The sequence below is a fragment of the Protomyctophum parallelum genome (assembly GCF_964188405.1).
Source record: "Protomyctophum parallelum genome assembly, chromosome: 16".
In the NCBI taxonomy this organism is placed as follows: domain Eukaryota; kingdom Metazoa; phylum Chordata; class Actinopteri; order Myctophiformes; family Myctophidae; genus Protomyctophum; species Protomyctophum parallelum.
The window spans coordinates 5194229-5266317 of NC_139711.1; the positions used below are offsets into that span (position 1 = coordinate 5194229).

A 72089-nucleotide genomic window follows, 5' to 3' on the forward strand; every position below is an offset into this window, starting at 1 on the left:
GAGAAAGGGCAAACAGGCTCATTGAAATGCAGAGCCCTGGTGTTTTCTTAGGGTAATATTGGGGCAACGTTTGAAACGGCACACATTATGGGAGTGAAAGGTCAATTTGATGTTAGTCAGCAGTAACAGTGGGAAGAGCTCACCACCAGGAATTGTTTGAATTTTCTGCCTCGGCAGTCGACTCCGTATGAGTGAGTGTTGCATATCATCGCTGCCAGGCAGAAACCTTGCATCTCCATATTTCAACTTTTTATGTTTTTTTTTTTTTTTTGTCTGGATGTTCCGCGGACCCCCACCCCGTAAATCTGTCATTTGTCAAGGTTTTTTCCAAAAATAATCAAAGTACAGTACAGAACACAGTACACTACAATACAGTACAGAGCACAGTACAGTATAGTAACTATAACAATACATGTATAGTTGCACCGCTCAGTTCTCACACAGGTGTGATTAAATTTTTTTAGGTGAAGACTTTCACCTATAATGACATCAAACTAGGGATGCCAGGTTGAAAGTGGTTAAGTGTGTCTGGGGGTTTTATAAATATGTAACCAATGAAAAGTATTAACAGGAGCTTGTGACTAAATAACTAGCCTACATTGGATCCATTGGAATAATATATTTGTATGTGTGGACTGTGGACTCTGAAGTCCATTCCAGTTTCACCAAAGCTGGTCGCTGAAATTCCTCTTGTCAGAGAGAAAAGCTGGAGACATGTCACGTCGTTCAAAGTTCATTCACGTTTAATTACCATGGCAGTGGACCATTTTCCCTGCTTTTGTTGGGCCATTGAGAGGAGCGGAGGGCCCACGCTCTCCCATGCGCGCCTCCCTAGCATCCTCCTGCAGCTACCCAGCAACCGCTGGCTACACAGCTTCTCCTGTAGCCTCTGCAGTCACACGCAAAGAATGGAGCCGCCCCAGGAATGTCAACACAAAAGGAGGAATGTCATTTTGCTGAGTGCTACCCCCCAAAAACTAATGTGCATGCACGCACGCACACACGCACACAAACTCATAAGTGTGTACACGCATATGTGCACACATAAAACTTGCATACAAACACACTCCCCTCCCCCCCCCCCCCCCCCCCCCACACACACACACACACACACACACACACACACACAAACACACACACACACACACACACACACACACACACACACACACACACACACACACACACACACACACACACACACAAACTAGCATGCTGCAAGCCCAGGCATGTTGGAAACACAGGGGGGGAAGTAGTCTTAATATGACATTAAACATTGGAGTGGCTGACAGGACATTAATTGACAACTTTTTTTAAACTATTAATTATTAGGTTCTGAATCAGAATAATATGGACTTATGGTGGTAAATAAGGAGGAGAAATAATGTGGTCAGTTATAAAGGTGTATCTCATATATTACTTTTTTAGTCTTCCTCTTTGAATTCCCAACAAAATGAGAAACAGTTGTACCACATAAGCCCTGTTTAATTTATTTGAAGTAGCCGCACAATGCGTTGACGGGTTGTGAGCTTGTAGATATATTTTCACAAAATGTTGACAAATTGTTGACGATCCTTCTCTTATCCCTGGCACAAAATACACATATTTTCAGACAGGGATTCACGAACAAATACATAGCAATTTGGGGGTCCTTGACATGAAAATGTTTGAGAAGCACTGCGATAGAAACAGTCTAGTTTGCAACAGAGTGCCACATTTCATAACAGGGAGACATGTAGTGAACATGACGAAAACAACTCTGTTCACAGTGCTGTCTACATGTGCATGTTATCAAATTCACTGTTGTCTGTTTTCTGCTTCTTCATGAGTATTTCATTAGAAAGCCTACTTTCCTTAGTGGAAGCACTCTGAGCCCCCCACCACACGTATAAACGGTACTTTTTGGCCAGAAAAGATTTTTTTTCCACCGGAGGACAAATATTCTCTATGAGGGTATTCTCTGGGCAATATCGGTAGAGGGCGCATTGGAGTACAGTACCTTCTTATACTTCCCTGTGGTTTGGGAATGTTAACATTACATGCACCTTCTCCATCTTTATTTATTTTAAATGATGTATCCCAATTGCAATTAAATAGCACTCGCAAGCGTGTCTTCTTTGCTAGCTTAACTGCGGCAAAGAAGATAGTTGCTACGCGTTGGAAACCTCCTCACACGTTGACATTTCGCCAATGGACTTCTTTAGTTTTTTTCAAACAAGGTTCATGTTTTAGGTTGTTATTAGAGAAAGTAAAAGATGAGTGTTATTTTTTTCATTTGCTGCTTTCTTTTGTTTTAGGGATTTTTGCTGTTTTTTTATTATTTACTATAGTCCTACTAGACCCCAAGAAATTACATCTGGCCACAAAAGATCACGAGATCTACTGAATGTGTCAAACTGACATATTGAGCCTACAACACACAGTGTGGCTTCCCCCCCAGGCCTCCTTCACATTCAGTAGATCCTGCGATCTTCTGTGACCAGATGTAATTTCCTGGGGTCTATTAGGACTATAATAAATAATAAAATAATAAATTGCCATAATATTTTGTAAATAAATACATATTTAGCCCCATGTTCGAATGCCCCCGCCCCCTGTCAAAAACAGCTAAAATCCCTAAAATGAAAGAAAGCAGCTAATTAAAAAAGTGTAACACTCATCTTTTACTTACTCTAATAACAACCTAAAACATGAACCTTGGTTGAAAACAACTAAAGTTGTCCTTTAACCTTTTTAGATATCATAAAATTAAGGATATGATTTAGTTTTTATTACTTTTTTCTATTACACAGTGGTAAGAAACTTGGCACAGGTATACATTTGTGACACCGATGGTCCTGGGAGTGAGGGGTGGGTGGGTTTGTTTTTTGTTTGTTTGTTTTTATGTTTCTTGTTTTTCTTTTACTACATATGTAGGCCTACATATTACATATATCCTGTTCTTGTGTTTTGTTTTGTTTATTCATTCACAATGTCAGCATATTTAATTGTACTGTTTTTGTCTTGAATAAAAAACAATTGATAACAAAAGAAAAACAAGTCACGTGGCAAGATAACAAGTAGGATATCATATCACGTTATGATATTATGATATCCAAAATCCCATGCAAAATGTTGTCTCATTTCACGATATCCATATAATATTGATATATTGCCATGCCCTAATTTATATACATTTAAATGGTAAATCCAGAAATCCAACATTTAGTAGGCCTATGAAGTATGACTAGTATGTTAAACAGTAATAGCACACAGACACATCAGTTCTGATTTGATCCGGTCCTGATTTTGAATTGGTGGTCATTGTTGAACGAGAGAAAGGTTCAAAGTTTGAGGTGCATGTTCCATGTGCTCCACCCCTGGTATTTTGACTTACCAATTTTTTCTTTTGTCCCCCCGGAAACTAGTCCTAAAGCCCTTATACCTCTGTTAAAGCCACCCCATAGCCAGGGGGGACTGTCGGGCTGTGATTGGGTAGTTGGTTGTCACGACAGGTAGGCCTATGTTTGTTTTAACAAGATAGTATGTTTTTTGTTTTTTAATCTCAGATATCACTGAAGATATAGTAGTATATTTAATTATCTAATTCAACTAAACATCTGGCTAATATTATTAGGGGTCAGGGGTAGGCCTACAACAGTTAATTGAAGGAATCTGTTGAATCAGAATCAGCTTTATTGTCACATTACAGGTTTACAGAAGTAAAAAAGTGTAGTATAAAACAGGTTCTTAGTGTAGTCAAACCGACTAATCGATTTAGTCGATTTTTCACATCGATACATTGATATGTACCGGTATTTATTTTATTAACAAAAAACGAATTTCTCGATTATTCAATGAAACAAAAAAAATGAATGGATAGAACAATTTCTAAGTAAATCAATAATACAATAATCATATAACCCAATAAACCATAACTAGATAGATACCAGTCCCCCCAGTTAGCAATTACCGTGACAACCAACTAGCGAATCACAAGCTGACCGTCCCTCCAGGCTATGGGATAGACGCTACCATCCTGGCTCTCCACCGGGATTTGCAGTTTTCTCCTCTAGTCTGGATTTTCAGCACGAGCGACACAATCCAGTTTATAAGAAAAACCACCGCGAGCCGAGGACTGGAAGAAAATAATAATAATAATAAGACACTTTTCTGCAACTTTAACACCTTTTTCATACTTACCTATCGTGCCTTTTCGTCGGAACCAAGCGGTGTACCATTATAAACGTATAGTCTTCGAAGAACATTGCTTCTTAACTGTAAAAAGTTTTTATGCTTTTTTTCTTCTCTTAACCAATGTTTGGTTACTTTTTTCTTTATGAAGTCCGGAGGAACTCGACTTTTATTCTGCATCCCAGGCTCTCCTGAACGGGACGTGTTTTTTATTTGAACCGTGCTTTTTGAAGTTTGTTTTTCGGTCTTGTTTTCGAGGTAAATTCTTCGGTTTGTTGAATGAAGTGTCTGTTTGAACAACTTCACAGGCAGCTGAAGTTTAAAGTGCGTCCATGTGGAAACTCAACGTGGGACTTGTTGAAACTTCGTCCTACTTTATAAATACACCTGAGAGAGACTTGTAACTTTTTTCTTTTTTTTTATACTTTTTTTATATGTAACTTTGTATTGGTGTTAATTGTCGCAATGAAGAAGATGTTTGTGTCGTCCGCGGTGGGTTACACGTTAGTGTTGCTTTTTGTCTCGACCGTCAAGGCTCAGGCTGAAACTAGCAAGAAAAACTGCAATGAAGTCAGAGCTGCTTACAGTTCCAAAGGCTTCAACGTCAATGATGTTCCAAACAAAGGAATACAAGGTACGTTTAAAAACCTGTGATGTGTTTAAAACCGTCGCGTTGTGTTCAAAACCACTGCTTTATGATTTAAACCATGTTTAAAACCACCCAATGTGTTTAAAATCTGTTAAACAGTGACGTTACACACTAAACAAGTGTTATATGTGTAAAAAAAAATCACTGCTTCCATGTTTAAAATCACTGCATTGTGTTTAAAATCGTTGTTTTATGTGTAAAAGCACGGCGTAATGTGTAAAATCGCTACTTGAGGTTTAAAATAACGACTTTAGGTGTCATTAGAAGTAATTGCACTAATATAAACTACTGTCACTAAAGAAGCATAGTATTGCACTGGTTCTCAAAGTGGGGTCCGGGGACCCCCAGTGGTCCTTTTGGGGGGGGGGGTGTCTAGGGGGTCCCCAGGATAATGCAGAACATTTTAGCTCTATTTTAGTTTTCAGCTATTCTAAAATGTCATATAGGCAATGTTGGCAAATTTGGATAAATGTTGACATATATTTTATTATATTTATTTGGTATCCCTGAAACAACATCCTTTCAGGTCTGCGGCCCAAATACATACCGATATGGAGGTCCTGAACAACTGTTCTAGTGTAGTCTACATGGGACTACGGTTTAACCATGAGGAAGGATGTTGTTTAGTACGGTCATAGTATCTTTGAACAGTTTTGTTCAAAGATACAGTTCCATGTTTTTAGAAGGCTGCAACTTTACGTTGTGGTGGTTTGGTTACATTGTTGCCATTAGTTCCTCACTCCATGCAGGAGGCAAATGAATGGTCTTCATTTAGGAAACAGTTGTAGGCTGTTCACAACAATAAACTACTACATCAATATACAAACACTACAGCCCACAGTCGGACACCGGGGCCTATGTTTATTTCTAAGCTTCCTTTAGTGCCGCTTGTGAGCTGATGAAGCATCCAGGACACCCGCAGTGATTTACTAAACACTCTTGTTGCATTTATGCAAACAAAACATACATATGTTATTTCTGTCACTGTGTGAACATGAAGGCCTCACTTTTTGTTTTAACCTGCTCATCTCCCCCGACCTGGAATATGTGGGTCTATAGTTTGAATAACATGGGCACAAATACAAATTGTTTAGTTGTTAGGGGGACGGGGGTGGGAAGGCGAATGAATCTATTAAGAAAATAATCAGTTAAAGTCCAGTAATGGAAACTTATTGGGGGGGGGGGGGGGGGGGTTACAGTGAAGCCTTAGGGAGAGTAGCAGAGTGTGTGTGTGTGTGTGTGTGGGGGGGGGGGGATTCCATGTGCCCTGCATACTTGAACCCCCCTTTTTCCTTTTTAGATTTTTTTTATGGTGGTTGAATTCAATATACAGTACATACATTTCCAGACCCTGCATTTAGTCTGTTTTAGGCTGCAGATTATTGTGGCTTGGGAATGTTTTCTTATTTCAAACATAGACGTGGGTCAGTTAGACATGACCAGTGTCCTGTGGGAGTCCCGTTTCAACACATTTCCTAATGGGATGCATTGCACTTGCCTTAATGTTCTTAATTAGTCATTGTTACTACAATGTCACAGGGCGCAGAATGTGTTCCTTGACCTTTCCCCCCAATGCTGAAAATTAAAGCATAAATTCAACTGACAAGGGTAACGGATGTCGGATGCGTATGTGGCCTTTATGGGACCAGGCTGCATTATAAGTTTGCATTTTGCACACAGGATAATGAACCTGTCTTTCTTTAGGTCAGGGTCATGATGGCTCATTAGAATTTGATTTGTATGTAAACTGTCAGGCATTTGACACCAGCCCATAGGTCCCTTTGTCTTGTGGTCTGTATGACATTGTAATGCTAAGCAACACAGAGAGTAGCCCAACATGTCTGCATTTGTTGTGCTTAATGGTGTTGAATGTTTTCTGGGGGTTTGAATGAGGTCAGTTTTGGTGGAGAGGGTTTGCATTCTATACTGTCCACACACCTGCCTTTCCAGTTTTAACCCCATGAACCCTGGCATCCCTATTCTGAGGTCAAACATTTGGCAAAACAGCCGGGCTGGTAGATTGGTTATTTTCGGTGAATATATTTATCTTAGCGTGAAAATGTGATTGTGAGCGAACATTTGGGCGAAAACAACATTGTGAGGTTGTAGATCAGATATTTTCGGAGTAGGTGTTTAGTGTCAAGTGAAAACAGGAGGGGACCCAGGTATAGGGCCCTGGGGGACTCCGGACAACTTAAGTATAAAGGGGTTAAATGCATGCCTGGTGTAGGCCTGGACTGTGTAGGCAACACCAACATCAGCCAGCATCTCTTTATCATTGGTAGAAACTCTGAGATAATTGGATCTATAGAAAGCCACAAGGTTTACTGTCATCAGGGAGGTTTGGGGCCGTGCCCTTACCCCAGGACAATGCTTGGTGATAGCTGGAGATGTGAGGTCTGATTGAGCCACTTCTGTTCGTGTTCGTCAGGGTTGTGTCTCTCTTCGTCTCTTTAGTGGGCTCCTGACATTAATTCAACTCTTTCTGCCATGAAAGGCTCCATGTCTGAATGGCAGGGGACACGCGGCGGCACACTCAGACCTATATTTAAAGTCATACCCCCTCCGCCAGTTAATTAGCAGTTCGTATTGTTGTTGTTGTTTGAGAACACTGGGGTTTTTTCCTGTGGTATATTATTTCAACTAATCAAACGCTATGTCACTGCCTGCAACGTTTATGTAACAGTTGTCTGCTCTCTGATACAATCATCATAAATCAAATCGGTGGAATGTGTGGCCTATTGGTGATGCAGCCCTCAAAATTGCCTCGTTCGCAACCACAAACATCTTTTGTTATTGCTGGCGGCACAGAGATAACAATGTTTGTTACCATTGAAATTACAGGCAAGCTTTAGTTAAAGCCAGACTGAGATTCAATAGAGAGATGTTTTAATGCAATAAAACTGTAAGGGAGACCCTCAGTGCTCCAGCTGAGACAGAATTAGGTGACACAGAGCAACAGCAGACTCGATTGTTGAATTCCATCTTGATCCCATGGTCCCAATCTCTTACCTCTCACGTGGAAATGGTTCAAGACCCAGTTTCCGAGTCGTATGAAGGTTTGTTTTGGGCCTTTTGCAGAGTACCTTTTTTTTTTTTTTTTTTACAGGAAATCTAGCCTCACAGGCTCACAGCCCTAGAAATGACAGACAGGAATAATATTATTGCCAGTGTTTCTGTGTGTGTGTGTGTGTGTGTGTGTGTCTATTTCGGTGAGTTTTTTTGCTGGTAATTCTTCTCCTGTGACGGAAGTTAAAAGATATCTTCTTAGGTACTTAGCTTCACAGTGGCGAGAGTGACGGGCTCTTCAAAAGAGGCAGAAAACAGACCGGTTAACGCTGTCCAGATCAGTATCTGTCATGTCAACAGGTCCTCATTCCCCGTCTGGACGCTGTGGCTCTCCTCCTTTTGTAGCCCTTCAAGCACAATCTGTTTTGGTTTACACTGGTGCTCTGGCTCGATGTCATGCCTCAGGTATGGCACAATGGCGAAGATCAAAGACAAAAAAAGGGGAGAGGGTCACCGTGGAACACCGTGGAACATGCATCCCCATCTCATAATCAGTTGTATGACCTCAGCACATAAGCCTCCACCAGTAAGCTCAAGACATTTTGCAGTGCTGGTGTTTTTAGCTTGCTTGAGACGGTGGCTGTGTGCCTTGCATCGTTTACGCTTTGGTAAATAACAGGTTATGTTATTGCACTGACATTCAGTGGATAAGATAAGAGCAGGGAACGGGGACGTAGGCAATCTCGGGAGGCTTTTATAGCTGTAGGGCCAATATTTAAGTGCTCCACTCCAGTCTATGTGACTGTAAGCCTACAGTTTTAACCTCTGTAATAATTAACTAATAAACTATTAGCTCCCAGTGTCTTGCTTGCCCCTGAAGGTCAGTCTCAATAAATCTTTAGAAGACTTCTCACAGTTTTTCTCTGGGAATGGCTTTCCAAGTCTTATCGTCCAGAATCACTTCCACAAATGTGCTTGGTAATTTTGGACATTGATAAAACGGCAGGGATTTCCTCAGTGGCTGCATGTTTAAGTGTGGTTTGCTGCTAATATGCTCCGTCAGGAAATAGGCTGTTATAGCAGATGTGTTTGTCCATCAGTGGTTTTACATACACCATAACGCCTAGCAACAGTAGTCCCTGTAGTAGTTTTTGGTTTAGCATGAGCCTACATCAACCACTTAAAACCTATGTACTTAGTTGACCGAAGTCCCCCAGGACTCTATACTAGGCCACCTCCTTTTTTGCTCTACACTAAATGTCTTCACTGAAAATAGCTCCTCTACAAGCTCACAATAACATGTTGCGAGCTTGCGGAACATTTGTGTTTACTGGTTAAGAATACATTGCAAAAAGGTGTGTTTATCACCAAGAAGGGAGTTGGAAAGGTAATCATCTGTAACGCCATTGAATAAAGATCTTAATGTTCATTTGTTATTGGTGTATTTGTATTCATGTCAAACTTTTTTTATTTGTATTAACACACTCCCGTCCATCAGTATTTAAATCCTTATCTTTCAGTCGCCTTTTTTCCCCCTCCCCCCACCACATACCTCAGCAAACCTGTAAGTACAGAAGGAATTGCATTATGCTGGTGGAAGCTGGCAAGTAGCTGATTTTGATTAATAAGTAGCAAAGTTAATTTGGCACTGATTGCAAGAGTGGTGTCTAGTAAGCCAATATATGAGGATACGTCAAATCTACTAGCCTACTACGTCTATCCTTCATTTGGTCCATCCTCTCCAGTGATTGAGATCGAGTTCTGAACATATTTCTTCTCTGATAGCTCACATTTTCTTCTTCACAAACTTTGTTCACTGATCACCACCAGCCAACGAATCAGGCTGTTTCTCCTGCCAGCAACACTCCATTCAAACAAGCTCAGAACCTTCTTCTTCATTATTTTCCAGATAGAATGGCAGTGTGGACTCTATCCTCTATCAGAAATGCTGCTGACCTGAACATCATTAAGCACTTGAACCCCAGCATGCCTAGGAACAGGGCCGGCTTTATGGCAAAGAGCTTTGGTTTAGATGGGGAACAATTCGGTCAGAGTACAGTTGTAACTCTAGCTCGTTTCACTAAGACTAGAGGGTTTAAGTGGATGAATTATTCAGAAGTGAAAACTAGGTTCAAGGTTCTTTATTGTTACGTCTTGTGTACTACAGGTACATAATAACATACTTTTGTTCAGCTCAAGTGCTGTAGAAATAATCAGTTTAAATATCACCATCTTATGAATGTTGATTTGTGGAGAGAAACGCATATTGAACAGCAAATGTTAATATAAACTGGAAAGGGTTTTCCAAAGAACAGCTACCTACTAGCTAGGGCTGAGCAATACATTTATATATTGATATTGTGGTATGAGACCAAATATTAATTGATGATATAGCACAAATGTTGTCTTTTCTTAGTTGTAATCAGTTAAGCCTGATTTTATACTTTAAGAAATAGTGAAAATAACAGATCTATAAGTTCACAACACTAGATCAGATGTTTTCGCTATTTTACATGGAACAGTGACAAAGTTTTCCACTGCAAGTGGATATATTATTATATTGGTAACATGATTTCACATTCCTGATTGATGCGATTGGCCACTGTTATTTTGACCCGATCTGTACAGCTGATGCCAACCTGGCCTCCCATTGGCGTTTGTTTTGACTGCATGTGGATAAATGAGACAATAATACAGGAGGAGTTCCTTGGCGTGTGGTGTTGTTTAAATCTTAAGGTCAGCCAGGCTTGTGGAGTGTTAGGAGATGACTGATAAAGACCTGCAAATAGAGGAGGTGGGAGTTTCCCAGAAGACAACTCACTGTAGCCTAAACCAGTGGTTCTCAACCTGTGGGTCGGCCCAGATGACAATGAAGTGACCTGAAGTAATGCCTAAAAAATAAATAAAAACCTTTTCGAATGTAATTATTTTTGGGGTTCGCGGCCTGAAAAGGTTGAGAACCACTGGCCTAAACTAGTAGTGATCACCGCCCACAAACCATGAGTATTAACTACTTTGAACATGGTGTCCAAATTTTTATTTATGGCATTATAACAAAACAAACGAAGTAAGGTACAGAGAGGTTACCACATGGGCTGTAATGCCTGACAGCGAATCCCTGGGTGCAGGCATATGTTCCCACAGTCCGACACCCTACCCAAACACTAACCTAACCCTAACCACACGCGGACGCAACGCATATCGGAAGCAACGGGTGATTTGCGCATATCAGACTTTTGGTATGTCGGAAAACGTATAAGAATCTGCAACCCGGATCCCTAATTTGACGATGATCCCCTTTTGCTGCATGTCAATTTCTTACTCTCTTTCGGTCTCTCCACTGAAATTAAATAAAGGCTTTACAAAGCAACCAACAACAATTACATTTAAACGGCGCAAATAGCTCATCTTTGAGCTTGTCGATTGGCCATTTTCATATTCATCGTACAACAAAGTATTTATAAGGCTTAAGTGGTTAACACATAGGCCTAGACGAGGATGTGTGACGTTATGGTTGTGAGTGACCAGTTTAAAATTGGAGGAAATAGTTCCTTCCTGTTGTTGTTGACGACGAGGCTTCCAGATAATTTACTTTAAGCGTCATGCGGCTCAGGTCTTGTGAACCTGGTGGATGGGAGCCTGCTGCAGCTAGCGAGGGAGGGGACGTTCCTACACGTGCCCGGTGGGTCCACGACGGTGCAGCGCAGAGCTCTTATCAGCTTCCTGCTTCCTGTGGCAGGGCTGGGCCCAGGCAGGCGGCAGCACTCGGATCAGTGTCTCTCGTGGCGTTCGCCTCTGCCAGGCAACAGCTGCTAGCCTTATCGTGGCTCAGAAACAAATAAAGCTTATCGCTTGCTTCCCCCCCATAAGAAAATGAGTGTTGTTGTGCATGGAGGATGTGGCTGAACGAGCGGCGTACTTAAAACAGCGTGGTGTCACTGGTATGCTCCTCCTGGATCCTGGATTTAAAAGTCTTGTCTTTCCGTCTTGTTTCTAGGCCTGGTGTCGATTTCAGATGGCCTAGGCTAGTAGCAGGCCTGTAAAGTTTAGAATGTTGCGCTTTGTTTCGATGTCGATGCCTCAACGTTACATTTGAGGCTTGGAATGTGGAGCTTTTTCCCCCTTTTGGTACGCTCTGTAGCATCAGTTCGAATGGCTGTGCGCGTGCTCGTGTTTGTCCCAAGATTCCAAAACGCTATTTCTCCTCATCCTTTTGCTCTGATGGCTGAGTGACAGATCATTGGTGGGAGGCGGGTGCTTGGGATTGTGCTTGTGTGTGTGTGTGTGTGTGCGTGTGGTGGGGGCAATTGAGAACCCCCTTTATTAGGCCAGTCTTCCCCCACCACCCCACCCTGCATTCCTCATTGGACCACCAGTAGACAGACACACAGACACACACACACACACACACACACACACACACACACAGGGAACAACAATGACTTGTGGCATATGCAGAAAGAGCGAGGGGGGGGGGGGGGCACAATGTTTTTGTACGAAGGGGAAGATTTAGTGAAACAATCTGGGCCCGGGGAGTGACAGGGTGACACATAGCGGGGGAATCCAGGGAGGCAACATGGCTCTGACTCATCTCCCCTCCTCTTGTCATCCAGCCTGCTGCTCTCAGGTGACACACACATGTCTTCTTGTCGAACACAAACACAACACTCATGGTAATGTGACTGCGTATAACATTTTTAGCATAGGGTGGTTCTTCTCTGCTTCGTGCACTGTCGGCGGATCCGCGAGGGACTGTGTCTGAAATCTGGATCGGGCTTTGTGGGTTTCCAGTGGGTGGAGGGAGCATACCCGAGACTCCTTGTTAACACGTCCTGTTTGCATGCTGTTAAGTCAGCAGTCTCTCTCTCTCTCTCTCTCTCTCCATATCAGTTAATTTCCCTCTGCCTCTCCTCCTTTGGGCGGTTGTATTTCAGTCTTAGTTCTTCCTTCCTTCATTATCCCTCAGTGAATTCCTCTCCTTTTTCTCCCCCCACTGCATTTAACCTACTTATCTTGAACTATCTTCCCCCTTCTTTCTCATTCCGTCTCTTCCATGTCGGGTTTTTACGGTGTGAGTGCGGGGAGGCTTTCAGGTGATCGCCGTACCAAAACACAGAACATTTGTCTTTCCACACGTTTCCCCGAGGCCGTGCCTGTCCATGACACCTCCCTACACTGACGCGTTGTCGTTTTAGTATTGTCACAGAGCTTTTACGGTGCGATATGTTACACTGCTTTTCCATAGTGCGACTCCTCCGACTGCCCAGTGCCTTTTGTGCCAGCGATGGCGGGCTGGTGTGCTTTCTTGTTCCTCTTGATATCCGAGCTGCTGTGTGTTTCTTTTGTGTTGTGGTGGTGTCACTCCGCCAGCTGTGAGGAGTGTGGCAGAAGGGCCTGTGGGCTCTGATCCCAAACTGCAGGGGTGGACCCTGAACCTCTTGCCCTGAAAGGAACTGGGCTCTGCACTCGCTGAAGTCACCTCCCTGCGCGGCTGCCAGGGAGTGAGTTAGTTTTTTAAAGTAGGTGCATTTGCAGCCAAGTCTTTCATTGCTGTGGAGGCTCATTGGACACGAGGACCATGTTCATAATCGAAGAAGGCCGTTAGTATGTGTCTGTGACTTTGTGACTCGCCAGAGGCCTGTGTGGTTGTAGAGAGTGAGAAGGAACTGAAGCCAGGGACTTGCCTGGGTATTTGGGCTGGAACCCCAGTGCTGGGCTCGGGCCAGGTGAGCTGTAATCCCAGCTAATTACTCCCATGGTCTACATCAAGTCTCCCTCAGACACTTCAGCTCAGTTTTCCAAAGTAATGGGTCACCTAATTACCTAATCCCTTTGTGTGCCGTTTGCACACTTGAAATAAAATAATTGTCTGAAACTGTCAAGCCAATTTCTTATAGCTTTGCTCTTTTATATACATTTTATGCCCAACAAACAAAATAGTGGTAGGAGGAGCTCTGGAGAGGGCGAGGGGTGATGATGCCATGCCTTAAAGCCGCTCATCAAAACTAATTTAAAACATCAGGAACCCATCGGCAGAGGTCCTGCTGGCCGAGACACAATTAGGGGGGGGGGGGGGGGGGGGGGGGGAAGAAACACTTTTGAAAGGATCAAATAGTTCTTAAATAAAAAGCTCCAAAGCTGCAAATCATTTGGTCATTGAGTTGAGAGGGTGGTTCTCTCTCTGGAAGAAAAGCCAGGCTTTCTGTGCGACTGTGAGATGACCGCTAGGGGTTGAAATGTTGTACATATTAAGCGGAATGGCACGACCAGCCTCATAGTGGCCATGAATTATCGACACGTCCGCTGCTCGCCGGCACATCGGGAACGGACAGAGCTATTCATTCACCAAAGCCCATTAAAAGCATTGTACCTTAAGGTTTAAGCTTTCTTTTGACAGTCGGCTATGAGTTGGTCTCTAAGTTCCCACCGCCCCCTCTCTCGGTGTCCAGTTTCCCACAGTCCAACAGGTATATCAGAATCACTGCTTTTGAGCTTCCAGAAACTTGATCTTCTACCTGACCTCATTGTGCCTGGGGGGGCTACGGCAGGGCCTGTCCTGCCCCCAACATCTGGTGGACCTCACTGCTTTTTGGATGTCTGTTATAAACATTGTCCTCAGGAGGGGCTCGCTGGCTTTTACTGGCAACGCTGAAACATATTGTTTGTGTGTTAAATCTTTTAAAAGCTCTCGAATGTTTCAGCCAAGATGAATTTTTTGAATTCTTAGTGGCGGCGTTGAGAGGTGGTTGGGTGGTTTTAGTTAAATGTGTAAATGCATGAGAGAGAGAGATTTTTTTATCAGCTTGTGGACCAAGGCAACCTCATTGGCTGTCCTTTTAATCCAATGGGTAGTCCATAATGCTTTCCCATAGCTACTCTGCACGGGCGTAAGATCTCTGGTCACAGAATTCAGAGCAACAGTTCGCTAATTTACTGTTACTACCTTACAGTAGGCAAACTAGGCACAGACACGCGCTACTCTTCACCATCCGGCAAGCATGTGGTGCCCGCACTCTTTTGACCTAACCCATTCTGACCTGAGATCAGATTCTAAAAATGTCTATTACATCCTGACAGTTTCATTAATAACCCATTCTGACCTGAGATCAGGTTCTAAAAGTGTCTTTGATTTTTCAAAAATAGCAGACCTACAAGCTCGTATCGCGCCACTCGGTGGCGCGATATGAGCTTGTAGATCTGCTATTTTTCAATAGCTAAAGCATAACATGATGCCAACACCAAAATGGGTGCCCGGTCAGAATGGGTTAAGAGCTACTTTCAAAATGACCAGCTCAACAAGATCTACCCACCCCAAAACAATATTATCCCATTGCTGAATTTTCTTTTCAAAATGTACCTGAAGGGGCTTTGGAATAGAGGTGTGTTACACACACACACACAAAACAGACAAACACACTCGGAATGGGAAATAGAGGGGGGCAATGGAATTGGAACTGTTTTGTTTTGTATAACTTATGTAATGCTACTGACGTTTGTGCACAACACTCTTGAAAACAAAGTATTGCATTGTGGGTTTGAGCTGACAGGTCATTCAATGCAGTCCCCTTAATTCAAGTGGCAGATGCTTTTTTTAAATTATATTTTATGTGGTGATCTACCTGCACACGCTTTGTGATCTACGATCTACCTTTTGAGTTTTGGGCACCCATAATTTAAACGTAACACCTTCAATAAAGAATAGCATTTATCTGTAAACTTTAACAAAAATATGATCTAATAAATTAACAATTTGGTTCTTGATCTTTAGTTGTGAAAGGCACCTTAATTTAATTCTTGAGTTTAATATATAATATATCTTTTTTGTAATGTTTTGTAAGATGCAGTCATGACGAGTCATGACAGTACTTTTAAAGGGGTTTAGCTTGGCACAAGCTGGCATAATATGACCGTCATTCCTTTTGAAAGTTTAGTTCAGTCTCTCTCAGGCTGTGAGTTGATCCAACAGTAGTCTCTGACAGCTCCTCCATGTTTGCACAGGGTCCAATGGTAAAGCACTTGGCCTTAAGTAAAGACGGTTTCTTCTTCATCTTCTCCTTTTAAAGTGTGTTTTCATTTGTGTGCCATGAGTCAGTCGGTAGAAAGAGGGAGGGCTGAGAGAGGGGAGGCGAGGGCCACGCCAAAGGAAGATCTTTTGTGCCTCTTCCGTCTTTCTCCTCCTCTTCTTTCCTTGTGATAATCACGCTGTGCTGTAACTTGTCCTCACTCCCGCTTGTCTTGCAGAAACCTCTGCCTGTCTCTGCAAATCTGGAAGATAACAGTCTCGCTGTCTCTCTCTCTCTCTCTCTGTTCATCTTTTGACTTTTTCTGTCTGTCTGCCACACACACACTCACAGTGTAAAGGTGGAATAGATGGGAAAGGCAGCAGATCAAAAACTCATACAGAGCACATACCTGAGGAGGAGCTTGCGGAGGGAATGTATAGGATTAGTCTGCTGTTGACATGAATCATGACCGCCTCCTCTCTGGATGGAGAGAGCGGATGTTAAGGCATGTTGCTGCTTCCCTGTGTGGATGGAAGGCAAAACAACACGGTTTGAACAGTCTACAAGATGTGCCATGCACGTTCTTGTCCGTTCACTGTTAAAGCTGCAATCCGTAACTTTAAAAAAATAGAATAAAACATAATTTTGATCTATCTATCTAAGAGTATGCTAACAAAAACATTAGTAGTTTTCATTATAGTTGGTCTCCCTGCTCTTGTATTTAGAAATGTAGATCCTGTTTGTTCACCCAGATTACGCCATTCCGGCCGGGAACCCCTTTTGGTGTTTTAACCCATTCCGTACGGGAACCCCTTTTGGTGTTTTAAGCAATATGTTATACTTTAGCTATTGAAAAATAGCAGATCTACAAGCTCGTAGTGTGGCACTTAGTGCTTGTAGATCTCCTATTTTTGAAAAATCGTGAAAATGTGGTGCACATTTTTTAATATATATTCTTTCAGAGCGAAATGTTTAAACTCGTATCTTTGCTTCTGAGGGGTCACTGGAACAACATATTTTCAGATGGGGGTCGGCGGCCAAATACATATATATTTTTGGGGGTCCTTGACATGAAAATGTTTGAGAATGACAACGAAACAGGTTTTTCAGAAAACTGTCTTATTTAGAAGGCATTTGTAGAATCGTCCTCGGGTCTAAATGGGTTAACCTGTCTGGGTGAACTTAGTTGACAAGTGGTATCGCAATAAGTTCAATAGGCAACATACATGCTCTGCTCAAACAGCTTTCTGTATTGGTTCAACAGTTCAAAGTTCTGTGCTTGTGTGGGGGACACCGGGTTCAGTTCTTGGGTGGGACATACAAGTTACGCATTGCAGCTTTAAATCGGCGTACTTCATAGAATAGGAGAAGTTGAATTGTGCAGACTTTTACAGATGGGAGTAGCAGCTGTTAAACAGCCAGTCACCAATCTCTGCGTTCATCACAAGGATGACAAACAAGCTCCGCGCGATTCCGCGAAAGATGACACATGGAAGCAGCACCGAAGTCAAACAGCAGATGTTCTTTTTCTCTCCTCTTCTCTGTTCACACTCCTCTGTTAACACGAGTATTGCTGCAACTGTCCATTACTCTCTTAGTGATTATTCTATCTGACTTTTCTGATCCATCAAGATTCGAGAAGCAAGTCGTGAGCATGTAGATCTGCTATTTTATTATCGTGTGTTTATAAAATGCCATGTAATGGCCCGGAAGGGAGGGGGGAAATAACGCTGCCGAAGTCTAGCGTCTAATCGTCTATTTGGCATCTGGGCAAGTAAATGGTGAGATTTAGATGTTTTCTAATGTGCTTAGCTCTGGCTCTCTGTCTTGCACAGAGTGCACGTTTCCCAACAACGCTGGGAGACTGACCCTTTGGTTGCTGCGTCTGTGTATTTATTGATGTTTTGGGGTTTGCACGTATACTCTCATCTACAAGCCCCCCCCCCCCCCACACACACACACACACACACACAAAGAATGTTACTCTTACACACCCACTCTTTCTCATGACATTAACTTGACTAATTAACACACACCAACAGTGGATTAACCTGTCTGGGTGACTGACCATAGAAACCCACCCTCTTCTGTTCTCCCTTTGTTTATCTTTATCTCACAGTACACACACACACACACACACACACACACACACACACACACACACACACACACACACACACACACACACACAAACACCCACTCTTTCCCTTGACCCTATTGATTGTCATTATTTGCTACTTGTCGAGGTTGCTTTTTGTACCTGGGGAAGGGACGGGAGGCCGATTTAATCTCTCCCACCTGAACATTGTCCTGCTGTGAGAATCAAAAGAGTTCAGCTGTCCGCGTCTGATCTGCTATCACACACTTCATGGAAATGTGTTTCACACAATCTGCTACTCGTCAGCTATATTTACCTCCAAACAATTTCACAGGCCAGGGTCAGACAGTCCAGAAGAGGACTTTTCATCTAGTATTTTTCTATTGCAAGAAGACATTTCGTGGGCAAAATGTCCGTGTGTGTGTGGAAGGGAGGTGACTATTGAATTGAATTGACTAGTGACAGTTAGCGCATGTCTGACCACATGCTCCTTGTGAGTAGCGAGGACCCGGCCCTAGGTTTTCTCTCTCTACACTCGTATCTAAATAAAGCCTAAAAATGCCACACACACACACACACACACACACACACACACACACACACACACACACAAACAATCTTTAATCACTTGTGCAAAAATAGCTGATGTACAAGCTCATAGATCTGCTATTTTTTGCACACACATTTTTTGCATATAACGACATACCCATAATAGGGACGTCATGTTGAAAAGTGGTTAAAACATTTTTCCAGCGTTGTTGCAACAAGTAACGGTTAGGGATAAAGTCACGCGTGCGTACAGCCCCTGTGGTCCGCGTTGGTCGCTGACTTTTTAAATGTACTCTGGGAAGTGCAGTAGCGAGTTAAATCATTGACAAAGCAGTGACCTGGGAAGTGGTGTAGGCAGGGAGCTTTTGTGCCGCGGAGACAAAGGCAGAGACGCAGGCCTGGCGGGGGGAAGAGGGAAACAGACAGAGCAAGAGGCCAGGGCCGTGTTGTGGAATCCCCCCAGGGGCTTCTGGGTAAATGTTCATGGATGACAGCATTTTGGAATGTTCACAAATGGAGAGTTTTAATTGGCCAGAGAGCCTCCGACTGCTTTAGCAATCACACAGGATGGACTCTAGTGGCAGAGAGGAGTTGCTCAGATTTATGAGTCTCAGTGTGCGCTTGTTTGCGTGACCGCGTGCCTTTTTAACACAAGAAACAACAACAGTACTTCATTCATGCTCGTGCGGAGGTTTGTACATGGTGAAAGGGCTCGTGCGGAAAATGATTTTTAATCTGCATCTGAATTCACTCTGAATAAGAGGTTGGCTGCTGCTGACGTGAAAGCCTGTTGCTGCCTTGGTAGCTGCTGAGCGTTGTGGCCACTGCGCCTGGTGTTTCTAATGAGCCCTGCCCTGCCCTGCCTCGAAACGCCAGCCCACAGCACACAACATGCATGCCTTTTTCATCGCTGTCATGCCATCTGAAAAGCAAATTTTGGGAGTTTGGTGTTTTGACAGCTGTGTTTCGGAGGAGGATTTTAATCCCCAATTTATTTAAGGAAACATCACTCCACGCAGGCGTTATTCAAGGCCTTGTGGCTTGACTGCTCAGCTGTAAAATAATTCACTCTAGAGAGAGTACTCGAGTGAAAAACTCAGTGTCAGGAGTGTTCTGCTAAATGGAGTCTGTGATGATCAGATGCTGATCCCTGCAGGTCAATGCTTATCACAAAGACTTTTATACTGGCGACCACATTTTCTCGCGGTCGCTACTGGTCATCCTCAATTGTTGTTTGTTTTAACTTCTGAGGGCTCAGTGCTATGTCAGAGGTTAGAAGTGTCATGAGTGATCATGTGAGGCATGATTGATCACATGACCTTCCAGGATAAAGACGGCAACGTTCCACATGGGTGCAGAAGTTGTTGTAACCGCAGGTAAAGCCCATGATAAAATGGTACTATTTCTTTCTACTCGGCCTGTGTCTCCCTCATTTCCTCAAGATTTCATTTTCTTTTATTAACGTGAGAACAATGGCTTCAATTACAGCTTGTTAACTTTCCAGGAATAGAAAGCCCAGCAGTTTGTATTAGCTTGGATGCCCCATCAAGAATGTCCCCGGTAGGCGGGTTTCTGAACTGTCCTCAACTGTCCTCGAGTCGTCCTTTAACCCATTTAGACCCCTATTGTTGTTGTACAGTATAGCAACATAATCTTTTTCTGAAAACATAGGTCAGGATTTAGAAGGCGTTTCGCCCTCGGGTCTAAATTGGTTTTACCGGGCATTACTTTTTACAGATTATAAAGTTTGATTTAACTGCTGAAAGTGGTGGCCTTGCTGAGACGCTTCAGGCTGGCTGTGAGAGTCATGAGGTTGTTTGCTGGAGCGTTCTCATGCTGAAAACATCTTCCCGCCGCCTGCTAGGGTCAGCATATCTCTGTGGCGTGGGATATCCTGCTCGTTAACACACTTCCTCGTTAGCACAGCACCTGCCCTCCCTCTGGCGTCGAGGGGGGGATATGTCTTTCTGCTGAGGGTTAATGCTGCAAAGACACTAAACGGAAACGCTTGTCACCTCAGCTGCCGCGGAAGGCCGAGAGATGAATCCTCTTTTTTCTTTCTTGACACAAATGTTTATCATGACGTTGTGAGAGTAGAACACATGGGGAAAGTTCACGGAAGATTTGCAGCTAAGCTATTCTTCACCTTGTCAGAGGGACGCTGTGAGCAGATGAGTGACTATACCAGATGCGTGGATGTCGGGATTGCCTCCATTTTGTTTTTTCAATACTACAGGCTGAGTTCCCTTGCCACTTTTTTTTCCAGCACACTCTTGGACTCGATCCTCTCATGAAGTAAGACTTGAAAAGCATTATTGGTTTGGCTAAACTGCTGTAAACTTGTCATTCCACTCTTTTTGCGAGGCAGTGAAGTTTGGAGCTTTCCTCCTACTCTGATGAGCTCCATATGAGCTGTTCTGGTTCCTCTTACAGGCTGATATTGTTGAACATTTTCTCTTTCGCTGTAATGGTATCTTAACTGTCTCAGTGTGTTCGGTTTGTCTTGGCTTTTTAAAAGGAATTTATTTATAGTTGGCAACCTGGCTCTGTTTCTGTTTAAGTGTGATAATGTTTTTTGTGTGAAATCGGAGCTGCAAATGGGGGAACATGGACGATTAGCTTTATGACTATTATATGGCTTATTGTGAACGCAGTGATTGCGAACGCATTGAGCACTAACTATGAGACCCTGCAGATCGTGTCTGTCTGTGTGTGTGTGTGTGTCTGTCTGTCCCGATGTGACACCACCCGCCCGCCACCAGAGGGCGCAGCTGTAGCACGCACACACACACACACACACACACAAACGAGCTGCGTTCGCTTCCCGCGTTTGCGCGTCCTACTTGTATACAGTACATGCATAAAGCCTTTTTGAATGATAAACGGTGACATATCGCTTAGCCTGCCACATTTGCATCCTACCAGGTGTGTGACTGTGTGCACCAATTATATTGTTCACTGTCCAGGCTGCAATACATTGTTGTAGTCCTACTGTGCCGTACTCTGCAGTACTGAGTGCAGTACTGTGTTGTAAATCATACTGGGTGCAGAACTAGGAGTGCACACATCTGCCTGGGTGACGGCAGACTGCTGGGCGAGCCCTGGCGCTTTGGAATGGGTGGTCACATCAACATAATGGAATTTATTCTGTACTGGCCAATGGCCATATATGGAGCGTGTCTTGAGTGTACATGGTTCGATGAGGTCAGATCAACATAATTATGGAACGTCGGAACAGGAAGGACGGGTGGGGAAGGATCAACATATGGAATGTCAAAACATGTAAGCTCCATATAGAGAATAGATCTAAGGGTTTGAGGTCAGATGTAGAGTTAAATTCTGCCCGGCTCCATATATGCAGATCTAGGTGATGAACTTACCAACGGGAAATGATATGGCCATATATTGACATTCCCATATATGGTGCCCCTGGCGACGTCGTCTACGCCACGTCTACATATGCCCATATATGGAGATCCCTGATGATGTCACGTGATGCCATGCATGATGAATCACTTGGCTCTTGGCACTTTATGATGACACTTTATGATGCGTCACTTTAACTTGTCACGAGGCATCACCATATATGGAGGCATGGGTGACTAGACGTGATGTCACAATGCGTGACCATATATGGAGGCGTGACTAACGGACTGAAGGGAAATGCACGTTTTCATAGTAAATACGACTTGCGGTCACATTACATACACTGACCATGACTCAATAATATTCTTTTCTTTTCATCTTTTTATAAAAGAAATTACTGCAGGCTGTTATTGTATTTATCTAAAAAAAAAAGAAATAACATTATAAAGCCCCTGGGTATAATAACATTTCAGATATCCGAGCACAGTATTTGATCTGCTTTTTTTCATTTCCAAAACCAACTTTTTGATAGAAAAATCATTATTATGGTTTTGCATTCATTGTTATTAAATATAATGGTTACTCCAGCTTTCAACGTCCTAGTTATTGGCCCTTTCTAATGTAGCAAAAACACTGGGGTTTTCACTGAATGGATGAATGTTTGTAACCTTCCCTCCTTCTGCACTTTACCCCTCCAGGCTCTTACTGTAAATAAAAACCATCTTTTTGTCAAGCAGCCTAATTAAATAAGTTTCTTTTTTTTTTTTTTTTACAATGCGGTGGAAAGTATCAAATTAAACTCCAGTATAGTTTCCCCCCTCCCACGCACAGGTCTAATGGTGTCAAGACAACCTCAGGAGACAATTGCACAGATTCATAATCGGTTTTCGTGTACGTTTTAACTCGCAAGGTCACTTGACTGGCTGCTCTCTGGGGGGACAGTATGGAGGATGAAAATACACAAATATCAACACAGCAAAGTAGGCAATTTATTACAGGATCTATACAGAACATTGCTCTTGTTTATTGCACTGAATCAGCCGACCGTGGTACTGAAAGAAGAGCAAAGGGGAATATACATTCAGGGGCACTGAGTTGAATCGGTTATCATGCTGTATAATTAACTAGAGAGTACAGACATGAGTCTTCTGCAGTCTGCACAGCAAAATCCCCTGTTCAGTTCAGTTAAAAAAAATGGTGCACAGACTGTGTGCAGCCAGGAACCATTCTCACAATCTTTGCGTTAAATTGAAGATTCTGCTCAGAGTTAAATTAACACTGAAGATTTTGTTGTGTCTTGGCTTCTGTTTCAATTCAACATTGGCTTGTGTATTGGGTGCGTGACTGCGATACATATCTGTGTGCATTTTTATGGTCTATGGCAGTTGAACGCAGAAGGGAAAGTCCCCAGCAGAAACACTCACAGAATCATGACTGTGTTAAGGGGCGACTTGGAACATTTTTTACCATCTTATTCAGCGGGTGTCCACGAATTATATTATATTTCGGCAGAACGGGCGAAAGGAAATGCCAAAAAGAGAAATTAATAAGAAAAATGTTTTGCTTTCACTGCACACTCGGGCTTGGAACACGGTTGGTAGACTGTTGGCAGACAGCTGAGTGACAGAGAGGAGAGAGCAGAGAGAAAACAGAAGGGGAGACTACCTGACATGCTGCAACAAGAGAGACTGCAGAGTGAATGAGTCTTAGGGAAAAGTAATTGCTATGATTTTAGAAATGAAATACCCGGCGGTTTAGCTGTTCTTTTTCTGAATCTCTTTTCTTTCACTAGAGCGTCATTCTACTCCCCTCTAATTTCTCTGGCCGAGACGGTAAAAGAATATCAAGTGTATTACAGACGTGAGACTCATTACTCACAAACTCACATTTGAAGCCAGCTGCACGTCTTGCTGGACTCTCCTCCTCAGCAGACTTAAGGTCAGACAGCCTTCATGGGATTGCTGTAACAATCATTACATAATCGTCTGATTGCAATTATTTGAGCTAATCACATTTATTTTGCGTAATCATGAGAATCGTTTCCATTCATCTGTGTGAAATCGGCTGGATTAAATGTCTAGAAATGTAATATTTCCAATCCATCATTATGTCTGACTTAACCGTGTTCAACCTGGTGTTTGGGCTTTTTAAAATTGAGGCGGCGCAGTGGCAAAATTGCCTGCCCAGCACCATGGAGGGTTGTGAGTTAGAATCCACCGTGGTGCACCTGGCTTTGTCTACACACAATTGGCCCATCGTCGGGGGACGGAGGGCAGCTGGGTGGGGACTGGGCAGGGTACACTGTCTGCAAGTAATCCGGCTGGGACGGCACCTGTCGGCAGAGAGTGTTGGGTTGGAGGAGTAGGACGAAGGCTCCTCACTGGTAGGTGAATCAGTGGAATACAACAGCAGTGACAAGATGACACAGAAATGTGTGTGGGGTCGAATCAATTGGCTTAACGACTAAATTGGGGAGGGAAAAAAAAGTGGTGAGAAAAAAGTTGTACGTTAATACTTACATTTTTTCGCCTGTTTTGGCCAGTGTACATTATTTATTTGTATTTGTATTTCAGTGGGGCTTTGTAGTTTGTATAGGTTATACAAGTTATTTGTCATAATGAGCAATGCCAATTTACAAAACCTAAATTAAAGGTAAACAGAAATATAAAATGTATTTATGCTTTACATTGTCCAATGGCAAAAACACAATTAAATGACCACAATCATTTGTATTGACAATTAATCGTCAACTAAAATGTCACGACAACCCTGTTGTGGAGCAGAAGAAAGTTGTCCAGCAAATGTCCCCCTCCAAATTGACTAGCCTAGTTGTAGGAGGAACATGGGGAACTGATTGTTATGTCTGCAGGGCTGCTCCTATTGGTAAACCACATGGACTTCTCAAACCTTTTCATGTAAAGATTATTATTTTTTTGTTCTATTTAAAATTATATATATATATATATATATATATATATTGCACATTATTTGAAAATTAATGTGCAATACTTTTAGAAACTATTTTGAAAATGTTAGTTAAAATGAATGTGATGTGCATTCTCTTTGAGAACCACTGCCCTAGTGTCCTTATTCCAGGACCAACAGTCGCTCTGAGCTTGTAGATCGGCTATTTTAAGCAAATGTATTTAGTGTAGAGGGGAAATATTTGGGGGCCTAGTATAGAGGGTATGCGCGTGACATCATCATCATACCCGGATGTTATGCGGGAACGCCTACTGAGTGGCAAATACTACTTTCTGGCCTTGACAAGCCCATACATCCAAACAGAAAAGTCCTATTGGATTGCATTAAATGACTTGACATTTAATGACATTAAATTCACTTTTGTCACTCACTTTGCCACTCGATTTGCCATTCACTTTTTGCATGCGCATTCCCTCTATAGATGCCTGGTGGACTCCGGTCAACTAAGTACAGGGTTTCAATGGTTGACTTTCTGCCAATGCATGTGACACATTCACATCTGTAACCATGGCCCATTTGATTTATTTGTTGATGATGTTTTGAATTGGAGTCCTTCCTGTTTTTGGATTTCTTTTAATTTTTTTTCTTTTCTTCTTTCAACGCAAATAATCCCATGATAGTAACAGCCAGCTTGGTAATTAAACTATTGGGCTAATGTTTGAGTTGCACTGACTGAACTGCAATCGACTGATTTCAAGAAATTCACCCAATTATTATTTTTTATCCCATTTTGGGCGGGAACCCCTTTTGGTGTTTTAGGCGTTATGTTATACTTTAGCAGATGTACAAGCTCATAGCGCGCCACCGAGTGGTGCGCTACGAGCTTGTAGGTCTGCTATTTTTGAAAAGTCGTGAAAATGTGGTGCAAATTTGGAATATATATTCTTTCAGAGTGAACATTTTTAACTCAAATCTTTGCTCCTGGGAGGGTCCCTGGAACAACATATTCTCAGGTGGGGATCGGCGGAGAAATACATACATAATTCTGGGGCTCCTTGACATGAAATAGTTTGAGAACCACTGACATAGAAACATAGGTTTTTCAGAAAATTGTCATGATTTAGAAGACATTTTTTAAAATTTCGACGTCTGGCCTAAAAAGGATCCCTGGCTAGTAATAAGACAAATATGCCTTAAAACATTATACTTGTCCTCTACAACTAAAATTAAAAAAATAAAACCACCTTAAAAATAAATAAAGAATCTTTCACTCAATAGGAACTGGCTCCTGTCGCAAGTTGATGATGTCATAATGTCCATTGGACATATGACATCATCAACTTGCGACAGGAGCAGTTGCAAATCGGCTCAGTGGCCACCCTTGGCCAATAAGGAACCACCATTCTTGATGATGATGTACGATGATTAGAGCGCCCATCACTTCACACGGGTGTGATTAATTTTGTACTTCTTTTTTATTTTAGCTATAGAGGGCAAGTATAATGTTTTAAGGCATATTTGTCTTATTAGCCAGGGATCCTTTTAACACCTGTAAACCTATGATGTTGAACACTATATCTGTCGGGTTTCTTTTTACATCTTTCATGTTCAAATGGTTTGCAGCTACAAGCTCTAGAGTCTCAAGCTTGTATGTCGGCTATTTTCGCCGTTTCTTCTTTACATTTTGATGTCTGACAAATGTCCAAGTATCAAATACGACGGAAGCAATTAAAACCAGGAAAGCAGGACGACACATATCATACAATCCAAAAGACGATATCTAGTCTCATATCACAATAATATTGATATAATAATAATAATATCATCCAAACATTTCCCTGGTTGGTGGTAACCTCATTCCCATAGCTCTAGTTTGAACTAACAAGGTTTGCACTGTATGACCCATTAACCATATGCAGCAGCAGCAGCAGCATGCAGTATATCTCATGGTTGTTTATCGTATGTGTGTGTGTGTGTGTGTGTGTGTTGTCTGACTGGGCCAGGGGAGTAGTTCGCTGTGGTTCACTGTAGCTGCCTTCTATTAGTGACAGAGATGTCAGTGGCCATTCTGTGGCCCCTAGGGGCCTCCTCCTTCCCTGCTCGCTCTCTGTTAGCGGTTTAGGTGGCGGCCTGAGTTCACACAGGGGTACGGAAATAATCCCTCAGAGACTTTTATTTTTTATGGCTTGTGATTGAAGTGTGTGGCTGTTAAAGTTTCTATTTATGTGTATTGTGAGTGTCTGTGTCTTTTACGGGTCTTAATTGCCTGTATGTGCGCACTCTCTCTCTCTCTTTGGATTTGTGTGGGAATGGTTAATGTGTGTGTGTGTGTGTGTGTGTGTGGCTAGAGGTGTGTTACTGTGTGAGGTGGATGTTCTGACTGGTGGAAGGGGGGGGGGGGGGGGGGGGGGGTCAGAGGACGGGACCTCTCTCATAGGGGTGGCTGTTAACCCTTGACCCCGCTGGCTAAGCCTGCAGGGTGGTGGTGGTGGGGTTGGGGCAGGGGGACGGAGGTCTGTCTGGTTCAGTGGCACATGATGGCAGGCCGAGGGGGCGGCGAGGTGTCTAATCTGGGTTTTGTCCGTGAGGCGTTTCCCCCTTCCCCCCACGCTGGTCTGAGAGGCAGGCCAGCGTCAAAGGGAAGTGACTTATTTTATGAGCCGTTTAAAGGGGATGCTGGTCTCCCACAAAAGGAAACGCAGAGAGTCAGCGGAGCGCTGGATGAATACCATCACACACTGTCACATGTTTGTTTACAAGCTGTTGTCTCAAGCTGTTCTCTTGTTTTGAGCGCCATAAATAGCCATCTTTAACTTGAGTGACACTTGGGACAATGACCTGCCTCTGTGTTCTATTAGACATTACATCATTAAAGCTGAAATCCGGAATTAATCTTTTAATGAATATAAAAGGTTATATTTTATCTGTCTGGTAGCTTTCTTGATACAATATAAGTAGCACATCTGCAGTGGTAGGAGGTGGTCTTCCACTGAGGCATTTAGACCTTGGCGTCAGGTAGGACACCTACTGGTTGACAAGTAGTACTGTCCGGATATCATAAAAGTGCAATATTTCATTGGACTTACATATTGCAGCTTTCAAAGGAGCTCAGTCTTACTTACTATTCATGTCGCTAATGGCAAAGAAACTACTGATGCGCCCGTTAGTCAACCAGTGGTAACCAACCTTTTCAAGCCCAAGAGCCCATTTTATTCCCAATTGTAAGCCATGATCTACCACTAAAATATGTTAAACACTTGTTTTTTGTGATTTCTGAGTTTAAAAAATAAAAAAACGCATAGGACATGAAATTAATTGCTTTTTACAGCACAATATTTAGTTTGTCAGTTCGATACTGACATTTACAGATGTTCAAATGACAAATACATTTGAACATGACCATATATTTGCACAGATATGGATACAGTACTCCCAGGGTCAGCCCACCTTTAATGAGACTGCTGTGACTGCACATTATCTGCAGACGTTTTGAAGATGTGAGTCAGTCATATGAGTTCATTATTTGATTGCGTGTGATTTTATTATTTCCATTTGCGAAAAGGCCATTTCACATAAGTGGAGCCAAAGTAGGCATGCGGCTTGAGTGCACAAGACACAATCAAGGGGATACTTCTCTCTGCTCACCAAGTGACCAAAAGTCCTGGTCTCTAGCTCAGTCCTCGGTTCCGTGTCATTAGTCCGAAGGCTCATTGTTCCGAAATTACTACACCCTATCCCTAGCCCTAGTGATGGCTGGCTGCTTGTCAGTCTGACGCCCGCTCACTCCGGGATCTACTTGAATGGCTCTTGCGAGCTACTGGTAGATTGCGAACGAACCCCTGGTCGGTTTCCCCTGGTTGGTTACCCAAGGTTGAATTGTGTCATACAATCGGCCATTTTTGGCGTGTAACGTGATCATATGGCAAAGTGTAAACCAGGCTTGACTCCTCCTAGCTGTTCACGCTATCATGTTCCAGGACGGGCCCTTGCCATTTTCCTCCCGGTGGTTTTTGAGGAAAGAAAATTGGCTCTCCCGGTGTTTTTACAAAGTATGCATTAGCTAAGGAATCTTCAGTTCTGAGAGACCTAATCCTTTGAGCTAACAATGTCACATTTGTACAGACATTCCTGTGAAATATTGACCAGCTCACTTTTATTTGTGTACTTTGGTAACATGGATGTAGTGCGTTTGATTGGCTCCGCTCGGGACACACTGAATGGCTGTTTCACCGAGGTGTGTGTGTGTGTGTGTGTGTGTGTGTGTGTGTGTGTGTGTGTGTGTGTGTGTGCCCACTCACTGCTGACTTTGGGTCTCTTCCCTGCAGTCATGTCGGTACAAAGAACTATGTGTGAGCACTGATGCGATGTGTGAATGTGTTTAGGTAGTGGCTGCCAACTGAGTGTGTGTGTGTGAGAGAGAGAGAGAGAGAGAGAGGGAGGGCGAGAGAAATGAGTATGTATATGTGGGGTGAGAAAGTGAGAGAGGGAGTGAGTGAAGGAGGGGGGTTAAGTGAGAGAAAGAGTGAGTTGAGCCTTATTTGGACTTGTTCCCAGACCGAGGGGTCCAGTTTAAGAGTTGAGGGTAACGGTAGGTGGGTGCTGCATCCCACCCCGCCAATGCTCTGTTTAGGTCATCTGTTTTAGTGAACGGTACCTCCAAAAGGACATGCCTGTGTGTTTTTCTTTTTTTTTGCATGTTTAGCCCATTGACTACAAGTCATGTATATTTTACATTACTGCTGACCGTTTCCCAAAGCATGCTGTTGTTTGCTATTCCTTCCTTGGTTCCCCCCTGCCTTTCCAGGAAAGGTTTCCATTCATTTCATTACGGTATGAAAATGAACTTGCAGAGACTTGCTTGAGATACTGTAAGTTTTCATTCAACTACATTTTTCTGTATGTGTAGTTGAATGAAAGCACTGATTTAAGTTCAGGCATGAATTGTCTTATTGGGATTGTTTAATTATCAAAATTCTAACATTTTTCATGGCATCGTGAAGTTACATAATAAGGGGGGGGGGGGCTTCTTCACCTGGAAGTTGTAAAGAAAATTGTGAAATCTGGTTAATATTCCAAAATCAAGACTTCGGTCTATGATTTATTGATTTTGAAAGCAGTAATTTAAGGAAAGTACACAACATGCAACAACACTGGTGTGGTCCTTTAAAGCGTTGGCCATTGTAATCCAAAATGTCACAGGTCGTTCTAACAAACGGTCTTTCCGACCAAAGTTCTTTCAAGATTTCAGACACGCATGATGTTTCTACGCACAATTTCACACAAGGGTGCAGCTAACGGTATAGTTGCAGTTGCAGTGTGTTCCGTCTAGAGACTGAATATAGATGCATGAAACTATAGAGACCTCTTTAAGGATTGTCATGAATACAGTTTAAAAGTTCCATGTGCGTTGGGTTGAAGTGCTGCAGAGGCCAGGGGCTGGAGGGAGGCATGCAGGCCACGGAGCCCTGGCGGCCGTTGGTTCCTGACTGGAGTGAAAGGACCTCTGTGTTCGCCTCCAAATTCCAGCAGCCACGTTTTAAAACAAAACATTATTGCAGCTGCAACTTTGCATTCACCCTTCTATGGTCAGCACCGACCTGTTAATTTGATCCTAAACTGAGTCTCTGTCAAAGGTTCCCACAGTAGGCTCTGTTCCATTTGATGCTTTTGATTAGAGGCCTGGCTGATGAGGTGTGTTGAGGTGTTACTGTTTTGTCCGACAACCTCTTCTCTGTCTGACAGTGACACTTGTCTGTCACTCTCACACTGTCAACCTGTGTGTGTGTGCAAGGCCCAGGTCTGTGATTACTGCTGGCACTCACAGCGTTTCTAGCGCAACAAAATAACTGGACCCGCTTGTTTGCAGTTAATAATCATCTTTGTTGACCTGGGTCGCCTAGGCGTCTACATTTGGCCTGCTACAGAAAATGTCTTTGCCGGTCTACGTTGTGAGATTGTAGATCAGCTATTTTGGCAGAATCTTTTATGTATTATTATGACATGCCCAGAATAGGGACACTATTCTGAGCATGATTGTGGAGATCAGCTGTGACGAACAGTGTCGTCACCTTCACGGTGTTGACTTTCAGATTTTAACACTGGCAAAGTGGCAAGAATGAGAGACAGGCGTCTCAGCTTGCTAGGTGATTTATAAAGTGACTTTGTCTCCCATCAAAGTGGGACCATAAAGCTGTTATGATGCTCATTAAAGTTTGTATATTGGAATATGGGGTAATGTATTTGCTTTGAATTAAATTGTCACCTTACCTGCAACAAATAGCTCCTGGATATATGCCCTGTCCGAAACGGATAGTGGTTGTTTGCACACCTGAATTAATTTGGTACGTTCTCACCAAAAAAAAAGCAGATAAACTCTCCACAGGTCAATTCAGATGATCCAAATACCCCCAGTTGAAACAGGCTGAGGCTACAGTCTGTAACAAAGCTTTTATCATACTATAATTCTAACTGTGTGTGTGTGTGTGTGTGTGTGTGTGTGTGTGTGTGTGTGTGTGTGTGTGTGTGTGTGTCAGAAACACCGCATTATCTCCTCATTGCCTGCACCAATCGCTCCCACACAGGCATTGACCATATGAATATGGAGGGCGTAACGGAGCCCTTTTTTCGATTTGACACATTAATGATTAATAATGAATTTATTAGTGAATTAAAAATGCGACCAGGGCGCAGTACCCCCGCGGCCACCAGGGGGGGGCAAATATCTCACAACGGGTAAGGACTAGTATTATTAACACACCAAACCCACAGGACACGCATGCATAACTGCATGGCCGCTGCTTGCTTGTCTTCGTTTTCCATGTTAATGAATGCAGGCGTTAATGAATGGCTGCGCACGTGAAGATTTTCTTCCCAGTCTGGGTGGTATAATTGGGTGTCTGCATGCGTATTCTCATAGAAATACATTGTGTACAGGGACAGGGTGACCAGACATCCCGATTTGGCCGGGATTGACCGTGTACGAATGCGTTTTCGGTGTGTTCATTGTGTAATGATACAGTCCTCAGAATGAGTTCTGTGTGTGCTGCTCAGTGTCTTGTTGTATTAGTGAAAGTCTGCTCTGTTGTTGTATTATATAGTGTTGCAAATGTGTATGTATGGTATAATGTGACTGTGTATAATAATAATAATAATAATATAGTATAATAGTGTAGTGTCATGTAATTGTGTATTGAGGGTAGTGTGTAGTTCTGTTTCTGTGTATATGCAGTGTAGTAGTTTGACTGTGTGTAACATACATATATACACACAGGGCTGGGCTTGCTCTGCCAGGGCAATTAACCCATCATATATCAAAACCGATATTTAGAAGTTAGAACCAATAACCGTCTTGTTCATTCATATAGTAGGTTCATCGATGATCAAGCACATTGAAATATCATACATGATGAAAATATTAATATTCTTTTCCACTGTTGCTATATAATCTTTGATGAAATGGTCTGCGGTGGCTGCTGTGGCTGCTGTGAGCGTGATGGACAGAAAGATGGGTTGTACTGACAGGATGTTCAAATTATTTCCAGTCAGTTGTGTGATTAATTACTACACTGTACTGTATACACACAATGTGTTATAGAGTGTAAGGTTGTTGTTAAATGTTGGATATTAAAAAAATAGCAGATATACAAGCTCACAGTGCTGCAAGCTTGACCTTCTTTTTATAAATCTTAGTATTAATACTTTTTTTAACACAAATATTCAATTCTGGCGGTCCCTGGCACAAAACCTTTTCAGGTGGGGGTCCGTGGCCAATTACATTTCAATTTTGGGGTCCTTATTGAAAAGGTTTGAGTACCAGATTGTTATGGAGCGTTCACACTGAGCACGATATAACCCACACTCACACACTGCACAGTCCAGCTGTGTGAGTCTGTGTCTGTGTCAGAGCCCACACGGCGAGAGAGAGACAGAAACAGACAGATCCCTGCCAAGTGGGGCTGCGCTGCTGAAAGACGCATGCAACCGTAAGGAGATCTAGATAAATCTAGATAACTCGGTGTCATAAAAAATTGTCCCTGTCATCTTCTATCATGGTTGGTATGGTATTTAATGATTCTCAACCTGTGATACCAAGGACCTCCTCTGGTGGTACCAAAAATCTTCCTGAACATGACAAAGGTGGGGGTGTGGGGGGGGGGGGGGGGGGGGGTTGTTGTTGGCTTTGTGCCGAGCACTGCCGACGATGCGTTCACGGATCACAGCAAACTAAACGGTGGCAACGCAGACAGTGGCTTAAAATGGAACTATAAAAGTGTAAAGAGAATATTTTGTCCAGCAGCAGCTGAACGTAGAAACTGCAGTGGTGGTCGTCTCAGAGTCAGTTAGTGCCCTTCAAATCTCCCTCCTGTGTGAATAGGATGGGATTGGTTGGGTGTATGCTACTGTATTTGTTTGACGTATTTTAACGTCATAATGGTGGTACCCGGAGAGCCAAATATTTTCTGAAAAAAAGGTTGAGATTAACTTGAGAACCACTGTTTTGCTTGTTGGGACGCCAAGCTCCGCCTTCTGACCTCTGGTGATATGTTTCTATGTGTACATTCTGCACTCCTCCTAGCCCATGTATTTAATAACATAACTGCAGGAGTGGCTTACCATATTATGATATGACTGTTGGTTTGTTTGTTCATGTCAGAAACGGTCTGTTATGGGGAGTAAACAGGACATAATCAAATCAGCGCTCATCTAAATGAATCGTCAATCAGATTCATTACATTAGGCTAAGAATGATTCATTCTTAGCCTAATTAAATGAATCATCGTTCTTTCATTATGAAAGACATTGGTTCATGTAACCGCAGCTGACAAGGTACAGTACTATACACATTGAATTCCGAATGAGTTTTAGGATACACTGTGCTGGTAATAATATGACTCTAGGTGCAAAAGGTCCTGTTAAACAGGATTTCATGCCCATCTACAAGTACATCCCCTGGACATGATGCTAGTATGTCACAAACAATGATGAACAAGTACACCCCTGGGTTTAAAGTTAATACAAAATAAATAAATAAACACATCGCTTCTCGCGCTTCTCGATTATTCGATTCATTAAAAAAAAGAAATTGACTGGCTTAGGCCCAAACCACACCAGCTGCAACTCCTTGCAACTGCCATTGGGAATAATGGTTGCCAGTAGTCGCATTTTGCAAGGAGTTGTGGAAATGGGCTCGCGTTGTCGCCCATCGACTTCTGCGTGCGTACAGAAAAAGAAATATGCAGGTCTCATTGAAAATGAATTACACTACGCATTTGTTTACTTTTGTTTAGTCAGATGGTCGGCCAGCTGTACCAGTTTACTGTTATGTGGCTTATTTCTACCCTATAATGTTTAAAGATACATATTTTAGCGTGAAGATTAAGTTGAAACCGAGTAATACACTGTCTGGATGTTATCTTGAATGGGAATAAAATAGATTTCTGTAATCAGTAGCAGCTGTGCTGAACGGATGCGCACATATGGGGAATTAAACGGGTGAGCTTCATTTTTATTGGCTTTTATCGATGTGGTCCTCGACACGTCATCACGCAGTACGTTTTCAGGAAGTAATAAAAATTCGATTTTATGGACTTTTGATATAAAAATACACAAATGAGAATTTGCCAATTTTTTTGGCATCCATTGTTAGCTATGCTCATATGATGACCAGGGATATGGTCTAAAAGTGTGAACTCCCTGATGAGAAGCTCCCGTCGCTTGCCGTCCCTAGAGCCTTATCGACGCATCTGAACCCGTTGATGAAGAACCGAACATGTCCGGTCGGTTGCCGATGTCGGGAGTGACGCTATCCATGTTGTAGTGATGAGGGGGATAAATTACTCCACTGTAGAGTGGACTTCTAGTCTGCTTGTCATGTTTCAGGGCTGACTACTGGTGTAGTGTGTCAACTAGATACCATATTCTCAATACCAACTCTCAATTAATATATGTAATACTAATCGATCAACTCGATCAACTCCAAAGCAAGACTAGCGAAAAGAATGCTATCTTTGTTTGTTTTGGTGCGAAGCGCTGTGTTGCCAGAGTCTGTGAGTGAAACAAGCGACGAGGTCTATGAAAACAAATCCAAAAGAAACAACCAGTTTCACTACTTGAGCCCTGTTAATTACATCAGCTATTTTTTTAATGAATCACGAAAGCAAGCCCAAATAAGCAACTACACTTCAGAAATAAGCCCAAACCATAAAGCAACGGGCAACTATGAATATTAAGCTATGTTACAGGACAACTAGCCCAAAGTCGCATATAATAAGCAGACCTCGTCGTCAGACTGTCTTTTGTGCAGATAAAGAAATGCTGGTCTGTTGCAATATGAGAGTTTTTAAGTAGTCTTTTAACTGGTCTGGACAAGTTTCCTCGGTCTGGAGTCGCCTTAACGGGAGGCTGTGGTGTGTTTGTCTTCAGTCAGTCAGAGTTGCAGTGTGTGACCGGTGTGGTGGTGTGTGTGTGTTTTGTCTTCCAGGAGCTCCTCTCAAGGTGTGTCCTCAGGGTTTCTCCTGCTGCACGGTGGAGATGGAGGAGAAGCTGAGCCAGCAGAGTCATTCTGACCTCAAAGCACCGGTCTCTCAGCTCAGCACCAACCTACAAAGCACCTTCAAACAGAAGCACAGCCACTTTGACCGTGAGTGCACAGTTTGTATTACTATCCTTTTTTTGAGTGGTGCAACCATAGATCTCTAGAAATCTAGATGACCCGCCCACGCTTGCGGGTCTATGGGGCATGTAGTTTTTAAATAACCATAACTTGCTACATTTTCAACCGGTTTTGAAACGGTTTGTTTTGTTATAAACGTCAGAGACGTCTGCATACTTGTATGCTTTTATATGATGATCATATTAAAAAAAATATATGAAGCAGATAAGCACCCTGAATCATAGCTACGTTGATAACGTTTGTAATAAACCAACCCGTTTGTAAATCCGTCAAGATTTGAGCGAGTTATGACTATTTTAGTTTGAGCTGCCATAGAACATTCTGTAGCCCCAAAGCAAGATGGCCGCCCGGAGACTCTGCCTTGAGCCATCTAGCCTTTAGACATGTCTATGGGTGCAACCACTCCTATAGACAGCTATGTGTGTCCCTGGCTGGCTGCCTGTCCGTCCGAGCCTGAAAATTGTGTGTCACTGTTGACTGACACACACACACACACACACACACACACACACACACACACACAGTAGAGGGACTCCCACACGGTAACTGTCATTTCGGACGCGGGGCGGGCGCGTTCCTGTGGGTCTGGAACTTCCAGGGATCCCCCTGGGACCCCCACACGGAGTTGCACCACTCACTTTCATACGAGTGTGATTTTTTTCCCCCTAAAGCCGGAAATATTCTATCTACAGGCTTACATTGCGAGCAGGCGTGACACTGGAGCGCAACTATGAATCAGGCAAAACTTCAGCCCTTACACACACACATACACACACACATGTTCACAGGTCCATTTTTACACACTAACATTTACAGATTTTTTACTGTGTGCGTTTCCCATCTACATTGCTCACACACACACACGCGCTCACACCCATGCACACACACACACGCGCGCGCGAGCAGAGATCCCCGTTTTCCCAGTGTCTTGTCCCTGCACCAGCGGCTCTTTTTTGATGGACATTCCCACCTGCTCTGCGGAGCAGAGACAGTGTGTCTGTGTCCGTTGGTCCGTCCAGCTGTCTCTCAGCATCTCACCGTCAGGCCCGTCTGTCCGTGCCCCCGATCTCAACGCTTCGAGACGGACCACACACACGTCTCTGCTCCGCTGCCAGGCTCCTCTCTACTTCCTGCCCTCTGTGTGTGTGTGTGTGTGTGTGTGTGTGTGTGTATATGTATGCTCAAATGTGCATGTGTGCATGCCTGTAAATATTGGTGTCGGGTTTCGGTTGCTGTGGGTGGGAGGGGAGTGTCTGGGTGCTGAGTCACTGAGCCTGCAGGACACATCTCCAGATCTGTGCAATCCAGCCGTGATGCTAGAGCCGACCCATGGCAGATATCTGTGTGTTCCGATTCCATGTTTTGGAGAGACCAACTGCTCACCGGTGCTTCTGACACATGGTCTAATATAAAATACACACACAAAGAAGTTGTATTTAACCACTTAGGCCCCATTCAAAACCTTTCAAAAATCACGATATGATGGGGAAGAAAATCACAACTAGAGAAATGGAGCTTACACCTGTTAACCAAACAGGAGAACAATATGAGATGGCTCCTGTGTTTAACCATTTATACGGCCCTATATAAGTAGTTGACTGGGGTTACCCATATACTACACGGTACACCTTCTAGGCTTCTACTTTTCCCCTCTAGATAATAAAATATATTGTATTATCTAAGAATAACCGATCTACAAGCTCACACAATGTCCCCCCCCCCCCCCCCCCCCCCAGAATAGGAAAGGTAGGGTTCATATGCTTAATGGGTGTGAGCCTTGTTGAGGGTTGGTAACTGTGTGTGTGTGTTGCCGCCAGATGTGAGCAGGAATGTGACGTGTCGGAATGTGATGGCTGCTTGATCCCACTCCCTCTCTCTTTCCCTCTTTCTCTATGCCTCTCTCTATTCCCTTTGTCCCCATCTCTCCTCTCTGCCTTCCCAAAGTCCCTCTCTTCCTCCCATAGACCTTTCTCTCTCTCTCTCTGTCTATCATGTTTCATGGCTCTTGGCTCTCTAGTTCTCGTCCCTGTGCTCATCTCTCTCTTCAGCCGTCTCTGTGCATTTGCTGTTTCCGTACATGACTCGCGTAACCACGTCTCCCACCCCATCTGTTTAGGGCCGCAACCGTCAATTATTTTCTTAGTGATTATTCATTCTATTGATTACTTTTTCAATGAATCAAGTAATCGGGAAACTCTTCTTTTTTTTTTTTTAACTAGAGGCCCTCACACCTTTGCCGATCCGACTGAGATACCCATATTTGGAGATATCCCTATCAGTCCTTGTCCCTTTTTTATGCCCATGTATGGAGGTCCCTGATGTCAATATATGCCCATACAAGGAGAATCTCTATCTGTCAGTCCTTGTCCCTTTTATACACATATACGGAGATCCCTGATGTTCAGTATATATGCTCATATGGACATGCCCTTGTAGAGCTGCCTGATTTGTTTGCGCCTGATGTCCCGACGACACATTTAAGTTTAGACGGCATACTCCCTATTTGAGCGTAGCTGAATTGTGGTTATGGCCGAGTTATGGTGACATGAGCGCTTTTCGCGTGACATCAGAGGTCCACCGACTTCAAATGTGGTGCTGCGCATCGCCAGGGACGAGTGCAGTGCCCCGCCGTTGAGTCGGATAGGTCGGTTTGCCCAGAACCTCCGATCTGACCGACATGCCCATGTATGGTTACCGACCGACTTCAAACTTGGGCGTTCTAATCACTGGGACATCGTTGAAATCCAAAAAGGTTGTGTGAAATGAATCACCGGTATATGGAGGACTGAACACTGAAAGAGAGAGCGCTGTGTGAGTCGTCGGTTAGATTAGATGGGGGTGATTCCTTCACAAAAGGCCCGCTGTGCTCTCTCTCTCTCCTCCACCTGACCCATTAGAGCTTTCTCTCTACATGGATAAGATGACGGGGCTCAGGTTGCCGCTTCCATTATTTTTCTCGTTCTCACGTTGAGACAGCCCAGAAGCAGGCAACTTCCTGCCTGGCGGAACCAAACGCAAGGAAGTGTCTCTCTCTCTCATTGTTGTATTCGCTGTGGCCGACCGAGATGCAGATGATGACGTCGCAGTCCTAATTGCCCTTCATCTGGAGTAGGACGCACGTGTAAACACAGCTGCAAACACACACACACACACACACACACACACACACACACACACACACACACACACACACACACACACACACACACACACACACAAATAAACTGAGGAAGTGGAGTGTGTGGTTATGCGCAGACTGTGTTCATACGCCCGGAGGTAGGAGTCATGGCCAATTAAGTGCAGGACAGAAATAGTTGTTGCTGTGCCTTTTCTTTCCGTGGTTGTGTTTGTCCTAGACTCAAGTCTGTCTGTCCAGTCCCACGCTGACCCTGCTCCGAAGAGCCAGTCATCGTCTGGGAGCTAAGCACTGGGATTAAAGCCCCTTGACCCTTCAGAGAGAGAGACACACAGACACACAGACACACACACACACACACACACACACACACACACACACACACACACACACAGTCACACACACACACACACACACAGGACACGTCCATCCACACCACTGCAGGCTCACACACACAGCAGGAGGGGTGGAATCCCATAAGAGAAAGAGAGAAGCGACGGTGACTAATTGGCACAAATAGGATGCAATTACTGCCTGGGCCGGTCCTGGGAGGAGTGCACTTTATAGAGACCTTGGGGGGGTGGGTGGGCTGGGGGGCAGACACAGAGAGTAAATTCAGTCCTCCTTGAAGAAGGGCAGGAGGTGATGTGAGAGAGAGAGAGAGTGAGGGAGGGATGGATGGATATGGCTGGATTGATTGATGGATGGAGGGGTGGGTGGGTCCGATGGATGGATTGAGAGGGGGAACAGTTGGATGGAGGGGTGGATGTGTCTCATGCCACCAAAGGAGGCACAATGAGAGAAGTTGTGCTTGATAGGGAATGTTGCTACGTTACATTTAGCCCTTTCTCTCCGTGTCTTTCTGTCATGCAACCTTTCACCCACATTCTGTCAGCTCAGTGTGTTTTAATGGAAACCTCCTGAGGGGGAGCTGTTGGCAGACGCACGCATGTCATAAACTGTTTTTAATGACAATGCAAGATGCCTGTGTAATGCATGCATGCGCGCGCACGCACACACACACACCACTACTAACCACACGCATGTGCGCACACACACCACTACTAACCACACATGTGTGCATGTGCACAGACACACGCATAATGTGCATATTTTAAGGCAGTATAATCTTTTTTTGGAAAATTGGTGGGTTGGTGCTGAATCGTTGTATCGCATATTATGGAACGTGGAGACAGTGTAACAAGGCAGAACAGATGAAGTGTTAATAACGTGATGTTAATGTAACGGACAGGAAATGGAAAGCGTTACAATGTACCTTTCTTTCACTGACTTTAAACTTGTGCCTCATCTGGTAGGAGGAGAGGAGGCTGTCTTTTGTTTTAATCTCTGTCAATGGAGCCTGGAATTGTGTGTGTGTGTGTGTGTGTGTGTGTGTGTGTGTGTGTGTGGTGGTGGTTTCCGGTATCCTTGGCGACACAGTGGGAATTTGGGAGTTAAAAAAGCCCTCAACTTTGCCCCCCCCCCCACACACACACCCCACCTCATTTGTGTGTCACTCTGAAGTGGAAGTGACAGCAGCACTGTGTGTGTGTGTGTGTGTGTGTGTGTGTGTGTGTGTGTGTGTGTGTGTGTGTGTGTGTGTGTGTGTGTGTCCGACCTAGTGGCTGATTCTGGAGTTTACAGAGCAACTGCACTGGAACACAAGGTGTGTGTGTGTAGTATGTAGGGAAGAAAAGGGTTGATAAAAAGTGGGAGAGGGAATTGAAAGGACATTGTGTGTGTGTGAGTGTGTGTGTGTGCACGCCTGCCTGTGTGTGTTTTCACATGCACAGAATATGGACGTGTAGGATTTTGTTTTCTTTTTCTCCTTTTTCTGGGGAGAGAGACTGCAGTGGAATTCTCATTTTGTTCAGATTAAGAGTGTGAGTGTGAGTGTGAGTGTGTGTGTGTGTGGAATGGATGGGCTGGGGGTTCATGGGAGAGGGAGCTGGATTATTTGTGGGTGGAGGTGGTGTGTGTGTGTGTGTGTGTGTGTGTGTGTGTGTGTGGGGGGGGGGGGGGGGACATTCCTAAGGATGAAGTAGGTCATTGTTCCCTGTGTCGGCCTGAAGAGAGCTTTCTGAAGCAACTGATGAAGTGAATGCAGTGAAGGGAGAGAGATGTGTGTGTGTGTGTGTGTGTGTGTGTGTGTGTGTGTGTGTTTGTTGCGGGGGGGGGGGGAGGGGGGGGGGTTACAGGTCCCTATATGGAGAGACTGGACGAGGGGGGGGGGGGGGGGGGGGGGGCATTATTCAGTAATCCTATTGAAAATGCTTCCCTCTGAAGGACAGTCCCAAGAGAAGCCCGGAGAAAGAAAGAAAGCGAATGGAATGTGACAACAGAAAAATGCCATTGACGGTGGTCAGTTTGAAGAGGCTTGATGCGTAGAGACGTTTTTCTTTTTTTCCCTCCTCTCCGTTGAATGGAGGAAGCGGCGCTCCCAGACTCCACACCGCCGCCTCGCTCCACCTTTCACCCGCCGCCCCGCTTAACTTCTCCATCCCTCTCCAAAAAAACCTCGGACCTCTTCCCATAATGCATTCCTCTACGCATGTTGTTCTTCCAAGATTTCTTTTTTATGGCGTGCGGTGTTCTGCTGAAATACTCTTCTGAATGTTGTTAAAAAAAATCTCTCTTGGGTCAAGTGGAATAAACCATCTTGCTGCTTGTGTGTGTCGTGTTATCGTAAATGGATTTCTGCAGTTTTTAGTTTTTAGACTTGCAGGGGTCCTTGTGGAGGATCCAGGGGGGTCCTCGGCTAAATGAGGAACAGTTGAAACTATTTTATTTTTGGCTATTCAAAAATCTTGATTCGTCACAACACGCCTATGAGCTTTAAATCAGCTATTTCTAGAAAAATCTTGACAAATGTCGACAAATCTTTTCAAATGTGGGTCGGTGGCCTAATACTATCATTTTGGGGGTCGGGTCCTTCACATGAAAATGTTTGAGAACCACAGACGACCTTGTATTGTGTAGTGCTCGGCTCACTCACTCTTGTTCCGTCATGTAAAAGATTATCAGTGATAGTTGAGTTACTATTGATGCCAATTTAGTCAACAACGTGTACAATAGAAGGGTTTGACACTCATCTTGGCATTGTCTTTGTGTGTGTGTGTGTGTGTGTGTGTGTGTGCGTGTGTGCGTGTGTTTGATAAAGCTGAGGGTTTTGTAATGTATACTCAAAGAGTTTTGAAAATGCGTTGCCCAAACAAGCAAAATGAAAACATGGGGAGTATCGGGGTAATGTTAGATAAAATCAGCCCTCTTGTCTCTTTAGTTTTCAATGTGACCCAGATTCAAAGATGAGAACGGAGCTAATTAAATTTCCTTGCTTAAAACTGTCTCCATCTTTGTAGAAGAACTCTGAAATGTTAACAATGAAAATGGTTTGCCGTGAATGTTTCGTGTTTACCATCGACGGATATAACCTCATCTGCATTGTCTCTTTTTTTTTCTCCTTCTCTTTACCAGAGTTCTTCCGCGAGCTGCTAGAGAACGCAGAGCGCTCCCTCAACACCATGTTCGTGCGCACGTACGGCATGATGTACGTGCAGAACGCCGAGCTCTTCAAGAACTTCTTCGCGTCGCTCAAGCGCTACTACCTGCTGGGCGGCGGCGCCGTCAACCTGGACGCCATGCTGTCGGACTTCTGGGCGGACCTGCTGGAGCGCATGTTCCGCCTCGTCAACGTGCAGTACGAGTTCAGCGACGCCTACATGGAGTGCGTGAGCCGCCACACGGAGCAGCTGCAGCCCTTCGGCGACGTGCCGCGCAAGCTCCGCCTGCAGCTGACGCGCGCCTTCGTGGCGGCGCGCACCTTCACCCGTGGCCTTCTGCTCATGCCGGAGGTGGTCCACAAAGTCTCCACGGTATGTTGCTTTTCGATGCTCCTGTGTGGCTCTCATAAATGTACACACTGAAACACACACACACACACAACCACTTTTTGTTCATAGAGGTGTACGACACACTTGCATGAGCAAGTTCTGGGCATCACAAACCCATCAAAACTCATTTCGTTGATGGTGATTATATTCATTTGGTGGTGGGTATATTCATTCATGTGGTGGATATATTCATTTTGTGATGGTGTTTCATGATGGTGCCATCTTGGTCCAGGGCTCAATTGCAAGGTGACCATTTTGAATCCTAAACGGCCGCATGTGCCAATATCACCTATGTGGGGTGGAAACCTTGTATGTCCAAAACGGTTCCTTTTCAGGATGTGACGCATTGTTAGCGTGTGGCTATTTTCACTTATTTCGCTTGACTTTTTTTTGCTTATTTTGGAGAGAAGGGGCTCCATTTTCGTCACCGCTAAACCCCTCATCCCTAAACTTCGTTTAAACAATGTAATAGTTTTAGATTAGATTATAGATTAGAACTATCCAATCTACATCGACACATTGTGAGCTTGTAGACTGGCCATTTTAACTATTCAAAAATGTTTTTCAAAATAGTAAAAAAAAAAAAAAAAAAGGCAGTTTAGGGATAAGGGGTTTAGCTGTGACGAAAATGGAGCCCAAAAGGTTTCTGCCCGACAGCTATGAGATAGCCAACTGTTCCTCAGTGATGACCTTGCCTAATTTACATAGACAGTGCAGTACCTCAGCATAACATAGTGTTTTTTTTTTACAAAGCTTTTCCTGGTAAATTGATTAAAAAGAGCCGTGATGTGCACTTAAGCTCTTTGTTGGTGTGGAAGCTTCCATGAATCCATAATGAGGTCCTAATATTGAATTATCACTAAGTAGATACTTTGTGTGTATTGTAGCCTACTGCCTAGAGGTTTGTAATGGAATACTTGTGTAGTATAATGTCAATACGTTTTGCCTAAACAAGCAAAATTCAAGTATTGGGATATGCGTTGATAAAAATCTTCCCTCAGGCTCTATATTTTAGTGTTGCGCGATAGCTGTTACACAACAGCTGTCTTATCAGGAGATTTGGTCTTCCTTCTGTCCTATCTTCTTTGGCTCTAAAACTAAAGGTGAACTCATCCCTCTCCCAACACGCACCGTTGAAACAAGGCAACTAAACCTTACACTGTGGTTGTACTTGGCAGCTCCTAGGTTGATGTGTATAAAGTATGAAAGGCCCCGGTCCAACAGGACGGAGATAATTGATATGTGTGGCACAGACAGAGATCAGACAACCGAGTCCATTTCCTTGTATTAAATGTGTAAAATATAGTCGGCCAATAAAACAGTGTGGTGGTTTTCAGGAGAATTAGAAAAACCAGGGCACGTCGACTGCATAATTGCCGATACCGATCACAGATGTAAAACAATGGCCGATTTTAGTTTTCAGTGACGACCAGCTGCTGTAGACTGGCTGATCGACTGACTGACTGACTGTTGCTTTGCTCTGGTCCCTCAGGTCACGGCGTCACCCAGCTGTGTGCGAGCAGCCATGAAGATGCTGTACTGCCCCTACTGTTCTGGCCAGGTGGCGCTCAAGCCCTGTCAGAACTACTGTCTCAATGTGATGCGAGGCTGCTTGGCCAACCAGGCCGACCTGGACACGGAATGGAACAACTTCCTGGGTGAGGACACTTCTTCTGTTCCCATGAGCCTGTGGTTCTGGACCCCTGTTTAATTAAAATGCTATGTCTTTGTGGGACCGCGGTCTACACTGAAAAACCCCCGTCAAAAACGTAAATTTTAATCTATGCCCCTTTAACCCATTTAGACCTGAGGACGATTCTACAAATGCCTTCTAAATCCTGACGGTTTTCAGAAAAACCCTATGTTTCTGTCAGTCGTTCTCAAACATGTCCATGTAAAGGACCCCCAATTTGAGTTAAAAACGTTCGCTCTGAAAAGAAAGAAAAAACATTCACAGATTCAAGTACACCGTTCTTCCTTTAACTTATAGTTAAGTTTGTTTTCAAATATGATGCTTTGTATGGTCCCATTAATATTAACCTTTTTTTTAAAGATGCATCATTAGTCCTAATGATAGGATTATTAAGACCAGGCAATTTTCACTCTGATATTTGCAGAATACATTATTTTCCCTCTATGGGCACAAGTTCCTGTTGCATTTTTTTGCTATCAATAGCTAAAGCATAACGCCAAAAGGGGTTCCCGTCCTGAATGAGTTAAGGAATAAAATGTGTTGTCATTGTGACCAGTCTGTATTTAGACCCAGGGTAGGACAACTACTGTTTTACAATGTAAATGGAGTTATTAATTATTATTTTTAAGTAGAAAAGGGCAGAAACAAACATCAATGTCGTCTGAGGAAGAGCCACTCTGCTCAAAACGTCACTTTTTGAGCAGAAGCCGCACCATATTGGACACTAGATATTCTGCCATATTTACTGTAGTTCAGACATCATTGCACATACCTTTCTCCATCGGGAGAAACATAAAACATACAAACTGCAGCTTTAATTCTAACACAAATAAATGGAATATACTGTTCTCACAGTATGTTATTCCAAAAGTGTTATCTAATCCTATACATATATTTTTAGTATTATATAATACGGTTTGCTGTTTATTTTCATGTCCCACTCGATATGGGATTACATGACAATTATTTACATGACGAGGGCTACTATATATACTTCCATAAAATACATTGTACAGTTACTACAGTATACAAGTACACACTGTTTGGCCTCTCTTTTATTCCTGGTAAACTGCTGGTTTCTGCTGCCCCCTGGTGTTGTATCAACCGCATGAAGCAGCTTGCTGTGCGCTTCCGCCGAAGTGGTTTCATTTGTGTTGATTGAATCAATATGGGCTTCACGATTTAACATTTTTTTCATGACATTCGATTGTTGTTGTTATTGTTTTTCAGATGCCATGTTAAGTCTGGCCGAGAGGCTGGAGGGTCCGTTTAACTTTGAGTCTGTGGTCGACCCCATTGACGTCAAGATCTCTGAGGCCATCATGAACATGCAAGAGAACAGCATGCAAGTGTCCCAAAAGGTCTGTAGGGACATTTATAAAGAGTGTGGGTGTTCGTAGACTTCGTACGTACAGTAGATGCGTATGTTGTGCGTGCCTGCATGCACGCTCACCCATTCCCTTCCCTCTGTTCTCCAGGTGTTCCAGGGGTGCGGACAACCCAAACCCAGCAAGGCTTTCCGTGCCAGTCGCTCCGTCAAAGAACCCAGCTTCACAGGTCGTTTCCGCCCCTACAGCCCTGACGCCAGACCAACCACCGCTGCTGGTACCAGTTTAGATAGACTGGTAAGTCCACACTTAAAACTCCTTTACTGCCAGCATTGATTCTGCCTTACACCTTATCCCTAAACGTATTAGCCATATTTACTATTTTTTTAAAACCCCTTTAAAACTTCTAAAAATGTCTTCTACATCCTGACAGTTTTCTGAAAAAGCTATGTTTCTATGTCGGTCGTCTATGAGCTTGTAGATCTGCTATTTTTCAATGGCTAAAGCATAACATAATGCTAACACCAAAAGGGGTTCCCACCCAAAATGGGTTAAACTAACTGATCTACTTCGACTGTTGTGAGCTTGTAGATATTTGAACTATTTTTAAATGTTTTTCTAAATCGTAACAAATTGGCAAAGAAGGGGTAAGGCAGCGCGCAAGATAAGGCCCTTGGGGTCCTATTTTCACCAGTGCTATTTATTTATATTAACGCTTGAAACCTAGCATCCTTATTCTGGGCATGTCATAGTACCGTAAGTTAATGTTCTACAAAAATAGAGCACCAAGTCCAGACGCCTGGGGGACCCCGGTCAACCAAGTATAGGGTTTAAGTGCTGCTCGTGGTTTTCCCAGTTGACTTCCTCTTGGTTTGTCTTTGTTCTCCCAGACAGGGGATGTCAAGAAGAAGTTAAAACACGCAAAGAAGTTCTGGTCCACGCTGCCAGACACCGTGTGTGCCGGGGAGAGGATCGCACCTGGAGACGAGTGCTGGAATGGTACAGCAAAGAGCCGGTATGCATGGATTAAAACATCTCTGTCTGATTTCAGTCATTGTTAGAAGTTTAAAGAGTATTATAATGTAGAACACATGTTAAATTGTAAGTTAATGGGGCAGTTTAAGGGCGCACGGTGGCACAGTTGGTAGTGCTGTCGCCTCACAGCTAGAAGGTCCTGGTTCGATTCCCGCTCGGGACGCTGTGGGTGCTGGTGGTGTGTTTCCTCCTCCGCGTCATCAATGCCCATACACGAGGCGGGGTTGGCGAAAGGGCCTTTCTGTGTGGAGTTTGCATGTTCTCCCGTGTCCCCTAGGATAGGTACCCTCACAAAAAACATGCAGTAATCCTGGTCACTGGCCAGCCAGGGCGCCTCATGGAGGGGAAAGGAACTGGTTGGAATAACGTGTTCCTTCCACGCGCTACGTCCAACCAGGGAAACTCCCCCCTGTCTTGTAAAGGACCAACTTGGACACTCAGGCATGAAGGAAGCATGAGTTCAAGTCCGTTGCTCTCCCCATGTCCCCCATATATGGGGACTAGGTTGGTGGAGGGTGTGTAGAGCCCAGGATCACATTAGATGATTGACACAGGGGTGAAAAATGGGTTACAAAATTGTGGGATAAAAAATATAGGTTTAAATTGTAAGTTAATGTTCCAAAGCATCTCAGATATCTCATTAAAGCAAAGGTCAAAGCCTCAATCAGTAATGTATTCTGGTTGGCTGAATGTAGAACAGCACAGCTTAAGCCCACTATCCCGTCGTTCGTCCTTTTTGTCACAGGTACGAGTCTGTCGTCATTGGAAACGGACTGGCCAATCAGGTGTCGAATCCGGACGTGGACGTGGACATCACGAAGCCAGACATCGTGATCCGCAGTCAGATCGCCGCGCTGAAGGAGATGAGCAGCTGGCTGAAAGCGGCGCACAGCGGCAACGACATCTCTGTGGAGAACAGTGAGGACGGTGAGTTTCCCCGCCGTCTTGTCTGTCTCTGGTTGTATTTTCGCTCTTTTGCATGACATGTGGTTAATCGATTTGTCGATGAAACATTTAAAGAAATGTTCTTTTTAAATGCACTTCTCAATTATCCAGTACATCGACAAAGTAGAGATATAATATATAATAAGATAGAATATTCGCTAAGAAAATAACGGCTATAGTTGCAACCTTAGTTTTCATCATCACTGTGTCTTGTCCTGAGTTGAATTGACTTGTGTTCCAGATGAGTCGGACGGCAGTACAGACGAAGGGAGCGGGAGCGGAAACTGTGACACTCCGCCCTGCGAGACGGACGACATTTACTTCTCCACGCCCCCCGTGGTGGTGGGACCTCGCGTCATCCCTGTCAAAGAAAGCCGGCCGGTCGACGGAGGCCACCGCACGTCTCAGAGCAGTCTGCTGCTGCTGGTGGCGCTGTGTGTGCTGGGCCTGCTCGCCCCACACCTCAGATAAAAAAAAAAACACCACCGCTTGGAAAGGAACTATGGAGCGAAGGGGAAAAAACTGTCAGAGAGACTTTTAAGACAAAAGACTGCCTTCAGGACATCAGTCTGTCCATCGCTGGGGGGAGACTCTTATTAATATTACAATAACTTCACTTTAAAGATTTTTGTTGCTATGTTTTTTAAAGGACGTGTACAGAGATTTTACTTTTCTTCCAAAAAAAAAAAAAAAGAATTCACCTTTTTACCCTCCTTGATGTTTTCCGGGGGACAGATGCTCAGTCCTCGCTGCCCCTCTGAGCTGTGATTCCTCCTGCAACATTACAAACAGTGTTCCTTTTTATATTTGACATCTTTATTTGACAATTTAATCCCACAACTGGTTTGTTGTTTGTTTGTTGTCATGATGGTGTTTGGTTGAGCGCTGAGTGCCTGTGCTGAGACGTATCTGCATTTCTGAAAATATGTTCATTTCTGTTATCTAGAGAGCAACCAAGAAATAATGTAGCAAGTAGTCCTATGTGTGTGGGTTTGAGAGTGTGTTTGTGTATTGTTATTGCATGTGTGTGTGTATGTGTGTGACAGAGACTGTGCTTCCATTTGAGATGTAAGCCAGTAGAACGTTGTGAAGCCGGTGAAAGCTGATCCGGTATGATAGCAGTTTTTATTTTATGGACTGGCCTTTCGACCTCTTGTCAGAAATACTTATGAGAGAAATGACAACGCAGGCATTTAGCTAGTTCAACTACAGACGGAATCATTGTGTGGTGGAGTTTCAGGGCATGCTGTGTGCTGAACGTGCAGTTAGCGTGTACACAATGTCGGTAGGGACGAGCAGCGTTCTACCTGAAAGTGTCTTGGTTTAGTTTTGTGTCATGTGGTACAGTAGGTATCCCCAGTGTTTTGGAGCAGAGACAGACCCCACCCCACCCCCCCCTTAAAGAAGGTTAGCTGGCAAGGACAAGTCCCGAATGCCCTCTGGTACTGTAAACTCAGTCCATTACGGAGATCTCTTGACTCCGTAACAGTCCGACCCGTTTAAAAAAAGGACAGGATGCGACTTGTGTGTCTGGAATGTTGGAGATAAAAACCAGATAAGAGGAACGAAAGACATGATGGCTTTGATCAAAGGAAATCAGATCAAAATGACTTATTTTTTTTTAAATACAGGGTTTTATGTTGAAAGCTGTTGTAAGTTTTAGCTATTTTTACTATGAAGATATCTATTAGGTACTACAGTGAGTTTTACTGCTAGTTTTTAGGAGCTGATGGAGGGGAGTTGTCCATTTACTCTCCCCTAACCCCCAACACCACTCCACAATACAGATTAATTTACTCTCCCCTAACCCCCAACACCACTCCACAATACAGATTCGTACCTCTTTAGATTAATTGACTGAATGGGTGTAAACACACACTTAAACAGATTGACCCACTTAATTCTTACTTTTTTTTTTTTTTAATTTCAACTCAAGGCAACATTGAATGTCTATCACAAGTGCTACCAAATTTGATACATGTGAGAGTATCGGAGTTTGTTGTATTTTTATAAACCTTGGTACTTATTAGCTTCGTAATGTCAGAAACAAACGAATGTAGATGTTAATGACTGCTCAAGGTATTCATTTATAATCGGTGATCTGCGCACATTTTCTAAAGTTTGTTTTGTTCAGCTCAACATTCAGTTGTAGTTTGATACTCTGGTAATTTCTCCTCTTGACATAGTATGTCATCTCCGTTTGCTTTTGTACAGTAAATTATGTAACGGCATGTTTTTCTTTTTTAATGCATTTGCAAACATGCTTCCAGAAATGACAAACATTATTATCTAAAAAAAAAAAAAACACAAACACACACACACAGTATTCAGAATACATTGATATACATAATTTAGATGGAGAAGAATATTAATTTTACAAATTAACTGACTTATTTGTACTGGTGTCAGATGTCTTGATTTAAATATGCATTTTGTAAAAGTATATATATATGAATGGATTTAGGTTTGTGTGCAGGTCTAAAGTGATTGGCTAATGTTAAGACACGTGGTGGTGAATACTGGACATGGCTGTTTGCTCACAATCTTTGTGCCTCGTGTATCATGACTGTCAGGATGATTGTACGTTTAAGGGAGACGTCCTTATGAAATGTAAACGCTCCCGCCGGTGATCAGTACAATCAAGAGGAAACGAACCAGTGAAGGACATCAATACATCAAGATGTTGGACTTGGAAGGACTAGATGTCCAAGGAGCAGAAGAGCTATGCAACCCCCCAATGGAAAGATATCCAAGCTATGTTTTCGACAACTGAATTAGGCCCTGTCTGTATTTCCACTGTTTTGGTTCCTCTATTCCCGTGTGTATCGCCAACATTTCTACAAGGGCTCGTGCATGTGTTAGTGTCATGTGGGAGAGCATGAGGAATCCCCAGCTCTCTACAACTGTGGTTCTCATTGTAGGGTCCAGGAAACCTCAGGGGTTTCTTTGACGCGCAAATGGACCCCGACAGGTCTGTAACTCTGAGAGCATACAAATGGAACCAAATGGACCCTTGTGGGTCGATTTGTTTTCATTTGAATGCTCTCAAGAGTTGTTGGGGTTCGAGAGTTTGAGAACCACTGGTCTACATTACAACTCCCAAGCGGGTGAGGAGATGTTTGGGATGATGATGATGGTTGTGGTGTGATGAATGTCTGTGCTTGCGGGCCACAAGGTGGCAGCATTTCCCAGCTGGCTGGAAGCCTTCCAGCTGCAGGGAGTTTTTCCATCTGATCCAGAGAGACGACTAAAGTCTGGTGACTATTTAAGTTGAGCTAGAATCAGAAGAAGAACCTCCTCCATCTGCCTTTGGCCCACAAGTACGGTTTCGGACTCTTATTCTGAGAGGAGAGCGAATGACTGAAAAGAATCAACAATATGTAAATATAAGGAGCAGCCGTTTTAGATGTCTCTAAAAGAGGCCATCAAAGTCCATCAGATTTTTACTTGTCAGAGTATCTCCTAAATGTTATGGAAAAAACAAGGTGACATAGATGTTAAATTGTAAGAGAAAAGGTATATTAAACATTTCCCAGTCTTGTTCAAATAAAGACTGCCAATATTTAAATGCTTGTGGGTGTTTTTTGCGGAGGGGTTTGCAATATACTCTGTCCTTTTGGGATAATTAGCTGGTTTATAAAGTATTATTTTACGACATAGTATAGTATGCTGTCATCAAACCATGATTTCCATCACCTTTTTATCGTGGAAAACCATTAAAAAAGTTTTTCCAGTGTTTGAAAGTAACTAAGTAAAAGTACTGTAGGCCTACTTAGCCTAAGTACAATTTTGAGGTATTTGTACTTTACTCAAGTATTTTCAATTTCCAATACTTTTACAAATACTCCACTACATCTCAGAGGCAAATATTGTACTTTTATTCCACCACAATTATTTCAAAACTTACATAAGTGACTGATTACTTTGTAGATTTTGATTATTACAAAACATACATTAGCCTAACCACCTCTTCAGCCTATAATCCCTATATACATTTCGGCCATTTGAAAATAGCCGATCTACAAGCTCACGTCCACCACTCAGTGGTGGGAAAACAATCACACCCGTGTGAAGGGGGGGGGGAGCTCCAGACCCACAGGAACGCACCCAGGGTACCGGCCCGATTCCGGCAAGCAGCCCCGTGTCCGAAACGGTTGAGAAATGACAGAGTTACCGTGTGGGGGTCCCTCTACTGTACTGGTACACCTGAAATCACCATATATACAGTTGATGTGCGTGTGTGTTAGGTTGCACACAGGTGGTGAAAAACAACCATGCTGTTTTCGTGCTCAGACGCACCCACCCACCCACACTGCCCCAATGCATTTCCAATGGGAGTCACATGGTTTGACACAACATTTGTGTTGTATGAGGGGGAGGGGGGCAGTCGAAAGCCATACAACAGCTTGTAGTCCAAAATGTTGTATCAAACCATGTGACTTCCATTGGAAATGCATTGGGACGGCCATGACACTTACATCTTGCTTAGATCTAGCATGCATCAATGTTGTATGCTAGATCGAAAGGTGTGAGTGAGGCCAAAGGGAGTGGTTGCACCACCAAGTATCAAAGCTGCAATCAATGCGTAGCCCGCCTCGGACGGAGGCTAACCCGGGACCTTGTATCGACAAGGCGCATACGTACGTTACCAATCGACTAAAGAGTTAGGGCAGGGCTGCCATATTTCAGAAAATGTCAAGAGTGAGACTAGTGTCTTAATGTGTTCGACGCCGTCCGAAGGGTGGCGGCGAAAAAACTGGCTTTTTTTTATGTCAATTTGGCCCATTTTAACGTTGATATTTAACCTTAACACTGATGTCTTCACCTCCATGCCAGCTGCTCTCCCTGCACTGACAGCCTCCTCATGCTTAAAGTAGAAATTAAAAAGATATCTACCTATCTATCTATGCTCCTCAGACCCAGCCAGCCAGCCAGCAAGCCACACACATAGTACTCAGACCCAGCCCGCCAGCAAGCCACACACATAGTGCTCAGACCCAGCCCGCCAGCAAGCCACACACATAGTGCTCAGACCCAGCCAGCCACACACATAGCTCCGTAAGGGCCACTCAAAAAATCTTCAAAAAACTAGGCTACTGGAGATTGGAGAACCTGATTTGGACATGATCTGATGCAGGACAATGTCACTATGACAGAAAGAGAAGATGGGTCTGGCCACATTCATTCACCCCATAATCTCAGTGGAAATTGGGGAATATGTCAGAAAACTGGAATGTGGGACAATTCCTTATTTTTACATTTTCTTAGTTCAAACACATCTGTGGGCTCTCTCTCTCTATGAACAGAAACAAGTCGCGATGCGGCCCCTCCCCCTTCACTTCACTTCACACACACACACACACACACACACACACACACACACACACACACACACACGACTTTGTCCCTTTGTATGAGAACACCCGTTCTCATACACCGCTATACTTTTAAGTATGTTGCGGTAGAGAACGTCATCATTTTGGACCATGGGCTATAGCCCATATCGTTTGAGTATTTGAAAAAAATGAAAAAACGATGGGTTATAGCCCATCGTTTTTTGAATTTTTGATTTCTTTTTTTTATCCTCGTTTTTCATCATTTTAGACCATGGGCTATAGCCCATATCGTACGGCATACTATAGCAGGCCGTTTTTCATCATCTTTGAGGATTTGAAAAAAATGAAAAAAACGATGGGTTATAGCCCATCGTTTTTTGAATTTTTGAAAAAAATAAATGTCCTCGTTTTTCATCATTTTGGACCATGGGCTATATATAGCCCATATCGTACGGCATACTATAGCACGCCGTTTTTCATCATTTTTTGCAGATTTGAGAAAAAAATAATAATAATAAAAAACGATGGGTTATAGCCCATAGTTTTTTTTAATTTTTGAATTTTTTTTGTATCCTCGTTTTTCATCTTTTTGGACCATGGGCTATAGCCCATATCGTACGGCATACTATAGCACGCCGTTTTTCATCATTTTTGAGGATTTGAAAAAAATTAAAAAAACGATGGGCTATAACCCATCGTTTTTTGAATTTTTGGAGAAATAAAATGTCCTCATTTTTCATCATTTTGGACCATGGGCTATAGCCCATATCGTACGGCATACTATAAGCACGCCGTTTTTCATCATTTTTGAGGATTTGAAAAAAATGAAAAAATGAAAAAAACGATGGGTCATAGCCCATCGTTTTTTGAATTATTTTTTTGTCCTCGTTTTTCATCATTTTGGACCATGGGATATAGCCCATATCGTACGGCATACTATAGCACGCCGTTTTTCATAATTTTTGAGGATTTGATTATTAATTTTTTAACGATGGGTTATAGCCCATCGTTTTTTGAATTTTTGATTTTTTTTTATCCTCGTTTTATTTATTTTTTAATGTTGTAGGACAAGTAGCATGCCAAAGTTTGTGCTATTGCCATAGAGAAAGCATTGGGCGTTTAAGTTAAATAACTCAGAAACTATAAAACATTTCAAAGTAAAAAAGTTCCAGCATGTGTCTCCACAGTAAGCTGAATAATAAAAAGTGTGAATGGAGTTTCTAGGTGAAAGTGATTTTTGACGTGCCAATGTCTGCCATTGAGCCCCATTGTAAATTTGAAAGCACTATATTTCTAAAACTATGAAACATTTCAAATATTCCTTTTCAGGCAAACATGTCCACCGTAAGATGAAAAGTAGGCTATAATGGGGTTGCTAGGTGTAAAAATGTAGGCTTCTATGTTGTTAGCAAAACATCATCATGGGTGTTGCGGAGGATGAGAAACAGTTTCTCATCCTCCGCAACACCCGTTCTCATACACCGCTATACTTTTAAGTATGTTGCGGTAGAGAACGTCATCATTTTGGACCATGGGCTATAGCCCATATCGTACGGCATAGCAAGCCGTTTTTCATCATCTTTGAGGATTTGAAAAAAATGAAAAAAACGATGGGTTATAGCCCATCGTTTTTTGAATTTTTGATATTTTTTTTAACCTTGTTTTTCATCATTTTTGAACATGAGCTATAGCCCATATCGTACGGCATACTATAGCACGCCGTTTTTCTAAATTTTTGAGGATTTGGAAAAAATGAAAAAACGATGGGTTATAGCCCATCGTTTTTTGATTTTTTTTAAATCCTCGTTTTTCATCATTTTGGACCATACCGTACGGCATACTATAGCACGCCGTTTTTCATCACTTTTGCCATTGAGCCCCATTGTAAATTTGAAAGCACTATATTTCTAAAACTATGAAACATTTCAAAGATTCCTTTTCAGGCAAACATGTCCACCGTAAGATTAACCTAAGTAGGCTAGAATGGGGTTGCTAGGTGTAAGTATGTAGGACTAGTAGCATGTCAAATTTTGTGCTATTGCCATAGAGAATGCATTGGGCGTTTAAGTTAAATAACTCATAAACTACAAAACATAAAAATAAAAAAAAGTTCCAGCATGTGTCTCCACAGTAAGCTGAATAATAAAAAGTGTGAATGGAGTTTCTAGGTGAAAGTGACTTTTGACGTGCCTATAGAGCTGCCATTGAGCCCCATGTTAAATGTCTCAAATTTGAAAGCACTATATTTCTAAAACTATGAAACATTTCAAAGATTCCTTTTCAGGCAAACATGTCCACCGTAAGATGAACCTAAGTAGGCTAGAATGGGGTTGCTAGGTGTAAGTATGTAGGACTAGTAGCATTCCAAATTTTGTGCTATTGCCATAGAGAATGCATTGGGCGTTTAAGTTAAATAACTCATAAACTACAAAACATAAAAATAAAAAAAAGTTCCAGCATGTGTCTCCACAGTAAGCTGAATAATAAAAAGTGTGAATGGAGTTTCTAGGTGAAAGTGACTTTTGACGTGCCTATAGAGCTGCCATTGAGCCCCATGTTAAATGTCTCAAATTTGAAAGCACTATATTTCTAAAACTATGAAACATTTCAAAGATTCCTTTTCAGGCAAACATGTCCACCGTAAGATGAACCTAAGTAGGCTAGAATGGGGTTGCTAGGTGTAAGTATGTAGGACTAGTAGCATTCCAAATTTTGTGCTATTGCCATAGAGAATGCATTGGGCGTTTAAGTTAAATAACTCATAAACTACAAAACATAAAAATAAAAAAAAGTTCCAGCATGTGTCTCCACAGTAAGCTGAATAATAAAAAGTGTGAATGGAGTTTCTAGGTGAAAGTGACTTTTGACGTGCCTATAGAGCTGCCATTGAGCCCCATGTTAAATGTCTCAAATTTAAAAGCACTATATTTCTAAAACTATGAAACATTTCAAAGATTCCTTTTCAGGCAAACATGTCCACCGTAAGATGAACCTAAGTAGGCTAGAATGGGGTTGCTAGGTGTAAGTATGTAGGACTAGTAGCATTCCAAATTTTGTGCTATTGCCATAGAGAATGCATTGGGCGTTTAAGTTAAATAACTCATGAACTACAAAACATAAAAATAAAAAAAAGTTCCAGCATGTGTCTCCACAGTAAGCTGAATAATAAAAAGTGTGAATGGAGTTTCTAGGTGAAAGTGACTTTTGACGTGCCTATAGAGCTGCCATTGAGCCCCATGTTAAATGTCTCAAATTTGAAAGCACTATATTTCTAAAACTATGAAACATTTCAAAGATTCCTTTTCAGGCAAACATGTCCACCGTAAGATGAACCTAAGTAGGCTAGAATGGGGTTGCTAGGTGTAAGTATGTAGGACTAGTAGCATTCCAAATTTTGTGCTATTGCCATAGAGAATGCATTGGGCGTTTAAGTTAAATAACTCATAAACTACAAAACATAAAAATAAAAAAAAGTTCCAGCATGTGTCTCCACAGTAAGCTGAATAATAAAAAGTGTGAATGGAGTTTCTAGGTGAAAGTGACTTTTGACGTGCCTATAGAGCTGCCATTGAGCCCCATGTTAAATGTCTCAAATTTAAAAGCACTATATTTCTAAAACTATGAAACATTTCAAAGATTCCTTTTCAGGCAAACATGTCCACCGTAAGATGAACCTAAGTAGGCTAGAATGGGGTTGCTAGGTGTAAGTATGTAGGACTAGTAGCATTCCAAATTTTGTGCTATTGCCATAGAGAATGCATTGGGCGTTTAAGTTAAATAACTCATAAACTACAAAACATAAAAATAAAAAAAAGTTCCAGCATGTGTCTCCACAGTAAGCTGAATAATAAAAAGTGTGAATGGAGTTTCTAGGTGAAAGTGACTTTTGACGTGCCTATAGAGCTGCCATTGAGCCCCATGTTAAATGTCTCAAATTTGAAAGCACTATATTTCTAAAACTATGAAACATTTCAAAGATTCCTTTTCAGGCAAACATGTCCACCGTAAGATGAACCTAAGTAGGCTAGAATGGGGTTGCTAGGTGTAAGTATGTAGGACTAGTAGCATTCCAAATTTTGTGCTATTGCCATAGAGAATGCATTGGGCGTTTAAGTTAAATAACTCATAAACTACAAAACATAAAAATAAAAAAAAGTTCCAGCATGTGTCTCCACAGTAAGCTGAATAATAAAAAGTGTGAATGGAGTTTCTAGGTGAAAGTGACTTTTGACGTGCCTATAGAGCTGCCATTGAGCCCCATGTTAAATGTCTCAAATTTGAAAGCACTATATTTCTAAAACTATGAAACATTTCAAAGATTCCTTTTCAGGCAAACATGTCCACCGTAAGATGAACCTAAGTAGGCTAGAATGGGGTTGCTAGGTGTAAGTATGTAGGACTAGTAGCATTCCAAATTTTGTGCTATTGCCATAGAGAATGCATTGGGCGTTTAAGTTAAATAACTCATAAACTACAAAACATAAAAATAAAAAAAAGTTCCAGCATGTGTCTCCACAGTAAGCTGAATAATAAAAAGTGTGAATGGAGTTTCTAGGTGAAAGTGACTTTTGACGTGCCTATAGAGCTGCCATTGAGCCCCATGTTAAATATCTCAAATTTGAAAGCACTATATTTCTAAAACTATGAAACATTTCAAAGATTCCTTTTCAGGCAAACATGTCCACCGTAAGATGAACCTAAGTAGGCTAGAATGGGGTTGCTATGTGTAAGTATGTAGGACTAGTAGCATTCCAAATTTTGTGCTATTGCCATAGAGAATGCATTGGGCGTTTAAGTTAAACTAGAAAGCAGTTCCCTGCAGAAACTGCGTGGGCTCGCCAAAAGACGCAATGTATATAATGTACAGTAGAAAATGTATTAAAGCTGAAGGAAAAGTTTCAAAAAGAATGTATAAAAATTGGTAAAAAGAATAAGCATAAATAACTGCATAAAGCGGAATAAAGTATGTGGAAGTAGTACGATGCCCAAAAAGTGGCAGAATAAAGTAAGTAAAGTATTACTGTCTACTAATGATTTGTAATGTATGAATAATGCTTTACAATGTATTCTTGATGAATTAAGAAAATGTAAAAAAGAAAATGAAAAAAAAGAGTCAATTCAATGGAGTATACATATAAAAGCATTCATGAGCTAAACAGAAATAGCATACTTTTACATGTAAAAAGAAGGTTCAAATAGCATAACTTTATTAAAAGTTTTTTCTTTTTAAGTTTAAAAAAAAAAGTTAAAGTTTTTAATTTTTAAATGTTTTTAAATGTTTTTAATTTAAAAAAAAAAAAATCAATTTTTTCCCAATTTTTTCAATTTTTTCAATTTTTTCAATTTCTTTCAATTTTTTTGTAATTTCTTTAATGTTTGATTCTTTTTTTAATAAAAAAAAAAAAAAAAAAAAAAAATTAAATCCTCAGAAATGATGAAAACGACGTGCTATAGTATGCCGTACGGCTATAGCCCATGGTCCAAAATGATGAAAAACTAGGATATTTCTTTTTCCCAAAAAATTAAAAAACGATGGGCTATAACCCATCGTTTTTTTTAATTTTTTAATTTTTTTCAAATCCTCAAAAATTATGAAAAACGGCGTGCTATAGTATGCCGTACGATATGGGCTATAGCCCATGGTCCAAAATGATGAAAAACGAGGATAATTTTTTTTTCTTCAAAAATTAAAAAAAAAAACGATTCTTTCATTCTGATTGACAGATTCCTTGGCCAATCAGATCGGTCCGCCTTCAGCCAATCCTAGGGCTCATTACATTGTCTCCTCCAATCAAACCCGGACCACTTCCTTGTTTACAACTGGATCAAATACTCTGACCTGTTTTAGATTTATAGTGATTCTTCAACTTAATTTTCTTAATTTTCACAGTTTTGGACGTTTTATGAATATAATTGATCATTCTAGATCACTGCTAGATCCGTAACAATCTTCTCTTATGGGGTTCGGGTTAGGGTTAGGGTTAGGGTTAGGGTTAGGGTTAGGTTCAGGTTCAGGTTCCACGGGTTAATAAAGTGTAAATGTGGGGGTCCTTGACAAGAAAAGGTTTAGGAACCACTGTTTTAGAGGGACTATAGAATAGATAGATGTTGATAGTATTAAGTTAGTTACTTTGACAGTGTACAAATGGAACCGGTTTTCAGCAGGTCAAATGAGGTACAGAAAACCATATGACTCCCAGGCTGATCTCACTGGGGGAAAACTGTATGAGTTTATTTGTTTAAGAACTAACAATCAATTGAAATATATATATTCTGGATGTGACACTTACAAGCCGAATTAGCGCAGTTCGTAGAGCATTAGATGGAAGCTCTAAAGGTCCCTGGTTCAATCCAAGCTTTCGGCAGTTGAAATCCTATGACTCTTAGGCTGATCTCACTGGGTGAAAAACTTTATGAGTTGTTTTGTTTAAGAAGTAACAAGTAACAGTCAATGTAAAAAATAAATACTGGATGTGATACTTGCAAGCCGTAATAGCTCAGTTGGGAGAGCGTTAGACTGTACATCTGAAGGTTCCTGGTTCAAACCTGAGATTCGGCAGTTGAAATGAGGTACAGACAACCGTATGACTCTCAAACTGATCTCACTGGGGCATGAACTGTATCAGTTTATGTTTAAGAACTAACAATACATTGAAAAATACATTCTGGATGTGTCACTTACAAGCAAACACACAAAAAAGCAGTGTGAATTGTCTGGAACCAGTGGCTCAGTGTGTTAGAACGCTGCCACATGATCGGGAGATGGTGGGTTCAAACCCGACTCATATTTTTATTTTCAAGACCGATTTCAGAAGAAGAAAACAAACAAAAAAGCAGTGTGAATTGTCTGGAAACAGTGGCTCAGTGTGCAGCCCAGAAATTCACCTTGATTGTGTGCCTCAGTGGCCCAGCGGATAAGTCAAATGATATCCGTAGTATACCTAGTAGAAGTGTGCCGGTTTAAACTGCTAGTATCCAGCAGTTAGCTCAGTCTGATGAGAGGCCGTCCTTGGGAGCCACAGGTCCAGGGTTCAAATCCCACATTAGTCATAACTGTGACACTTTGCTTTGCACACTGATTTCTAGAAGGACAACTTTAAAGCAGCCCAGAAATTCACCATGATTGTGTGCCTCAGTGGCCCAGCGGATAAGTCAAATGATATCAGTAGTATACCTAGTAGAAGTGTGCCGGTTCAAACCCGACTCTTTTAATTTCAAGAGCGATTTCAGAAGAAGAAAACAAACAAAAAAGCTTTGTAGTAGTATCCAGCAGTTAGCTCAGTCTGATGAGAGGCTGACCTTGGGAGCCACAGGTAAAGGGTTCAATTCCCACATTAGTCATAACTGTGACACTTTGCTTTGCACACTGATTTCTAGAAGGACAACTTTAAAGCAGCCCAGAAATTCACCATGATTGTGTGCCTCAGTGGCCCAGCGGATAAGTCAAATGATATCCGTAGTATACCTAGTAGAAGTGTGCCGGTTCTAACCCAACTCATATCTTTACCTTCAAGACCGATTTCAGAAGAAGAAAACAAACAAAAAAGCTGTGTAGTAGTATCCAGCAGTTAGCTCAGACTGATGAGAGGCTGTCCTTGGGAGCCACAGGTCCAGGGTTCAAATCCCACATTAGTCATAACTGTGACACTTTGCTTTGCACACTGATTTCCAGAAGGACAACTTTAAAGCAGCCCAGAAATTCACCATGATTGTGTGCCTCAGTGGCCCAGGGGATAAGTCAAATGATATCCGTAGTATACCTAGTAGAAGTGTGCCGGTTCGAACCCGACTCATGTCTTTAGTTTCAAGACCGATTTCAGAAGAAGAAAACAAACAAAAAAGCTGTGTAGTAGTATCCAGCTGTTAGCACAGTCTGATGAGAGGCTGTCCTTGGGATCCACAGGTCCAGTGTTCAAATCCCACATTAGTCATAACTGTGACACTTTGCTTTGCACACTGATTTCCAGAAGGACAACTTTAAAGCCGCCCAGAAATTCACCATGATTGTGTGCCTCAGTGGCCCAGGAGATAAGTCAAATGATATCCCTAGTATACCTAGTAGAAGTGTGCCGGTTCAAACCCGACATACTCCTAGTAGGTGGTGATGGTTCAAATCACTGACACCTAGAGTAGGAGTGGCCCAGTGGATAAATCAGATGATATCCATAGAATACCTAGTACAAGGTGTGGGGTTCAGGTAGGAGGAGAGTATACTGGGCAGGTAGGAGGAGATTAGTGGGGTCAGGTAGGAGGAGATTAGTGGGGTCAGGTAGGAGGAGAGTAAGGTGGTCAGGTAGGAGAGTAGGCGGAGTTCAGTCAGGGGGAGTGTAGGGGGGAAGGTCATTGGGTGTCAGAGTGGTGGGGTCAGGTATGTAGGTGGGGGGTCAGGTAGGAGGAGAGTAGGGGTCAGGTAGGAGGACAGTAGGCTGAGTTCAGTCAGTAGGAAAGGGGAGGGGCCAGGTAGGGGTAGAGTAGGAAGGGGAGGGGCCAGGCAGGGGGATAGTAGGAAGGCCAGTTGCCAGGCAGGGGGACAGTAGGAAGGGGAGGGGCCAAGCAGGGGTACAGTAGGAAGGGGAGGGGCCAAGCAGGGGGAGAGTAGGAAGGGGAGGGGCCAGGCAGGGGGAGAGTAGGATAGGCAGTGGGAGAGTAGGATGGGGAGGGGCCAGGGAGAGAGTCCGAAGGGGAGGGGCCAGACAGGGAGAGAGTAGGAAGGGGAGGGGCCAGACAGGCAGAGAGTAGGAAAGGTAGGGGCCAGGCAGGGAGAGAGTAGGATGGGCAGGGGGAGAGTAGGGAGGGGACAGGCAGGGAGAGAGTAGGAAGGGGAGGGGCCAGGCAGGGAGAGAATAGGAAGGGGAGGGACCAGGCAGGGGGAGAGTAGGAAGGGGACGGGCCAGGCAGGGGGAGAGTAGGAAGGGGAGGGGCCAGGCAGGGGGAGAGTAGGAAGGGGAGGGGCCAGGCAGGGGGAGAGTAGGAAGGGGAGGGGCCAGGCAGGGGGAGGGGCCAGGCAGGGGGAGGGGCCAGGCACGGGGAGAGTAGGAAGGGGAGGGGCAAGGGGAGGGGCCAGGCAGGGGGAGAGAAGGAAGGGGAGGGGCCAGGCAGGGGGAGAGTAGGGGGGTGCCAGGAAAGGGCAGGGGCCTGGCCCAATTTTTTAAATTAAATTTGGACCATATCGTACGGCATACTATAGCACGCCGTTTTTCATCATTTTTGAGGATTTGAAAAAAAATATTAAATTTAAAAAACGATGGGTTATAGCCCATCGTTTTTTGAATATATATTTTTTTTTTTATCCTCGTTTTTCTTCATTTTGGACCATGGGCTATAGCCCATATCGTACGGCATACTATAGCACGCCGTTTTTCATCATTTTTGAGGATTTGAAAAAAAAGAAAAAATGAAAGAAAAAAAACGATGGGTTATAGCCCATCGTTTTTTGAATTTTTGATTTTTCTTTTTAACCTCGTTTTTCATCATTTTGGACCATATCGTACGGCATACTATAGCACGCCGTTTTTCATCATTTTTGCCATTGAGCCCCATTGTAAATTTGAAAGCACTATATTTCTAAAACTATGAAACATTTCAAAGATTCCTTTTCAGGCAAACATGTCCACCGTAAGATGAACCTAAGTAGGCTAGAATGGGGTTGCTAGGTGTAAGTAAGTGTAGGTGTAGGACTAGTAGCATGCCAAATTTTGTGCTATTGCCATAGAGAATGCATTGGGCGTTTAAGTTAAATAACTCATAAACTACAAAACATAAAAAAAAAAAAAAGTTCCAGCATGTGTCTCCACAGTAAGCTGAATAATAAAAAGTGTGAATGGAGTTTCTAGGTGAAAGTGACTTTTGACGTGCCTATAGAGCTGCCATTGAGCCCCATGTTAAATGTCTCAAATTTGAAAGCACTATATTTCTGAAACTATGAAACATTTCAAAGATTCCTTTTCAGGCAAACATGTCCACCGTAAGATGAACCTAAGTAGGCTAGAATGGGGTTGCTAGGTGTAAGTATGTAGGACTAGTAGCATTCAAAATTTTGTGCTATTGCCATAGAGAATGCATTGGGCGTTTAAGTTAAATAACTCATAAACTACAAAACATAAAAATAAAAAAAAGTTCCAGCATGTGTCTCCACAGTAAGCTGAATAATAAAAAGTGTGAATGGAGTTTCTAGGTGAAAGTGACTTTTGACGTGCCTATAGAGCTGCCATTGAGCCCCATGTTAAATATCTCAAATTTGAAAGCACTATATTTCTAAAACTATGAAACATTTCAAAGATTCCTTTTCAGGCAAACATGTCCACCGTAAGATGAACCTAAGTAGGCTAGAATGGGGTTGCTAGGTGTAAGTATGTAGGACTAGTAGCATTCAAAATTTTGTGCTATTGCCATAGAGAATGCATTGGGCGTTTAAGTTAAATAACTCATAAACTACAAAACATAAAAATAAAAAAAAGTTCCAGCATGTGTCTCCACAGTAAGCTGAATAATAAAAAGTGTGAATGGAGTTTCTAGGTGAAAGTGACTTTTGACGTGCCTATAGAGCTGCCATTGAGCCCCATGTTAAATATCTCAAATTTGAAAGCACTATATTTCTAAAACTATGAAACATTTCAAAGATTCCTTTTCAGGCAAACATGTCCACCGTAAGATGAACCTAAGTAGGCTAGAATGGGGTTGCTAGGTGTAAGTATGTAGGACTAGTAGCATTCCAAATTTTGTGCTATTGCCATAGAGAATGCATTGGGCGTTTAAGTTAAATAACTCATAAACTACAAAACATAAAAATAAAAAAAAGTTCCAGCATGTGTCTCCACAGTAAGCTGAATAATAAAAAGTGTGAATGGAGTTTCTAGATGAAAGTGACTTTTGACGTGCCTATAGAGCTGCCATTGAGCCCCATGTTAAATGTCTCAAATTTGAAAGCACTATATTTCTAAAACTATGAAACATTTCAAAGATTCCTTTTCAGGCAAACATGTCCACCATAAGATGAACCTAAGTAGGCTAGAATGGGGTTGCTAGGTGTAAGTATGTAGGACTAGTAGCATTCCAAATTTTGTGCTATTGCCATATAGAATGCATTGGGCGTTTAAGTTAAATAACTCATAAACTACAAAACATAAAAATAAAAAAAAGTTCCAGCATGTGTCTCCACAGTAAGCTGAATAATAAAAAGTGTGAATGGAGTTTCTAGGTGAAAGTGACTTTTGACGTGCCTATAGAGCTGCCATTGAGCCCCATGTTAAATGTCTCAAATTTAAAAGCACTATATTTCTAAAACTATGAAACATTTCAAAGATTCCTTTTCAGGCAAACATGTCCACCGTAAGATGAACCTAAGTAGGCTAGAATGGGGTTGCTAGGTGTAAGTATGTAGGACTAGTAGCATTCCAAATTTTGTGCTATTGCCATAGAGAATGCATTGGGCGTTTAAGTTAAATAACTCATAAACTACAAAACATAAAAATAAAAAAAAGTTCCAGCATGTGTCTCCACAGTAAGCTGAATAATAAAAAGTGTGAATGGAGTTTCTAGGTGAAAGTGACTTTTGACGTGCCTATAGAGCTGCCATTGAGCCCCATGTTAAATGTCTCAAATTTGAAAGCACTATATTTCTAAAACTATGAAACATTTCAAAGATTCCTTTTCAGGCAAACATGTCCACCGTAAGATGAACCTAAGTAGGCTAGAATGGGGTTGCTAGGTGTAAGTATGTAGGACTAGTAGCATTCCAAATTTTGTGCTATTGCCATAGAGAATGCATTGGGCGTTTAAGTTAAATAACTCATAAACTACAAAACATAAAAATAAAAAAAAGTTCCAGCATGTGTCTCCACAGTAAGCTGAATAATAAAAAGTGTGAATGGAGTTTCTAGGTGAAAGTGACTTTTGACGTGCCTATAGAGCTGCCATTGAGCCCCATGTTAAATGTCTCAAATTTGAAAGCACTATATTTCTAAAACTATGAAACATTTCAAAGATTCCTTTTCAGGCAAACATGTCCACCGTAAGATGAACCTAAGTAGGCTAGAATGGGGTTGCTAGGTGTAAGTATGTAGGACTAGTAGCATTCCAAATTTTGTGCTATTGCCATAGAGAATGCATTGGGCGTTTAAGTTAAATAACTCATAAACTACAAAACATAAAAATAAAAAAAAGTTCCAGCATGTGTCTCCACAGTAAGCTGAATAATAAAAAGTGTGAATGGAGTTTCTAGGTGAAAGTGACTTTTGACGTGCCTATAGAGCTGCCATTGAGCCCCATGTTAAATATCTCAAATTTGAAAGCACTATATTTCTAAAACTATGAAACATTTCAAAGATTCCTTTTCAGGCAAACATGTCCACCGTAAGATGAACCTAAGTAGGCTAGAATGGGGTTGCTATGTGTAAGTATGTAGGACTAGTAGCATTCCAAATTTTGTGCTATTGCCATAGAGAATGCATTGGGCGTTTAAGTTAAACTAGAAAGCAGTTCCCTGCAGAAACTGCGTGGGCTCGCCAAAAGACGCAATGTATATAATGTACAGTAGAAAATGTATTAAAGCTGAAGGAAAAGTTTCAAAAAGAATGTATAAAAATTGGTAAAAAGAATAAGCATAAATAACTGCATAAAGCGGAATAAAGTATGTGGAAGTAGTACGATGCCCAAAAAGTGGCAGAATAAAGTAAGTAAAGTATTACTGTCTACTAATGATTTGTAATGTATGAATAATGCTTTACAATGTATTCTTGATGAATTAAGAAAATGTAAAAAAGAAAATGAAAAAAAAGAGTCAATTCAATGGAGTATACATATAAAAGCATTCATGAGCTAAACAGAAATAGCATACTTTTACATGTAAAAAGAAGGTTCAAATAGCATATAGGCCTATCTTTAAAAGCATAAACACAATGATTATAGATAATGGTCTAAGATTTTTCTTTAAATGTAAAAAAATAATAATATTAAGTTCTTTATTAAAAGTTTTTTCTTTTTAAGTTTAAAAAAAAAAGTTAAAGTTTTTAATTTTTAAATGTTTTTAAATGTTTTTAATTTTTTTTTAAAAAAATCAATTTTTTCCCAATTTTTTCAATTTTTTCAATTTTTTCAATTTCTTTCAATTTTTTTGTAATTTCTTTAATGTTTGATTCTTTTTTTAATTAAAAAAAAAAAAAAGAAAAAAAATTAAATCCTCAGAAATGATGAAAACGACGTGCTATAGTATGCCGTACGGCTATAGCCCATGGTCCAAAATGATGAAAAACTAGGATATTTCTTTTTCCCAAAAAATTAAAAAACGATGGGCTATAACCCATCGTTTTTTTAATTTTTTAATTTTTTTCAAATCCTCAAAAATTATGAAAAACGGCGTGCTATAGTATGCCGTACGATATGGGCTATAGCCCATGGTCCAAATTGATGAAAAACGAGGATAATTTTTTTTTCTTCAAAAATTAAAAAAAAAAACGATTATTTCATTCTGATTGACAGATTCCTTGGCCAATCAGATCGGTCCGCCTTCAGCCAATCCTAGGGCTCATTACATTGTCTCCTCCAATCAAACCCGGACCACTTCCTTGTTTACAACTGGATCAAATACTCTGACCTGTTTTAGATTTATAGTGATTCTTCAACTTAATTTTCTTAATTTTCACAGTTTTGGACGTTTTATGAATATAATTGATCATTCTAGATCACTGCTAGATCCGTAACAATCTTCTCTTATGGGGTTCGGGTTAGGGTTAGGGTTAGGGTTAGGGTTAGGGTTAGGGTTAGGGTTAGGGTTAGGTTCAGGTTCCACGGGTTAATAAAGTGTAAATGTGGGGGTCCTTGACAAGAAAAGGTTTAGGAACCACTGTTTTAGAGGGACTATAGAATAGATAGATGTTGATAGTATTAAGTTAGTTACTTTGACAGTGTACAAATGGAACCGGTTTTCAGCAGGTCAAATGAGGTACAGAAAACCATATGACTCCCAGGCTGATCTCACTGGGGGAAAACTGTATGAGTTTATTTGTTTAAGAACTAACAATCAATTGAAATATATATATTCTGGATGTGACACTTACAAGCCGAATTAGCGCAGTTCGTAGAGCATTAGATGGAAGCTCTAAAGGTCCCTGGTTCAATCCAAGCTTTCGGCAGTTGAAATCCTATGACTCTTAGGCTGATCTCACTGGGTGAAAAACTTTATGAGTTGTTTTGTTTAAGAAGTAACAAGTAACAGTCAATGTAAAATATAAATACTGGATGTGATACTTGCAAGCCGTAATAGCTCAGTTGGGAGAGCGTTAGACTGTACATCTGAAGGTTCCTGGTTCAAACCTGAGATTCGGCAGTTGAAATGAGGTACAGACAACCGTATGACTCTCAAACTGATCTCACTGGGGCATGAACTGTATCAGTTTATGTTTAAGAACTAACAATACATTCTGGATGTGTCACTTACAAGCAAACACACAAAAAAGCAGTGTGAATTGTCTGGAACCAGTGGCTCAGTGTCTTAGAACGCTGCCACATGATCGGGAGATGGTGGGTTCAAACCCGACTCATATTTTTATTTTCAAGACCGATTTCAGAAGAAGAAAACAAACAAAAAAGCAGTGTGAATTGTCTGGAAACAGTGGCTCAGTGTGCAGCCCAGAAATTCACCTTGATTGTGTGCCTCAGTGGCCCAGCGGATAAGTCAAATGATATCCGTAGTATACCTAGTAGAAGTGTGCCGGTTTAAACTGCTAGTATCCAGCAGTTAGCTCAGTCTGATGAGAGGCCGTCCTTGGGAGCCACAGGTCCAGGGTTCAAATCCCACATTAGTCATAACTGTGACACTTTGCTTTGCACACTGATTTCTAGAAGGACAACTTTAAAGCAGCCCAGAAATTCACCATGATTGTGTGCCTCAGTGGCCCAGCGGATAAGTCAAATGATATCAGTAGTATACCTAGTAGAAGTGTGCCGGTTCAAACCCGACTCTTTTAATTTCAAGAGCGATTTCAGAAGAAGAAAACAAACAAAAAAGCTTTGTAGTAGTATCCAGCAGTTAGCTCAGTCTGATGAGAGGCTGACCTTGGGAGCCACAGGTAAAGGGTTCAATTCCCACATTAGTCATAACTGTGACACTTTGCTTTGCACACTGATTTCTAGAAGGACAACTTTAAAGCAGCCCAGAAATTCACCATGATTGTGTGCCTCAGTGGCCCAGCGGATAAGTCAAATGATATCCGTAGTATACCTAGTAGAAGTGTGCCGGTTCTAACCCAACTCATATCTTTACCTTCAAGACCGATTTCAGAAGAAGAAAACAAACAAAAAAGCTGTGTAGTAGTATCCAGCAGTTAGCTCAGACTGATGAGAGGCTGTCCTTGGGAGCCACAGGTCCAGGGTTCAAATCCCACATTAGTCATAACTGTGACACTTTGCTTTGCACACTGATTTCCAGAAGGACAACTTTAAAGCAGCCCAGAAATTCACCATGATTGTGTGCCTCAGTGGCCCAGGGGATAAGTCAAATGATATCCGTAGTATACCTAGTAGAAGTGTGCCGGTTCGAACCCGACTCATGTCTTTAGTTTCAAGACCGATTTCAGAAGAAGAAAACAAACAAAAAAGCTGTGTAGTAGTATCCAGCTGTTAGCACAGTCTGATGAGAGGCTGTCCTTGGGATCCACAGGTCCAGTGTTCAAATCCCACATTAGTCATAACTGTGACACTTTGCTTTGCACACTGATTTCCAGAAGGACAACTTTAAAGCCGCCCAGAAATTCACCATGATTGTGTGCCTCAGTGGCCCAGGAGATAAGTCAAATGATATCCCTAGTATACCTAGTAGAAGTGTGCCGGTTCAAACCCGACATACTCCTAGTAGGTGGTGATGGTTCAAATCACTGACACCTAGAGTAGGAGTGGCCCAGTGGATAAATCAGATGATATCCATAGAATACCTAGTACAAGGTGTGGGGTTCAGGTAGGAGGAGAGTATACTGGGCAGGTAGGAGGAGATTAGTGGGGTCAGGTAGGAGGAGATTAGTGGGGTCAGGTAGGAGGAGAGTAAGGTGGTCAGGTAGGAGAGTAGGCGGAGTTCAGTCAGGGGGAGTGTAGGGGGGAAGGTCATTGGGTGTCAGAGTGGTGGGGTCAGGTATGTAGGTGGGGGGTCAGGTAGGAGGAGAGTAGGGGTCAGGTAGGAGGACAGTAGGCTGAGTTCAGTCAGTAGGAAAGGGGAGGGGCCAGGTAGGGGTAGAGTAGGAAGGGGAGGGGCCAGGCAGGGGGATAGTAGGAAGGCCAGTTGCCAGGCAGGGGGACAGTAGGAAGGGGAGGGGCCAAGCAGGGGTACAGTAGGAAGGGGAGGGGCCAAGCAGGGGGAGAGTAGGAAGGGGAGGGGCCAGGCAGGGGGAGAGTAGGATAGGCAGTGGGAGAGTAGGATGGGGAGGGGCCAGGGAGAGAGTCCGAAGGGGAGGGGCCAGACAGGGAGAGAGTAGGAAGGGGAGGGGCCAGACAGGCAGAGAGTAGGAAAGGTAGGGGCCAGGCAGGGAGAGAGTAGGATGGGCAGGGGGAGAGTAGGGAGGGGACAGGCAGGGAGAGAGTAGGAAGGGGAGGGGCCAGGCAGGGAGAGAATAGGAAGGGGAGGGGCCAGGCAGGGGGAGAGTAGGAAGGGGAGGGGCCAGGCAGGGGGAGAGTAGGAAGGGGAGGGGCCAGGCAGGGGGAGAGTAGGAAGGGGAGGGGCCAGGCAGGGGGAGAGTAGGAAGGGGAGGGGCCAGGCAGGGGGAGGGGCCAGGCACGGGGAGAGTAGGAAGGGGAGGGGCAAGGGGAGGGGCCAGGCAGGGGGGGAGGGGCCAGGCAGGGGGAGAGTAGGGGGGTGCCAGGAAAGGGCAGGGGCCTGGCCCAATTTTTTAAATTAAATTTGGACCATATCGTACGGCATACTATAGCACGCCGTTTTTCATCATTTTTGAGGATTTGAAAAAAAATATTAAATTTAAAAAACGATGGGTTATAGCCCATCGTTTTTTGAATTTTTTTTTTTTTTTTTTATCCTCGTTTTTCTTCATTTTGGACCATGGGCTATAGCCCATATCGTACGGCATACTATAGCACGCCGTTTTTCATCATTTTTGAGGATTTGAAAAAAAAGAAAAAATGAAAGAAAAAAAACGATGGGTTATAGCCCATCGTTTTTTGAATTTTTGATTTTTCTTTTTAACCTCGTTTTTCATCATTTTGGACCATATCGTACGGCATACTATAGCACGCCGTTTTTCATCATTTTTGCCATTGAGCCCCATTGTAAATTTGAAAGCACTATATTTCTAAAACTATGAAACATTTCAAAGATTCCTTTTCAGGCAAACATGTCCACCGTAAGATGAACCTAAGTAGGCTAGAATGGGGTTGCTAGGTGTAAGTAAGTGTAGGTGTAGGACTAGTAGCATGCCAAATTTTGTGCTATTGCCATAGAGAATGCATTGGGCGTTTAAGTTAAATAACTCATAAACTACAAAACATAAAAATAAAAAAAAGTTCCAGCATGTGTCTCCACAGTAAGCTGAATAATAAAAAGTGTGAATGGAGTTTCTAGGTGAAAGTGACTTTTGACGTGCCTATAGAGCTGCCATTGAGCCCCATGTTAAATATCTCAAATTTGAAAGCACTATATTTCTAAAACTATGAAACATTTCAAAGATTCCTTTTCAGGCAAACATGTCCACCGTAAGATGAACCTAAGTAGGCTAGAATGGGGTTGCTAGGTGTAAGTATGTAGGACTAGTAGCATTCAAAATTTTGTGCTATTGCCATAGAGAATGCATTGGGCGTTTAAGTTAAATAACTCATAAACTACAAAACATAAAATTAAAAAAAAGTTCCAGCATGTGTCTCCACAGTAAGCTGAATAATAAAAAGTGTGAATGGAGTTTCTAGGTGAAAGTGACTTTTGACGTGCCTATAGAGCTGCCATTGAGCCCCATGTTAAATATCTCAAATTTGAAAGCACTATATTTCTAAAACTATGAAACATTTCAAAGATTCCTTTTCAGGCAAACATGTCCACCGTAAGATGAACCTAAGTAGGCTAGAATGGGGTTGCTAGGTGTAAGTATGTAGGACTAGTAGCATTCCAAATTTTGTGCTATTGCCATAGAGAATGCATTGGGCGTTTAAGTTAAATAACTCATAAACTACAAAACATAAAAATAAAAAAAAGTTCCAGCATGTGTCTCCACAGTAAGCTGAATAATAAAAAGTGTGAATGGAGTTTCTAGATGAAAGTGACTTTTGACGTGCCTATAGAGCTGCCATTGAGCCCCATGTTAAATGTCTCAAATTTGAAAGCACTATATTTCTAAAACTATGAAACATTTCAAAGATTCCTTTTCAGGCAAACATGTCCACCATAAGATGAACCTAAGTAGGCTAGAATGGGGTTGCTAGGTGTAAGTATGTAGGACTAGTAGCATTCCAAATTTTGTGCTATTGCCATATAGAATGCATTGGGCGTTTAAGTTAAATAACTCATAAACTACAAAACATAAAAATAAAAAAAAGTTCCAGCATGTGTCTCCACAGTAAGCTGAATAATAAAAAGTGTGAATGGAGTTTCTAGGTGAAAGTGACTTTTGACGTGCCTATAGAGCTGCCATTGAGCCCCATGTTAAATATCTCAAATTTGAAAGCACTATATTTCTAAAACTATGAAACATTTCAAAGATTCCTTTTCAGGCAAACATGTCCACCGTAAGATGAACCTAAGTAGGCTAGAATGGGGTTGCTAGGTGTAAGTATGTAGGACTAGTAGCATTCCAAATTTTGTGCTATTGCCATAGAGAATGCATTGGGCGTTTAAGTTAAATAACTCATAAACTACAAAACATAAAAAAAAAAAAAAGTTCCAGCATGTGTCTCCACAGTAAGCTGAATAATAAAAAGTGTGAATGGAGTTTCTAGATGAAAGTGACTTTTGACGTGCCTATAGAGCTGCCATTGAGCCCCATGTTAAATGTCTCAAATTTGAAAGCACTATATTTCTAAAACTATGAAACATTTCAAAGATTCCTTTTCAGGCAAACATGTCCACCATAAGATGAACCTAAGTAGGCTAGAATGGGGTTGCTAGGTGTAAGTATGTAGGACTAGTAGCATTCCAAATTTTGTGCTATTGCCATAGAGAATGCATTGGGCGTTTAAGTTAAATAACTCATAAACTACAAAACATAAAAATAAAAAAAAGTTCCAGCATGTGTCTCCACAGTAAGCTGAATAATAAAAAGTGTGAATGGAGTTTCTAGGTGAAAGTGACTTTTGACGT

General features: G+C 42.4%; 1 protein-coding gene across 1 annotated transcript; it reads left to right on the top strand.

The window, feature by feature from the left end:
- Positions 1-4066: 4066 nt before the first annotated feature.
- On the top strand, positions 4067-51039 carry gpc4 (glypican 4). Its single transcript, XM_083785440.1, has 9 exons — positions 4067-4807; positions 35253-35411; positions 42055-42452; positions 43963-44128; positions 45394-45524; positions 45642-45788; positions 46382-46506; positions 47272-47453; positions 47713-51039. The coding sequence occupies exons 1-9, from the start codon at positions 4639-4641 to the stop codon at positions 47940-47942; spliced, it is 1707 nt and encodes a 568-aa protein (XP_083641566.1). The 5' UTR covers positions 4067-4638; the 3' UTR covers positions 47943-51039.
- The last annotated feature ends 21050 nt before the right edge of the window (positions 51040-72089 follow it).

Excerpts from the sequence above, each read along its gene's own strand:
- gpc4 (XM_083785440.1), top strand. The coding sequence starts at position 4,639 with ATGAAGAAGATGTTTGTGTCGTCCGCGGTGGGTTACACGTTAGTGTTG. Across the intron at positions 42,453-43,962 it reads TGGTCCACAAAGTCTCCACG|GTCACGGCGTCACCCAGCTG; the intron begins GTATGTTGCTTT and ends CTGGTCCCTCAG. Across the intron at positions 44,129-45,393 it reads GGAATGGAACAACTTCCTGG|ATGCCATGTTAAGTCTGGCC; the intron begins GTGAGGACACTT and ends ATTGTTTTTCAG.